Source organism: Physella acuta, unplaced genomic scaffold, assembly GCF_028476545.2.
Source record: "Physella acuta isolate Inbredline_101_S28 unplaced genomic scaffold, ASM2847654v3 ptg001984l, whole genome shotgun sequence".
NCBI lineage: Eukaryota > Metazoa > Mollusca > Gastropoda > Physidae > Physella > Physella acuta.
The window spans coordinates 1-60,807 of NW_026733489.1; the positions used below are offsets into that span (position 1 = coordinate 1).

Sequence of the window (60,807 nt, forward strand, 5' to 3'; positions counted from 1 at the left end):
ATTACTAGGTTATGTCCTTTTTTTTTTGCACAAATATATAGGGATCTAAAATGATCAATAAAATTTTTCCATGGATTAATTTAGTAATAATAATAATTGAATATTGTATTGTCATCGGAAACAAAGCTTCCCTGAAAATTTCAGCGCGCTAGCTAACTGGGAAGTGCCCGAAATTTCGATCCCAAGATTTGATTGGAAAAACAGACGCGAAAGCAAGTTAAAGACAACGTGAGAAATAAACCGGGAGTGATCTCCCCTAAACTTTCTCGAATATTCTTATATAAAATAACAGGGGATGGGAACTCGGGCTATAGACATTATTTTTAATCCTTTTTAAATACTTAAAGTTTTAAAAATAGAATAAAATCTCGTAGACAAATTAATTGCACACCAAGTGAACGCCAAATAAAAAAGCGCATAATAGTGCGCAATATTATTAGTACTTTTAAAATTTACATTAGTTTTTTGAGAAATCGGAAGTAGCGTAAAGTACTACTTCCAGTCAACGGAAATTACTCAAAATTTAACAGAAGGTAGAGAATTAGATCTTTTACTTACATGTGAAATTTCATTTATCTATCTGAAATAGTACTCAAGTTATAGGCTTTTGAAAAATTCAAAGTAGGAAAAGTACCACTTCCGGTTATCGGAAATCGCTCAAAAGTTGATACGGATCTACGATTTTGATAAAATACTTATATATGAAATTTCATCCACCTAGCTGTAACGGTACTCAAGTTATCGTGTTTACACACGGAAAGACACACAGACACACACACACACACAGAGATATACGGACAAGATTGCAAAATTATGTTTTTCCGTATCAGTGAGGTGTAAAACGTCGAGATTAGTAAAAATCTCGATTTTTTTTTTTTTTGCACGATTACAATACTTTCTCTATACTTCGTATATACGAGAAAGTAAAAAAGGTGTATCGTCACATTTACTGAACCCCCCAACACATCATCGCAATCGTCTACACCAGGGGTCTCCAAACTTTTCAGTCCGAGGGCCGCATTAACTATCAAATTCCAGTTCGGGGGCCAGTTTCTTCCAGGCATGTCGTGACTTTCTGAGCAAGTTCCTCAGCCAACTCCAACAAACGTTTTTTCCGTGGTCAAAAAGATGTCCGCGGGCCGGATGAGAGGACCTCGCGGGCCGCATCCGGCCCGCGGGCCGTAGTTTGGAGACCCCTGGTCTACACTTAAAAAAAAACATTTGGGCTCGTCCGGGATTTGAACCCGGGACCTCTCGCACCCAAAGCGAGAATCATACCCCTAGACCAACGAGCCACTTATTACATTCAAAATCTATATTAATTTAACTATACTGTAATTTTAATTTAAAATTTAACAACCTTGAATGATTTAGTTTAATCTATATTTTTTTAGTTATAAGTAAATTAATATATTTGCTTAACACGTCTGTTATAATATTTCGATTATTAAACACTACTTTAAGAAATACAGTCAAATTATACTTTTTTTTTTTTTGAAACGAGGCTTACTTCCGATGTCAATGTAATCAAACGGTTGAATCATAATGCCATCCTTCTAATTTTCAATACGAGTTAAATAGATCTACTCATTCAACTTAAACTACCTCTAAAATACGCGCATCTGATTAGATTTTAAGTAAAATAATAGTTGGGATACTACTTAGATCTATTTGGTTTTCAAAAATGGAATCGGAATACGATCTTGATTTCGAAAAATATAATGAAAATATTTATTATGCCGAAAAAAGAAAAGGCTCTCTCACTCTTCGGTCAAATCAAATGAACTATTCAAGAGCAATACTGAATTCACGCTGGTAATTTAATAAAGCCTGTTTTAGAATGTCTTCCAGAGTCTGGAGAAACTAGATATATATCTCTAGCCCTACTGTACTAATTACATTAGTACTTAGGACTGAGACCTTGCTGTTTACTGTTTGTTTGAATATTGATCATTAGGCTTAGGCATATGTCTATGAGATAATTTAGTAGAATCTTAAATTGACTTAAATGAATAAAAGGCCAAATTATATATTTTTTTATTATTACTATTAGATACAATTAGTAGATTCTATTAGTAGACTAGTAATAACCACTAATAATGAGTAAACTAAGTACTAAGTTATTAGTAATTTAATATTAGGCAAATCAGTGAAATTACTTTAAATTAGGCCTCGCGTAACAACTATAATTTAATAACATTCTTTTAAAAATCTTTTACCTTGAAATTGATTGTGAATCATTCAAATATTTTCTGAACCCCTAATAAATATATTTACTACTAGTAGATTTATAACCTACTCAACTTCAGCACTGGTTAGTACCCAAAATCAGTTAAAGATGCTTAGTGACTGAAACCATGTCCATGATGTAGGGTTACATATCTTCTTCTAGGAATCTAGATCTAGTGGGTTTATTATCTAAGCCAAGCTACATTTTGAAGTTTTAAGCATTACAATATAATCTATATATATAATTCTCCTCTTCGAGCCGTTAGAAAACAAGCTGCAAACGCTCTCCCTACCTCCCCACCCCTACATGGTTTTAGTGAGCTGTGTTCACTCTAATGAGACTAAATGTTTACAAGCAGAGCCAACGATTTTAAACGTAGGGGGGGAGGGGGGGGGGGAAGGAAGGGGGGGTGGGGGGTTATGGTCCTTAACGAGCTACTTATAGTGTTTTAAAGAAATATTTTCAGTGTCAGCGTTGGTACTGTCGAATTCACAAATTATGAATTATTGAAAATTAGAAACAACTAAATAGCGGCGTATGTTATGCCGCGGGCCGGCTCGTTGTAAATAATTTAGTCCCTTCTGTGCATAAAAAGATATTAGTCTTCCATCTAATAGTTATTTTATTATTGTAATGTTTTTTACTGCTACCAAATGTAACGTTCAATTGTAATATTCTTCTGCTCTTCTGTTTCTCCTTCTCACTCTCAGATGTTCAAAAACTATGAAGAATAAGTTGTCTTCTGCAAATCTTTATTCCACTATCTTTCTTGACCGGGAATTGTCTGTGTAGTGCGCATGTAACAAGATTATAGCGGCAACCTGTGTAATGCATAAATTAGTGACTAGGGCCGTCATTTCTCCACCCCCTCTAAGGCTAACCCGCTGGTTTATATACCCCACCCGTGAGCGTCTCGGATGACACATTGTTCTTTGCACGAATTCTAGTGCTTACCTGTGAAAATTTCCCCCGCTTTTGTGCTATCCTACCTCAAATAACTCTATGTAAAAACTTATCGCAATCTCCTAAAATTCTAATAAACTTATCCTTTGAAACCACAGACGATTCCCTTTACAATGATACAAATTTCATATAACATCAATAAGTTGTTCTTAAACAATAATACACCAAATATGCAAATAACGTAAAAATAACATCAATACACCCAATTAAAGTAGATTTCCATTTCCAAAATATTGGCTTGCTCCTAACTAACACTAAGATATTCTAATTAGAGATCTAGCTTGGCCTTATAGTTCATCCAATTTTCATGCTATATAAACAATTATCTATTAAGATACACATTTTTCTTCTTGTCCTACCAAGCACAATTGTCTGATTCCTAACAAATTCACTACATTATTGATCAGTATTTCAAATCAAAGTGTGAGGAATAAAATTTAAAACATGATTTACTTTTCAATTATTTTTTTAGGCATCAAGCTCGAGAATCAGAACCCAAAGACTATGACTTGAACAAACACCCCATCAGAACAATGAGCTTTTCTACTTATAAGCGCATTGGTAATGACACAGATGGTGTAAGTTGATAAATTAAAAATCTTTTGTGTGAATCTTTAAATGATTCTACTTTAATATATCACCATCTAGATGTTTCTTTATTATGTGTGGAAAAAAAGAAAAGCCTACATAGACTTTATTAATACCACTGGTTTTTGTTGCATAAACTTTACATCTGCTTTCAGTCCTTACCAAATACAACATACCAAGACCAAGTAAACCAAATATATCAAAAACCCCTGTATGAGACAAGGGATGTTTACAAACCACTGGTACAACCTGAGACTCTTGCTAGTGTTGTTGCAGGCATTGACAGGTAGATAAACTTTTTGTATTCAAGGTATGCTCAGCAGTATTATAATAATCAACTTGAAATTGAGTTGTAGGATAAAGCACCTAATATAGACCTATGGAATACAACAAGGCATGAGCCAATGTCAGTACAAATAAGAAGGAGGAAGTGGCGCTGGGTGGGGGACAAACTACAAAAGGCTGACTCAACTGTGACATGCCAGGCACTTGAGTAACCTTCAGGGAAGGAGAAAGACAGACCTGGAGAAATGAAGACTGCCTGTATGTCTCGGGAGGCTGCAAAATCAACCGGACAAAATATAAGGTTACAGTTGAGGCCGCATGCACCACAAGGAGTAATGAGGGTTAAGTCAGGTCATGATATTTTTGGTTTGTTTGCTTTATTTAAAAAGTAAAATGGGGTCCAACCAGTGGTGCTGTAACAGGTAATTAGACCTGACCACTAGCTGGCTGTGTCTTTCAATTCCAGTCACTAGTAGACTAATTACTGGCATGATAATTCACATCCAACCACCATTGGGCTAATTACTGGCATGGTAATTCACATTCAATTACACCCAGCCACGTATGGGCCACGAGCTAGTTTGGTCCAACCATTAGCCTGTGCTTCAATTTGTGATTTTACTAGTAATACTTTCCACTATATTCTGATCAGTTTTTCTGTTTTTCCAGAGACACTCATGATCCTAAAGAAGCACTTGGTTCTATTTTACCATTTCATAGTCCAGATCACAACAAATTTTACCTTGATACAACATACAACTCAGATTATGTTCCTCCTTATCCATTTGTTCATAAAGAGACAGAGGAGAAAAAGCAGGTAACAGTTAGGCTATTTTTATCTATATAGACAAAAAATGAATGTATGTTTGTGTGTCTTTTATGTGTTCCTCAGATTGGCATAAAACTTTGAGAAGTTGTTGAGATTGTACCTGGAAAGATTTCTACTGCAAAAAAAAAAACAAAAAAACTTGCCACCCAGTGTTCACCAGCAGCCAATTTAGTACCTGGAGTCTGTTGACTTGGCAACCTGTACAGGATTCAATTAAGTCATATGACCCAGTGTGATCTAGGCAATGTTATTAGCACTATGACACCTATTTTCACTTTAAAGCGCCCCATATACTGTATGCTAAAATCATTGACTAAAACAAATCAGGGGCTACATTCATTTTAAAAAGACCCTACACTAGGGACTTGATGGGCTGCCAACTTCACTGACTAAACTAAACCAGTAGACTCACCCAGTAATGTAATCTGTGTTTGCTGAGAACACCACATGACCCGTCCTAATGGAGGGAGATCAACATACATTCAAGGCATTCATACAGTATGCCCTGGGAGGTCTGGGCGATATTGTAGACAAACCTGCACCCCAACAGCTAAGATCACAGTACCTGACATTGTCTACATTTAAATAACTCAGTTTTATAACTCAATCACACGTCTAACAGGATTTGTAACGTGTTGATGAACCCTGATAAAATGTTGCATGTAGGACTGGATTGAAGCAACATGCAAAGAGTACGCCACTTTTAAATTTAAACATGTTTTATACATTAATTAACTAAATAACATTTACTTATGTCATGCAGGTAAATGAAGAGCCAGTTGAGGAGAAGACTAAAGCCTTCAAGAAGATGAAGTCTCAGTTCACAGACACAGCAGACTACAAGCGCAATGGCTGGAACACCTGGCAAGATGAAAGTGGAATTTATGCCAATTCTCACTACAAGGCTCAGGTCTTCCCAAAAACTGAAACTATCCCTGAAAGATTAGTTTAACACATTCTCTTATCTTTTCCTTAATTTAATTAAAATGGTAACAGTATTTTTTATAAATAAGTGCTAACTCTTAATAGAAAAAAATTACAATTATGTTATTTATTTTGAGGTTTATTTTGAATTAGAATGTTAAATTAGGACATAATTTGTCTAAGAATTTAAAAACTTGGTTCTGATTAAAACTAAGAAAATGTTCTCTAAATGTTTTTATGAACTAAGTCAATTTTGTATAGGCTCACTGTAAAAACATATTTTTATAAGCATTCCTTTTAATTTATATATTTATAATTTTTTCATGAAACCAAATTGGAAAAGAATTTTAAGACTATCAGAGATTTGATTGTAATCAGTGTACATTTTGATGCTACTTTTAGCGATTCATACAACATCACTAAAGTCAAATTTTCTTTTAGGATTTTTTTAGGATGCTTATACATTTTTTCACTGATGTTCAACTACTTGCCAGATAAAAAATGTATTTATTGACTAACAATACTGTGATATAATTTTGTATAGGCTCACTGTAAAAACATATTTTTATAAGCATTCCTTTTAATTTATATATTTAGAATTTTTTCATGAAACCAAATTGGAAAAGAATTTTAAGACTATCAGGTATGACATCAGAGATTTGATTGTAATCAGTGTACATTTTGATGCTACTTTTAGCGATTCATACAACACAAAAGTCACATTTTTTTTTAGGATTCTGACATGCTTATACATTTTTTTCACAGATAAATGTTAGGCTACTTGCCAGATAAAAAATGTATTTATTGACTAACAATACTGTGATATTTTATACACTTTATACACTGTGATATGTTTGATTGTCTTTATGCATAATTGCTATTGATAACCCTGAATGAGAATCCCAAGTCATACAACCTCTGTATATTGTTGCCATAGAAACCGACTCCATCCAGCCCACCCAGCTCAAAAGGGCACACTAGTTGTGCATGAAAACCATCATCTAAAATAAATGTGATCTATGTGACTTCCAGTATATCTGACAGCCGTGCTATTTACCACTAAACTTGATACTCATTAAGGAGCTTAAAACATTTTTTACTGTTGGATTTCACTGCATTTACTTTATTCTACAAAGTTGATAGAACATACTAATTAGGCCCATTAGATAGGAGAATATGTTTGTAATGTTAAGAGCAGATAGGAGAAAATGTTTGCAGTGTACGTGATTAAAAGTAAGTTCCCTTTTGAACCTGATGGCCCATGGGTAAGTGAAGTAGAGTTCACCTGTTTCCCTGACATAGGCATATGAAGGGATAGTGTGGCCAGCTGCTTTACTTTCCCTAACATGAGTCAGTTCCCATCTGAGCTGGGTGGACAGGGATGTTCCAGTTCGACAAACCAGTGTTTGAACTTCGAGACTTTCAAGTTAACAGTCAAATACTCTACTGTTTGACCATGCAGCCCCACATTACATGATTACAGTTTCCTATTCTACATCAGAGCTAAGAAAGCGTTCGATTTTTTTGAAAATGTAACTCTGTATCTCATGACAGTAAAATATTAAATACTGGTAATCATTGTTTTTATTTTCTGGTGAGGTACAATGTTAGATTTGAAGAGACTGGTGGTGAGGTACAATGTAAGGGTTGAATAGAATGCTGGTGAGGTACAATGTTAGGGTTGAAGAGACTGCTGGTGAGGTACAATGTTAGGGTTGAAGAGATTTCTTAAGTCCATGTAATTTATCTATACAAAGAAAACAACACTGATTCAACCAAAGATGATTTATTGCCATTATATTTCTAGTACATTTTACTAGGTTTAAATCAAGGTTGTTAATTAATTAAAATAATACAGTAAGAATTTTAATGACCTAATACTGTTAATTATATTTTGGAATAAAATATGTTAAATAAACCTGAAAATTGTATGTACCCGATATTACATGGTTTCCAAAAGCGTATTATGTATACAATAATTATTATGAATAAATGTAGAAATAAATAGATAGATTAAATTAATACTGAAAATCTCGTAGTTTGATGTTGGAACTAATCTAGCAGTATTCACCTTAAAGCAGTACAGAAACATAACAGCATTAAACCTAAAGAGATTAGACCTAGTCTAGACAGCTAACTCAGACCCAAACAGCTTCAAATGTAACAATTTTTTAAAAATTTCACCCACATATAAGTCATATATTTAAATGATTCGAAAGATGTCTGATCAAATGTTACCTTTCTTTTACTGAATTTTAAAATTCAAATAATGTTACCATTTTGCACTATAATTCAATGTCAATTAATAAGTATAAAGTATTAAAGTAAGAGAAAAAAAGAAAGAAAAAGAGTACAAGGAAGAAATTGTGGCCTAAAAAGTTAACCCAGGTTGTAAAAGTTACATGAAAAAGCTGGTGAAGAAATTTAATTATTGATTTACACTTTTTATTTCTATTACAATGTAGTAAATGATCTTATAATTGGCAGATTTAAAAATTCAATTATGAAAACCAGGAAGTTAAAAGAAAATTTCTTTTAAAAATATATTTAGTTGAGATGTAAACAATTGCTTTTATTAGAAAATTGAAAAACATATTGTAGGTTATCATATTGATTGTTTTTTTGGTGACTAGATACTTTCTCAAACAAACAAGCTTTAGTGAACTGAGTACTTTTAAGTCATTATTTAAAATTTAAGTTGGACATGGTCATGCCAAAAAACAGAACAGTTTGTAGGTATTTAGAAATATTAAGATAGAAATACAAAGGCACTTAGAGCGTATAAAAAAGAAATAACAGAAACATTAAATAAAACCATATCATTATGGGAGTAAAGGATTTCTAAATGTAAAAATTATTATGCTTTCCTCAAGAACACTTGTATTGGAGGTAGTTATGCTTAGGTGACTAGAAGTTTTAAAATATTGATACAAAATTTTTCTTGGGCATATATATTTGAAAAATATTGCTGACATTTTTTTTGTTGCATATATTTATAGTAACACTTAACTTTTTAAATTTAAAATTACTTAGATATATATATATATAACTTATACAACACAATTATTTTAATACTGATGGTGTTCAAATGAAAGTATAATCAGATAAAGTTTTAAAATATAATGCACATATTTTATTTTTCATCATTTCAAAGTTTGGTGTCATTGCTGCACAAGCATTGTTCTGTTAAAAATAGAATGTAATTATGCTGTTAGTATAAAAAATGCCCTATGATCAATGCACTGAAATTATCTCTTGGGGCAGGCTCCAAGCCTTACATCACCCACTGCGCTGCCTCTCTTGATGCTCTGAACCCTCTCATTCAGGGCAAGTAACCTGATGCATCCTATGTAATGTGTTGTTGTAATAATTCCCTTGGCTTTCCCATCTAAAAGTAAATTTTAAAACAAAATTGGATGAAAAGATTTTGTTAAAAAAAATGGGTTTGAACTAGACTTTGTATAAATGGTTATAAAGTGTAACAGTAAAAAAGAAGAGAGCTAACATAGATGTTTCATTTGTTTCCCTGTATTAAGTCTATATGAGGTCTATTAGGGCACCCAGTATTGGTGGGTACCTGCCTCTAGAGAGGGAATACATTCTCCCTTTACATATAGAGGGCAAAAAAAAACAGATAAACTCCACTTCATTTGCTGTACAGACCATCAGATTTTAAAGGGTACTTCACTTTACAAAGCTATGGTAAAACAATTGATGAAGACATAAAGATAAATTAGATTTGAAGAAACCTAGCCATATAATTTAAGAAATAAACTTTAAAATTTTTAAACTGGTTATTTCAGTGCACTTTTTGTTATTTGCAAAGAGGGAGAACTAATTGTTTTAATGAGTGTGACTAAAAAAACGTACCAGGTACACCACCAATGTAAAGAGGATCAAATGTATCTACAGAGGATGAATCAGGGCGCGAACTTTGAACCTGAGTTGGTCTGACGCCATCTACAGACAGGCGGATTATATGTCTATCTTTGTAGGCTGGAAAAAATAAAATCACAGATTATTTGATATTTAACTATTGTTTTTCAAGAAAATTGAGCAAATTTCAAATTTATTCAAATTCAAATTTATTTATTCAATAACATCAGTGGGCACAGAGGTAATTTTATATTTATTAAACCAGAAAAGATTAGTATTTTAAATTAGATTTAATCTTAAAACAGTTTGCAAGGTATAGTTACAACAAACATAATCAACAAATCATCACCCTAGGTTCCCATAACCTGTTTGTCTGCTATACAGTCGACATGTACTGCAATATTGTAATTCTTGAGTATGTATTTGTTGAAGTGGTAATACTGTCTCACCTTGGATTTTATGCCATTCCCCATCACAGAGATAGTCAGATGTTTGAGGCCTGTAGCTGGTTGATATTGCCCCAGCCCCATTATCAACTGTGAAAATCAACTGTGGGAGGAGGAATTTAGAAACATGACTCCACAAATTAGAAAAAAATTACTGTCAGTTCATTGTGAAATAAAAACCTGTTAATTTGAAAAACTAAATTGTTCAGTTGCTAACCAAATAGAATTCTAGTGCCAAATAAAAGGATAAATGACATTGTGTAAATCAAACTAGCAGTAGTGATGGTAAACAAATAATTGTGCAAATAGAAACCAAAAGTAGTGATGGAGATTGATAGAGCACTTACCTCTCCTGCAACCAACTGGAGAATAAGATAGTCACTTGTATTTGAATGGACTGCCAACAGAACTCCATTAGCTGACCTGGGTTTGATCTCCATGGAGATGTTCAAGTCCCTCCCAACCTTGAACTTGTCAACTAGAATCAAAGTAAAACCAATTTTTTACATTGGTTTATACAACATTACAATGTTTGTTGTTGTTGATGACAGAAAAATGCCACCACAGATGAGAGTAAGCTGGACATCTATTATGTAACAACCACAGATGAGAGAGTATTGTATAACCAGTGTGGTTTTAAAAAATCAAAACCTGGTGAATTCCCTTATGTTAATTTATAGAATTTTTAAAAATATTTCCCAAAAACAAGCAACCAGACAAGAAAATTATAGATCTAGTTTAGGTCTGTTTGTTTTGGATCATAGGAATCATAATCAATTAAAATTGGGTTGAATCTTTTCTTAAAGATAAGCAATAACATCTAGATTTTTAATTTAAGTCTGTAATGTAAGCCACACTACCAACAAGAAAAGCCCATAATGAAAGCCCCACTGCCAACAAGAAAAAGCCCATAATTTAAGCCATACTATTAACAAGAAAAGCCCATTATGTAAGCCACACTGGCAAGAAAAGCAGTCCAAAACTTACTTAGAGTAACCCGGCCCCCACTTGAGCCAAAGTAAGTGCCTAATTCTTCACTGCTGTAGCTTTCTGTGACATTAAATTCTACTTTTGGTTTTTCTGCAAAACCTTTGTACAAGGATATGTTGGTCATGCAACCATCAAACCCATGGTAGTCCTGAAACCATACGCATGTTCTTATTATTTGCTCAAAGAAAAATAATTATAATGATTTAAAAATAAAACAACAAAACATTCTTCCAGCAGAGAAAACAATACATATAAAACAGTTAACTTCACAAAGTGAGTACAGCAGAAAAAAAAATTAAATTTGATACTTTTGTATTTGTCCTTAGCTTTAAAACAAAGAAAAAACTAATCAAAAACTTTTCTTGTTATTTTAATTTCTTAATTATGATTATATTAGAATTGTGTTGTCATTTAGAAATATTTTTAAAAAATTACCCCAATGTTTTTAAAAGTTTTATTTCTTATTTCCTGGGGTAGACCTCCAATGTAGTTGGGTTCTATTGTATTTAGTGAAAGAGCTTTGCCCCCACTTCTGCCACTTGCAACCTGGTTGCCGTCTATAAACAGAGTCCCAATATTCCGGTTTCTCTCTGCTACTACCTAGTAAAGAATTGGTAATGTTATTAGAAAGCCCAGCTTTTATATTAGTAGCGGATTCACCTAAAAATGACAAAAGCATGTTAGAAACATTACACTCCTCTTTATAAAACATATTTTCAGACATAATCAACATCACACAAAGTTAAATAATCCCCCCCCACCACTTTAATTAAAATGTCACATGCTCCACTGACATCACAAAGTTCACCATCTCACATGTTTAAAAAAATCTAATTTTAAACAAAAGTGAACCACCTCACATGTTTAAAAAAATCTAATTTTAAATAAAAGTGAACCACCTCACATGTTTAAAAAAAAATAATTTTTAAATAAAGTGAACCACCTCTTGTCGCAGATGTTCCCTTCTGATGCAGACATCCACTACTGAAATATGACGTTATAACTCAAATTATTTTTAATGAGTCTAAGTTATAACTAACCTTGTGCCATTGAGCATCATTGTATTGTATAGGAGATTTGACCTTGGCTGTACCAGAACCACAATTAAATCCAAAATACACAGATCCATTAGCAATGTATATGGCCAGAAAATCAACATGCTTCTGATCAGCACTATACAAAATCAAGCCATTTTCTGCCTCTGTTTTAAAGGTCACTTCTATTGTTGAAAGGCTGGAATTGATTTTTTTTTAAATGGTTTACAAAAAGAAAAATTCTAGTTTAACATAAAGCTACAATGAGTTGGAGAAATAAGTGATTATTTACATAGCCAATTAAAACTAAAAATTGAGTTGTAGTAACAATGGTTTTAAGAAGTAATTGACTTTTTGCAAATCATTTATAAATCTTTTTCCTTACCTAGGATGTGATTTATATTTCCCAAATTCCTGTCGACTTTCTGTTCCAAAGCATTTGCCAATGAACTCCCCTTTCTCATCTTCTGTACTCCCCACCTGAGGTAGTTTACATACCACAGGTACGTCACTTTCTATCTTGGTCTCATCTGCAGTATTAGAAATATTAGAAGTGTTTGAATAATGAAGACATGATATTAGTTTCCATTCATTGTGTTTTTATAGATTATTTAACAGTAAAAAACTTGCAAAAAGTTAAGAGAACAGACAACGTACCAATTTTTTCTGTTGGACAATCAAGGGTTATGCCATTGTACTCAGCATTTTCAAAACCATAATACCTACAAAAGCGAAGAAGTGAAACAATTTTTAAAATTCATTGATTTTGCATGCTAATAAGAAATTATTCAAATATGTTTTTACTAAATTTCATATGGATTTGAGGAAAACCACAAAATTTAATGGTAAAATATAAGCTTTTATTTTCAGAATTGTTCATATATACAGAAAGTCTGACGAAATATATAAAAAGGGTTTTATCAGTGATTTACTAATCCTATATTCTTAGACATGTGACCTTGTTTTTTAAAACTGATTTATTTAAATGTAAACAATGCCTGCGACTGGATCATAGTTATTGGAGCATGAGTTTACCTACACTACCGTGTGAGAGCCTTGAGTGCACATTAATCACTCACTGTAATAAGGTAGAATACACCTCGGTGACTGCCCAGGTGTCAGGGAAGTAGAGGCGTGCTCTTGGGATCCCCTGATTACACTACTGCAGGGCACCACATAAAACTTATCTAAGCGACATAGTGCTCACAGGATAACCCAGTGCGCCAAATAGCACACTTCTGGAATACCGGCGAACACGCTTGATTCTATTTAGTGAATGACTATAACACTCCATTTTATCCATAGTCTATCACACAGTTTTAAAATAACATTGGCACCATAGCGCTCATGGAAAATTGCACCCTACCGGGATGCCACCCCTGCAAATTTGAAATTTTTTTTCCCCACAAATACGGAGGAGTATCCTCAATAACTTCCCAAAGTTTCATAGCGATTGGATGAAAGGTGTAGTAATGCATAAAAACATACAGACAGACATACATTGCTTTTTATATAAAGAAAAATGATATAATTATTATAATAATACACTTCACTCTATATAACCCTAAATAAAAGTGTGGTTTGCTATATGTTGTGTTGAAAAAGGTAGTAAAACTGTACAAAACTTTAAACTATAAACTGGCAAGCATAAACTCTTTTCAGAGTAACGTAGGTGTAATTATATTTAAAAGCGACTGTACACAAATAATGCTAAAACTTGATACTATTTATACTAATTTGTAACTGAAAAGGCCTGAATTAAGATTATATGAATAGTAAATGCTTTTATTTATGGTTATATTTCATTATTTCATTTAAAGAAAATAAAAATATAAGTGCAGATTTCATTTCTCACACAAGTACTTACATTTTATTGATAGTTATGTCCCCTATGCAGCCAGTTAAACTGAGTTTGGTTGGGACTACTGTTGAGGTTATGGTGTAGTCACTGGCTACTCCACCAAAATACACCTTGGTGTTTGTTATAAGTTCTACTGAGTCGCTTGAATCTTGAATAATTTCTCTATCATCAACAGTCAGCGTCAGTCTAAAAGACAAACATTTTTTTGAGAGTTATGAACCAAAGTTGCTTAGAATTCATTACAAGATAACAGTTTTATTGAAAGGGAAAACTATAGGTTTTGTTGCTAAAATGCATGCTTTATATATTTTATTTATGCAATTGGATAGATACCTTTCTCTTTCCTTTATAATCTGTATATAGTGCCAGCTACCATCATTGTAGGAGGAAGATTTACTGTTTAGTCTTACTGGCACAGCACCCAGTTCTTGGGTAACCACAATCATACCGTTAAACACAGAAACTGCCAAGGTGTTGGTCTGACGAGTAAAGTAATTTTTTTTTACCAACAAGTTAGACTACCAATCTAATTGGATTATTATTCTTAATTAATCTGGTGCTAAATCTAAAAATAATGTAATAACAGCACATTACTTGTATCAAATTTTATTGTTATTAGGTTTAGATGGTTTGTTTCTTATTAAAAGATATTTTTATGTGACTGTTAGCAATGCAGGAAATAAACATTACCATGCCCTGGTCAAATAACCTTTTGTATATTACCTCTCCAACCGAAATACTAATTTAACTTAAACCTAATACAGATAGGTATAATGTTAGCAATCAAGCTTTGTTACATATTGAGTAAAAATATATAAGTGGCAAGTCATTGAAAAACTGGTACCTGGGTCTTGTCAGAGACATACACGAGCAGAGCCTCTGGTTCTGTGGTTTTCATCTTGAAGGTCAGCTCAAATGTCTCGCCCACACTGACCTCATCAAATGCCACGTAGCTACTCCTGCTACTGATGAAGGAGGCACTATTCTTGTCAAGCTAGATACATAAAACAACATTCATTTTAGTGGTTGAAAACTTGAGATTTGATTTTAAAAACCTTCAAAAACTTAATACTACTTTGAAATGTTAACAGTATAACAATTAAAAATATTGCTACATCTTATTATCATTTAAGAATACTTCCAATGCAATCAACCTTTCTAATTTTAAAATGTTTTTAACAGAAAGCAAAGTATTTTCAGCTGCTTTTTTTTTAAAGAGACAAAAGTGACCTACTATGCACCCTTCTTGTACACCCTTTGATCTGCCACTCTTCAGTGGGTTCTCTGGGATGTTGCCCAGTGTGATGTCTTTCATGCAACCTTTAAAACCTGTTTTAGTCACTGGACTGAAACATTGAAAGAAAAAATACATTGTATCAATATCCAGTGGTGATCTAATTGTAAACATAAAACAGGCCCTGGAGCCATTTGAAATTTCTGGGAATTTTTGTGGTAAGGTCCTAAAGAGAAAAATATTTTTCTTTAAGAGCTCACCCTTGCTAATCTATTAACCCTCAATATATGTTCTTAGAACATGAATAATATTTCCAAAAATGGTACCTCCTTGAAATGGTATTTTAAAATATTTTTTTTTAAATTACTTACTTTCATGACTAAATGAGTAATTATGACCATGCAATCAATGATAACTAAATAAATAAATGGCATTGGGTGGTAGGGAATTGAGTGTATGATTAGCCCAAAAGACTGGAGATCAGATCCTGGACTCAAGTTTAAAGTCACTAAATCCACATAGCTCTGGTGGGTACCTGACTTTTGTTAGGAATTTATAGGTGGCTTTGCATAGAACTGACCACGCTATCATTTCATATGCTGAGGTCACAGAAACAAATGGACTCTTCTTACAACTGCACTATGAACCACAACATCTAAAAGTTTTTTTTAGGTTTTGCAAAAATAGCCTTTTCAAATTATCTAAACTTGTAGGTTTAACATCACCCCACAGTAGCTAGCCTTACACTTACTGAGTCATATTGAAGAAGTCCAGTCCACCGATGAAGGCTAATCGTCCAGTTTCTAAAGTCTGCAAATTGCCTTCAGCAGATATTTTCAAATCTGTAAGCAAAAGGCAAAGATAATCTCTATTAATAAATCTGCAATATCCAATCACTTGCCTATTTTAAAGATATTTCAGAAAAAAAGTTTATTGTTTAACCTTGAAAGAATTAAATTTTTAACTTGCTATAATAGCTAAAGAACTGACAATAACTTAAACTAAATTTTTTGCCTTTGTTGTGAAGCACTTTAAGTAAATAAAACAAGACTACCAAACTTAACCTAACAACATTTTTTTGCCTTTATTGTAAGGTATTTAAATAAAACTAGGCTACCTTCTTCCTTGTTATTAATATTGACAACAGCTGTCTTCAAGCTCCTGTCAATGTAGATGACATGCCATCTCCCATTGTTGTAAGTATTCTGTGTTTCTAGTGTGTACACACCTCCACCCAGGTCAAATTGAAAGAAAAATTTTCCTTTGCGCATTTCTAATGACAAGAAATCTCTAACTCCACCCATATAAAGTATCAGGCCATCTTCAGCAAATGTCTTAATGGTAAACGTTGCTCTTGTGCGGTTTGCAGTATTATGTTTATTCTCAAACACAGCATAACCCTGGCCATCAAAAGCAACACCTTGCAGCTTATAATCAGGTAAAATCACAATCCTGGAAAGCAAAATTTAAAAAAATTGTTTTATTTTAAGTCTATAACTATAAAATCATTATTATTTCAAGAAAACAAATTGATTTGAAATTTAAGCCCACAAAATCACAAAATTAAATTATTGTGTTGTGGCTTAAATGGTATTCTAGTTTTAACAGATATTGTTAAGAAATCTGGTGGAAATTGGATTTCATTAACTGCACGATTTTCAAGTGGTAGTGTAAGGATATATTCAATTATTTTTAGTCATTATGTAGGCATACCTATTGTATAAGTATTGGCTCCTGTAAATATCTAAATGTATGCTTATCAAATTAATATATAAAAACTATTCCTAATTCTATTGCAATAGCTAAAGAAATGGGTTAGTAAAAGTTTGTTGGCTTTTCTAGATTGGATAAAATAGATGTTACAGCAGCTTACTCTTGTTTAACTCCATGGTAGTTATTTTCTCCAGCTGCAAAGTTCCATAACCCTAAATGTTTTTCTTCAAACATAAGGTGTTGTATTTCACCAAAGAAGAAGCGTGTTGTCAGTTCTTGTGGAATCTAAAGAAATATTATTGTAACTTGTATTGAAACAGTGGAGTTGTGTATTATGAAACTGTGCTTCAACTTTGGTTATTTAAAGTCAGTTTTGATTTTTACTTCATAAAAAACAAATGAATCAAAGCGCTTTCAATAGAATAAAGTGCCATTTGAAGATATTATTAAAAATGTGTTGATTTAATCATTTCTACCTAGACTCCTCTATATGTATGTAATTATGTAATAAAGAAATATATTTTGTGAAACTGTCCTAACTTTAGGTACTAGAGAAATATTTTCTTCAAAATGTATTTACCCCTCTCTAGGCAAGTAAGGAATACATTATATAAAACTGTACCAACTTTAGGTACTAGAGAAATATTTTCTTCAAAATGTATTTACCCCTCTCTAGGCAAGTAAGGAATACATTATATAAAACTGTACCAACTTTAGGTACTAGAGAAATATTTTCTTCAAAATGTATTTACCCCTCTCTAGGCAAGTAAGGAATACATTATATAAAACTGTACCAACTTTAGGTACTAGAGAAATATTTTCTTCAAAATGTATTTACCCCTCTCTAGGCAAGAAGGGAATAAAACTGTCCCAACCCCAGGTGATTAGAAAATGTCTTCTTGTACCTGAACCATACTGGAGACTCCACCAAGCATGAAATGAGTTTTAGCTGGATCCAGTTCCAGAACAACATATGGGCCTTGAGAAGAGCCTTTAGTTACAACAACTTCTTTTGTTTTGTTGGAGAAGACGGTTAAGTTGCCAGATTTTCCAATCCTGTAGGTTTAAAGTAAGTAAACATGTAACTATAAGATCTAAAATATGAATATGTTTAAACTTACATGAAATAACTCTACTGAAAACAATTAATGGCATAATGTAAAAGAAAAAAATTGAAGAACTAATTGAAAACCATCCAATTTTTCAGTTACATAGAGAAAATAAATTAAAAACTCATAAAATTACACTTTAGAATATATATCTAAAGTTTATATTTGTACTGCAACATTGTGTACATTTTGTTTTGTGTCCACAGTTCTTACTTTAATAATGGAAAATTGTGCAGTTTTTTGTTATTTTAAAATCGCAATAATAATTTAATGTTGTACATGTAACAGGAATGCATTTTTACAATCAAATTAACTGTGGTAGAAAAAAGCATTTAAACAGAAATGTACACTAAACATAGATGAAATATATGCATAATTATGTATTATATTAATTACCTTTCAGCTATAACTTTGTAGACTTCTGCATTGTTCACTTGTATGTCACTGTGAATCCTGGCTGATCCAGAGCCCAAGTTGTAGGTGAACAAAATGCGGCCCTCTTTCAGCTCCAGGGCCATAAAGTCGGGGTCCATCTTTCCTTGAACTGACCTCTGTTGTCTGGGTTGAGCCTTGGAAAAAAAATTAAAATTGAAAAAGATTTGCCATGTCTAAAATGCATTGTCTGTATTGGTTAAACATTTCAAAATATAATTTTATGAAATGTTTATTTGTTTAAAAATTTAAAAATAATTGCAAATTTAAAGGAAATTGAATTAAACGATTCAATAAATGAAACGATCATTTTATTTATTCATGTAAATAAATTGAAATGAAAATATTTGAAAAAGAAAGATTACTTATGTAAAATAATTTAAACATAGCACCCAATATATTTTGTTTTTATCAGAATTGTAATGAGTTATTAACAATGACTTACTGGTTGAGAAAGTGTGTTTGGACCAATGTACACTAACAAGGCATCAGTACTGTTTGTTTTGATGGTGAAGGAGATCTTGGTTTTAGAAGCTGTGTTTTCCAGCTCTGGTGGGCTGCGCAGGGTGACAGTTGTGTTGCCCAAAAAGGAAAGCCCAACTTTAATCTACACAATTAAAAAAACAATATTAAACATGATATCTGTTTTTCAACAAATGAGCTTCAATTTAGAAAGTTGGATGTGATTAGAATGTTGAGCTTAGAGAAACCTACTCGCTTGGCTTCATCTCTGGCTTCCTCTATCCGTCTCCTCAACAGTTCCACACTTAAAGTCAGGTCGCTGCTTTCTTTAGAAAGTGATGCAGATCTCTGGGTCAAATTATTCAGCAGTGACTGTACTTCAGGAATACTTTCATTGGCTAAATTTACTGGTTAAAATGTTATAATTATTTAGTATTGTTTCTGAATTTCAAATAAGAAAAAAAAAAATTTTATTTTTAAAATGTACAAAATGTTTGTCTAATAATTTAACTGCTTTAAAATCATCATCAAAGATACAACAGCTGACATTGAAAGAGAACAAAGAAAATGTTCACATACTGTTCTGTTCTATTTGAGCCATGTCGCCAAGGATCTTAGGTCTGTTTTGCAGGATAAAGTCTTTCTTTAGCTGGTTGCTCAACTTGTCTTCATTTACTTGCTCACTCAGTTTCTCAATGGCATCCACTTTGGCAGCGACATCTGAGACTATTTGCATAGTTGCAGCAGATTCATTGCCACTGCTTATTTCTGTCATTTCCCCAAATAAAAAAATACTGTCTAAATTATATTTTTAACAATTATTTTTTTAAACTATATTATCTGTATTTTATATTACTATAAATTATAATACACTTTCAATTAAAATAATAATTTTAAAATAAATTGTAATAAGTATTTACATAAAGAACTTCAAAACCACAGCAGTGTGTTCAAAAGCAATAATTGACTTACTTTGAATATCTTCTAATTCTCCCAGCACAACTTTCAGAAGTTTGTCAACATCTGCATTTTTTTTCTCAGCCATATTCACAGAGTTGATAGCAGACTTCAACGTTTCATTCAAATCTGTATCACCAGAATTTTAAAACAGATTTTTATTAAGAGTAAAAAACAAATGAACAAAGAGATTGGGAGTTTGATAGCAGTTGGTGCTGTTACTCATAAAATAACAGAAACAGGATTAGATTAAAGGTACTTCACAGATAAAAGGAAATGTAATCATTGAACTTTCATGCCAGAAGTGTATAGTTGAATTACTGAAAACCAAATATAACCTCTGTTTTGTGCAGTTTGTTCTTCTGATTCATTGGCCAGCATTTCACTTTTCTCAAGGGTGGGTGTCACGTCAAATTCATTTATCTAAAAAAATTCAAATACATTGACCAAACAGTTTGATGGTTATTTGACTCTTATTTTCATGTTTTGATGAACTAAATAATGTGTTTTACTTCTGATACTATTCTTTAAATGGTGACAAATAAAAAAATAATGTAGGATACTCATCTGTCTAAATTTAGGCACTAGTATCAAAATAGAAAAGACACTAACTGTTAATAAAGGAGAGTCCACTACTGCTGAGTTTGCTTTCATCTGAGCCTCCTCAATGTTGTTTATTATAGTCTTATAAGCTTTGACAGCCTCTAGAGCATTTTCAGTATTTTTGCTGTCATACTCAACTCTGAAAAACACAAGGAAAATCTGTTGCCATACTCAAACATTTTAAAACTTAAGACTTTTAAAAAAAGAATCATGCGTTAAAAAGAATATTCTTAATAGATTAGAATATACAATCACTTATGTTGTAGTAAATTAAGAATACACAGCATTAATAAATCTAACACATGAGTAGCCATGTTACTTTGTATAAAATAATTTATCATATGGTTTGTTAATAAAAATTTAGTTAGTCAAGGATGCACATTAAGCAGGATGTTTTATAATCTATCTAGTTAAAAACTTACATTTGAAATGTTTCAGCTTGCTGTTTCAGCATCTGTAAGTGCACTAAACTTTTGTTGACTTTTTCTGATGAGGGCATGAGAGAGTCCCCAAGGGCCTCAACTGATCCATTTAAGTTTGGTAAGTTCCCATTTAAGTTGGCTGTCTCATTATTTATTCCCTGGTCACATCAAATCAGAATTGAAAGGGTGGGTCATTTCAACAGCAGGTTGTCAATTAGCACAAAATCATGCACAATTAATGTAGTTATTCATTTTATTCACATTGTGATTCAAATGAAATATGAATCACTTGGCCTCATAAGTTGTTATATTCATATTAAATATACAACTATAATGTTGTGGCCTAAAAGACATTTTATTGACCAAGAGCCAAGTTTTAACTAACAAAATAAATAGCAGTATAAAATCAGCCAAGAACTGTTGATCTAATAATAAAAAAATGCTCAAACCTCAACAAACTTTTCAGCCCCATCCAGCTTCATGTTGGCCTCAGTGAGCAGTTCATCAGCTTCCTTGATGCTGACCACCCTCTCTTGAGTCAGTTGGTCAAATGCAGTTTCTTGTTGCTGTAGATACATACAACTTGTTGGTGATTCAGTTTTAAAATTCTTAAGTTTATCCTTTTATCAGCTAACACATTGATGGATGAATAGATACAATTTGTTTGTAACTATATAGCATATAGGCCCACTACTGAATGATCAATTATACATTTTTAAACAGTTTTCAAAATGAAAAAAAATTGATAATTGAATTATTTATCTGCCACATTATCACTAAATTAAGCTATATGGTTTTCTTTTTTTATTTGCATCTTTACACTAGTTCATTATCTTATATTTAGAATAATAAATTCAATAAAAAAGTTCTTTAAAAATACCTGAAAATGAATAAAAGATTTTTTTTTAGTTTAAAAATAATATTCACCTTAAGTTTGTTCAAATGCACAGCTTTTAGACGCTTGATTGTGTTCTTGGCATTTTCAGCTTCCTGGGATGAATACTGACTATTGTTGAGCAGATCACGAAGTCTAGAACTGATGTCATTAATGGTAGTGAGGTACTCAGATGTTTTATTGTCATTCATCATAGCCTCAGCTTTCAGCTTTTTCACATCTTCTGAAGCTAATGAATAAAAAGTTTAAAAATAGATTTTATTACGTCTTCATTGCCTACTATGTTATTAGGATATTTTTAAAAATTAAATAAAAAACTAATGTGTTTTTAATTAATAAATGTTAGTTTCCTTTAAAATCAGGTTAAAAGGGTAAATAATTTGTTTACAAATAAGCTTGAATTTTAAAAATCCTAGTTTATTTCTTTAAAGTTGAGTTTAAATTTAAATCTTTGAAAATGTTACCATTCATGGCTGCTTCAGCTTCTAGATAGGAGGACTTATTTTGGGCATCAAAGTCAAGTCCGCTAATTTCTGTAACGATCCTTTCAGAATCTTCCAAAACTTTTTGATTGTTGCGATTTGTAGAAGTTTCCATCATGGTGGTACCCACATTTTGTATGAACTCCACAGTTTCTGTTAAAAAAGGACAAAATATTTTCATACAAAATGTCTACTTTTTACACATGAATTTAAACAATCAATATGTAGCTAAAGAAATCTAACTTTGATGACAGTGATAAGCTGTAAATAACAATAGCACAAAATGAAAAAAAAAACATGACCAAACAAGAATGACAAACCTACCCTTAGCATATTTCTGGAACTCTTTAGAACTCGCTTCAGAATTAGCTGAACTTTTTGTCAGATTTTGGATGGATCCAGGAATTTCCTTAGCTTCATACATATTAACATCAGCCTTTTAAAAAAAATTGTTTTTATTAAGCACGTTGGATTTAAAAAAAAATATTGCAACTTAACTACATCAATTTAAAATGCATATTTATTGCTTTTTTATAATAAATACATCAATTTAAAATGCATATTTATTGTTTTGTTATAATAAATACATCAATTTTAAGTGAATAACTTTTGCTGTGTTAACATTTTCTTTGATTGTAAATTCCAGTTTATTTGTAATATATTATTTTTTATGAAAATTTCAATTGTATCGCTCTTTATTCAGCTAACTCCTAAAATAATGTATAGGAATAAATGCCACCCAGAGTAGAGACGATATATTGTTGTATACAGGCAGCTTGCATCTTGACATAGTTGGGACTAGAATTAGATATGTGTGACATTGCTGGCATTGTGACAACTAGTGTTCAATCTGAGTGACATTTTGTAAATGTGACAACTAGTGTTCAATCTGAGTGACATTTTGTAAATGTGACAACTAGTGTTCAATCTGTGTGACATTTTGTAAATGTGACAACTAGTGTTCAATCTGTGTGACATTTTGTAAATGTGACAACTAGTGTTCAATCTGTGTGACATTTTCTCAGTATGACAACTAGTGTTCAATCTGTGTGACATTTTGTAAATGTGACAACTAGTGTTCAATCTGAGTGACATTTTGTAAATGTGACAACTAGTGTTCAATCTGTGTGACATTTTGTCAGTGTGACAACTAGTGTTCAATCTGTGTGACATTTTGTCAGTATGACAACTAGTGATCAATCTGTGTGACAATGTGACAAGTGTCTGAGGACAGCTACATCGTCAACTAAGGTGGTGACCACATGTATTTGGCCTTACCGTGCCTTGGAATGTCTTGACGTTGATCAGGGCTATTGCAGCGCTGATATTAAGGTCATTGACCTGCTCTTTGATGCTCTCAGGTGTCAGATAGGACATGTTATCTACCTGAGGCTAAAAATAGAAACACTTCATGCTTTATAAACAAAACAAAAAATAATATGTGTAATTAAAAATAACGACGTTCTGTACAAAATGTCTGGTAAAATGTTGGTCAAAATAATAGTTTTTTAAAATTAAATATTGTTTTCTACAAAAAAGTAAAAAAAAACAGGCTGTATAGACATTACAACATTATTACACACAAACCATAGGAAAAGAACAGTTTTAGTGAAGAGAACTAAAATCTGGAGATTTCCACTCTAAAATCTGCATTGTAGTATGCAAACTTTCTATAGACATAAACGTGGACATCAAGCATAAATGGAAACAGTGTTTCTTCCAGACTTTTTTCTCTGGGGGGGCACTTGAAATTTTCGGGGGGGTGGTAGACTTTCTTCGGGGGGGGGGGGGGGACACTGTTAAAAGTATATATTTACTATATAAATTATATAAATTTCATTTCGTTCGGGGGGGGGGGGGGGGGGGGCGGTAAAAATTTTTTGGGGGGACGTCCCCCGAAGAGATGCCTGGAAGAAACTGAATGGAAACCTCCAAGAAACAAAACAAAACTCTGGAACTACTCACTCTATAATCTGCAACTATTTTGTTATAGTGTGACAGTTGACTGTAGGCACCAGCGCCAACAGAGACCTCCCCTAACTCACGGCTGATGATTGTCATATTTTTGGCCATGACGTCCAAGTCATCCATTAGTAAATGAACACAGTAGTCACACTCTGTAGGAAGCATAATATATATAATATATGAAAATAGTGGCCTTCATGAAGCTCAGTTGTTTCACTGACTGACTGATATACCAAAGTTATACCTTGACACCCGACTATAATACCAAAACTATACCTTGACACCCCTTGACTATAATACAAATTTATACCTTGACACCCCCTGACTGTAAGACCAAAGTTATACCTTGACACCCCATGACTGACTGTTATACCAAAGTTATACCTTGACACCCCTGACTGTAAGACCAAAGTTATACATTGACACCTGACTATAATACCAAAACTATACCTTGACACCCCTTGACTGACTGTTATACCAAAGTTATACCTTGACACCCCCTGTTGGGGACAAGCACCCATCTGGGCTGGCACCTGTCACACTGATCCCCAGTCACACCTGGCAGACACTGACATTTGCCAGTTTCAGCATCACATCCAACTGTCCCATTACTCAGACAGTCACAAGCTAAACAACAAAATTAAAAGTAATTAAAAGAAAAATTATAATTCATAACAATTAAACAAACTTTATTTTCAGAATATGATTTAATATGAATTTTTAAAAAACCTTACCTTGACAGCCGTTTATCCCATAATTCCAGTGGTAAGGTTTACATTTATCACATTTTTCTCCTTCAACGCCAGGTAAACAAGAGCACACGCCAGTTTGTAAGTTACACTGGCCAGTGACTGAGCCAACTCCACACTCACAAGGTTTGCAGCCTGTACAGTAGTCATAGCCCCATGTGTTCTCCTACACGGCAAATAGATGATGTCATAGATAAGTAAGTCAAGGTTAGCTTAATAAAAGGATGATTTCATAGGTAAGTAAGTCAAGGTCAGGAGTTAATAGAGAAAACACTAGTTTAGAGTCTGTTTAGCCTTTCAATTATAGTAACAAAGTAAAACAAGATGAATTATCAGAAATAGCTTTTAAAGAATTTTTTTAACCTCAGTCTGTGTAATGATTATAGTGGTCTGAGCTTGTTTAACCATAAATACTGTTTCACTTCTTTATGCAAAAGACAAAGTGTTTTTTATAAGAACGTGACAGAGGACTTAACTTACAGCACACTTTTCACATCGAGCCCCCTCAACGTTGTCCTTACACAGACAGGCACCACTGTCCCTGTCGCATTTATCTGTTCCACAGGTGTCACAAGCACAAGCTGAAGGATGAGCAAATTGACCCCTCATTACATGACACCTTAATTAACACCTTAATTAACAACTTTCATACGACTTAGCTTGCATGGATTAACAAATAACGACATGCCAAATAAAGTAGGAACATTTTTTTTAAAATCTCACATGAATTATAGAATCCATGTTAACAGCAAGTGATCTAAACAAATTTTTTTTTGGTCTGCAATTGGGAGGCGAATACATTATAGTAATTTAAGAAAGGTCTAAATTTAAGGAATTTGAGAGAATGTATTTGTTGAGTAAAAATATATTTTACCCTGTCAGGAAAGAGTGGATCGACATTAGATTTTTACTCAAGAGTAAAAAAAAAAATACGGGATTATTCCTCAACACTAACAACTTTTTACATTAGATTTTACCTTGACAGTAAAAAAAATGGGTTTTTACTTTAACAGTAAAAATACATGTGATTTTACCTTCACAATAAAAATGTATGTGATTTTACTTTGATAGTAAAAATACATGTGATTTAAGACAGTAAAAAACCATGTGATTTTACCTTGAAAGTAAAAATACATGTGATTTTACCTTGATAGTAAAAATACATGGGATTTACCTTGATAGTAAAACTACATGTGATTTTACCTTGATAGTAAAAATACATGTGATTTTACCTTGATAGTAAAAATACTTGTGATTTTACCTTGATAGTAAAAATATATGTGATTTACCTTGACAATCTTTGCGGTAGACAGCATCCCCAAAGTACCAGTCCCTGCAGTAATTGCACGTCTCGCCAGCCGTGTTGTTCTGACACAGCAGACACTGACCAGTCAACCTGTCGCAGCTGTCAGGGTTCTTCACGTCAATGTTGCCACTGCACCGGCACGGTTGGCAGTTGCTGCCTGGTTGGTATGGGTCGCCATAGTAACCAGAGGCACACCTAATGGTGAACAAAATAGTGCCATAAATTGATGTAACACTTATAGTCTAGATATAAATAATAACAAATAAAATTTCTACTTTAACCATAAATGATGGGAAAATTGCTTTAAAAAAGAAAATAAAAGTGTTTTTTTTTAAAAAATAAATCAACCCATCATAATTAATATTAAATGGTTTATCGTGAAACAAATTATGTCAAAATTCATCATAGCAAAAACTTTTTATCCTATAGATTTATGGCTAATACTGGATAGCAAGCCTTTAGGTAAACATTTAAAATAGTAGCTTGACCTCTAACCTTTCACAAGTCTGTCCATCATAGCCAGGCAGGCAGGAACATACTGTAGTGGCATCATAGTCATTGACCACACAACTGGTTGCAAAGCTGGGTGGAAAAAAAGTTTTAACCATCATTTTAAAACACATTTTGCTCGAGTAATGATGGAAAACAAGAAAAAATATTTATGAATGGAAAGAAGAAAACTACAAGCCCATTCACATTTGAGTAACAAGTTAGTATTGTCTCAACTCACTTGTTGGAGAGAATTGGGAGAGGACAACTGCATATCTGGCATCCTTCAATGGTTGGGTCACCATAGTAACCAGCCAAACATTGTTCACAATGTGGCCCAGTGGTATGATCTTGACAGTTCTAGACAGAATCACACACAATTGCATTGCATTCAATATATATATATATATATATATACACATATATATATATATATATATATATATATATATATATATATATATATATATATATATATATATATATATATATATATATAATATTACATCTAATTATTGATAACTTAATTTCTTTTTAAATGGTTTTGACAATTTTAAAATCATACACAAACAAATGAAAATATTATACAAAGACGAATACCCCCCAAGATATATACCATTAGATCTACTTATTGATAAGGTAATTTCTTTTTAAATGGTTTTGACAATTTTAAAATTTTAAAAATATAATTCACAAACAAAAAAAATTTAATACGCTAACAAATAAAAATATAATAGAAAACAAATAAAAATATAATAGACAAATAAACATACAACAACTTACAAAGCATTCTCCAGTCTCCACATCGCAGGTGTCTGAATGTCCGTTACAATTACACTTAAGGCAAATACCCAGGAATGGTGGGGTGCGAACTCTGTAATAGCCAGGTGAGCATTCCTGGAATACAAGTTATCAAAGTTACAGCCTAGTCAATGAAAAACTAGAACATAAATCTAGCAAAACATACTGACCTCACATAGTGACCACAACAAAACATACTGACCTCACAAGACAATCCTCTGTAGTTTGGTGGACATTGACACTTCTCAACACTGTTGGCCAGACTGCCTGTTCCACTTTCTGACGCCACCTCCAGGGACACATCTGATAGGCTGAGGTCATAGACAGGAAGTACAAGCTCATAATTTATACTCTATTTTCAGAACTATAATCATGTATAGTAAGGTTAAGTCTTAGAAAATAATACATAAAATATCTATTCCAACAGGTATATAGTGATACAAAACTTCAAAAGATTAGCAGTTTATTCCTGTTTGGGATCTCACACAAAATACAAACCTTGTCTCTGTCATTGAAGTGTAGTGGGATGCCCTGATCTGTAGAGACTCTATGCTAGTGAGGATCATCATAAACTGTTCTCTGGATATTGGTGAATTGGTTCCATAATGAACAAAATTGTACTGAAAATTTAGCAATTGGTGGAAAATGATTATAATTATCAGAAAATTTTTTAAAATTACCAGAAAATGTAACAATTACTAGAAAATGATGAGAATTAATAGAAAAATTTAACAATAACTAGAAAATGATTACAATTACTAGAATGATATAAGAATGCCAAAAAGTTAATAAAAAATCTACAATTAACTTTGATAATGTTGATAAGGGGTTTATAAATCTTGTTCACTAGAAACAATGAAATATTGTAGCCTATTACAGTCAGAGTTTCTTCCAGGCATCTCTTCGGGGGGGGGCTCTGACCCCCCGAAAAATTTTTACCGCTCCCCCCGAACGAAATGAAATTTATATAATTTATATAGAAAACATATACTTTTAACAGTGTCCGCCCCCCCAAAGAAAGTTTACCGCCCCCCCGAAGATTTCAAGTGCCCCCCCGGAGAAAAATGTCTGGAAGAAACACTGATTACAGTACTGAAGGATAAAATCTTGAAAGATACTTTTGAATACAGCAGCTATTATCCCATGACTAGAAATTAGCAGCAATAAAATAATGAAGAATTACCTGGACAAGTGGCACCTGTAGACTGAGAGATACACCAGGAGAAGGATGAGATTCACTGTAGTGGGCTATGGTCATGTTGTTGCCCTAAATTTTTTTAAAAAGCATTGTTACAATTTTCATTTAAAACTAACACAGCTACTTTATTTTTTATAATTGAACCATTGAATTACTAACTTTATTTAAACAAATCTAAAAATATTTTGCATCGAGTAATTATGAACAATAAAAAAACATCAAACTGGAAAACAAATGATTGACAGAGACTGAACTATAAATAAAAGAGGCGGAGAAAGAGGTCACAACTTACACTGATTAGGACATCAGCTTGGCTAATGCTCATGGGCTGCACATTGGGCTTAAGGGCAAACTGCACTGTGTACCTCAGCATACCACCATAGGCGTTGATCTGCAATGTTTAAAAAGAACACGTCAACTTAGGCATTGATATACAAGGTTTAAATAGAACACATAAACTTAGGCATTGATATACAAGGTTTAAATAGAACACAACAACTTAGGCATTGATATACAAGGTTTAAATAGAACACAACAACTTAGGCATTGATCTACAAACAACTATAAAAATAGCTAGATATAACATACTATTTTAAGGTTCATGTGAAACTTTAAAACACTGTTTACAGTCTAATTTAATTATCTTGAAAGTGCTTGAAAGATGACAAAGTATTTAAATACAATTGTGCACAATTATTTTTTCTTTTAGTAAATTACACTAACCTTTAACTATGATACCTGGTTAAATATGTCTGCTACTAGGTTAACTACACTAGTCTATGTCTGCTACTAGGTTAACTACACTAGCCTATGTCTACTACTAGGTTAACCTAGCCTATGTCTGCTACTAGGTTAACTACACTAGCCTATGTCTGCTACTAGGTTAACTACACTAGCCTATGTCTGCTACTAGGTTAACTACACTAGCCTATGTCTGCTACTAGGTTAACCTAGCCTATGTCTGCTACTAGGTTAACTACACTAGCCTATGTCTGCTACTAGGTTAACTACACTAGCCTATGTCTGCTACTAGGTTAACTACACTAGCCTGTGTCTGCTACAAGGTTAACTACACTAGTCTATGTCTGCTACTAGGTTAACTACACTAGCCTATGTCTGCTACTAGGTTAACTACACTAGCCTATGTCTGCTACTAGGTTAACCTAGTCTATGTCTGCTACTAGGTTAACTACACTAGTCTATGTCTGCTACTAGGTTAACTACACTAGTCTATGTCTGCTACTAGGTTAACCTAGCCTATGTCTACTACTAGGTTAACCTAGCCTATGTCTGCTACTAGGTTAACTACACTAGCCTGTGTCTGCTACTAGGTTAACTACACTAGCCTATATCTGCTACTAGGTTAACTAGCCTATGTCTGCTACTAGGTTAACTACACTAGCCTATGTCTGCTACTAGGTTAACTACACTAGTCTATGTCTGCTACTAGGTTAACCTAGCCTATGTCTACTACTAGGTTAACCTAGCCTATGTCTGCTACTAGGTTAACTACACTAGCCTATGTCTGCTACTAGGTTAACTACACTAGTCTATGTCTGCTACTAGGTTAACTACACTAGCCTATGTCTGCTACTAGGTTAACTACACTAGTCTATGTCTGCTACTAGGTTAACCTAGCCTATGTCTGCTACTAGGTTAACTACACTAGCCTATATCTGCTACTATGTTAACTACACTAGCCTATGTCTGCTACTATGTTAACTACACTAGCCTATGTCTGCTACTAGGTTAACTACACTAGCCTATGTCTGCTACTAGGTTAACTACACTAGCCTATGTCTGCTACTAGGTTAACTACACTAGTCTATGTCTGCTACTAGGTTAACTACACTAGCCTATGTCTGCTACTAGGTTAACTACACTAGTCTATGTCTGCTACTAGGTTAACCTAGCCTATGTCTGCTACTAGGTTAACTACACTAGCCTATATCTGCTACTATGTTAACTACACTAGCCTATGTCTGCTACTAGGTTAACTACACTAGCCTGTGTCTGCTACTAGGTTAACCTAGCCTATGTCTGCTACTAGGTTAACCTAGCCTATGTCTGCTACTAGGTTAACTACACTAGTCTATGTCTGCTACTAGGTTAACTACACTAGCCTGTGTCTGCTACTAGGTTAACCTAGCCTATGTCTGCTACTAGGTTAACCTAGCCTATGTCTGCTACTAGGTTAACTACACTAGTCTATGTCTGCTACTAGGTTAACTACACTAGCCTATATCTGCTACTATGTTAACTACACTAGCCTATGTCTGCTACTATGTTAACTACACTAGTCCATGTCTGCTACTAGGTTAACCTAGCCTATGTCTGCTACTAGGTTAACCTAGCCTATGTCTGCTACTAGGTTAACTACACTAGTCTATGTCTGCTACTAGGTTAACTACACTAGCCTATATCTGCTACTATGTTAACTACACTAGCCTATGTCTGCTACTAGGTTAACTACACTAGCCTGTGTCTGCTACTAGGTTAACCTAGCCTATGTCTGCTACTAGGTTAACCTAGCCTATGTCTGCTACTAGGTTAACTACACTAGTCTATGTCTGCTACTAGGTTAACTACACTACCCTATGTCTGCTACTAGGTTAACTACACTAGTCTATGTCTACTACTAGGTTAACCTAGCCTATGTCTGCTACTAGGTTAACTACACTAGCCTATGTCTGCTACTAGGTTAACTACACTAGTCTATGTCTGCTACTAGGTTAACTACACTAGCCTATGTCTGCTACTAGGTTAACTACACTAGCCTATGTCTGCTACTAGGTTAACTACACTAGCCTATGTCTGCTACTAGGTTAACTACACTAGCCTACGTCTGCTACTAGGTTAACTACACTAGCCTATATCTGCTACTAGGTTAACTAGCCTATGTCTGCTACTAGGTTAACTACACTAGCCTATGTCAGCTACTAGGTTAACTACACTAGTCTGTGTCTGCTACTAGGTTAACTACACTAGCCTGTGTCTGCTACTAGGTTAACTACACTAGCCTATGTCTGCTACTAGGTTAACCTAGCCTATGTCTGCTACTAGGTTAACTACACTAGCCTATATCTGCTACTATGTTAACTACACTAGCCTATGTCTGCTACTATGTTAACTACACTACCCTATGTCTGCTACTAGGTTAACTACACTAGCCTATGTCAGCTACTAGGTTAACTACACTAGTCTGTGTCTGCTACTAGGTTAACTACACTAGCCTGTGTCTGCTACTAGGTTAACTACACTAGCCTATGTCTGCTACTAGGTTAACCTAGCCTATGTCTGCTACTAGGTTAACTACACTAGCCTATATCTGCTACTATGTTAACTACACTAGCCTATGTCTGCTACTATGTTAACTACACTAGCCTACGTCTGCTACTAGGTTAACTACACTAGCCTATATCTGCTACTAGGTTAACTAGCCTATGTCTGCTACTAGGTTAACTACACTAGCCTATGTCTGCTACTAGGTTAACTACACTAGCCTATGTCTGCTACTAGGTTAACTACACTAGTCTATGTCTGCTACTAGGTTAACCTAGCCTATGTCTGCTACTAGGTTAACTACACTAGCAAATGTCTGCTACTAGGTTAACTACACTAGCCTATGTCAGCTACTAGGTTAACTACACTAGTCTGTGTCTGCTACTAGGTTAACTACACTAGCCTGTGTCTGCTACTAGGTTAACTACACTAGCCTATGTCTGCTACTAGGTTAACCTAGCCTATGTCTGCTACTAGGTTAACTACACTAGCCTATATCTGCTACTATGTTAACTACACTAGCCTATGTCTGCTACTATGTTAACTACACTAGTCTATGTCTGCTACTAGGTTAACCTAGCCTATGTCTGCTACTAGGTTAACTACACTAGCCTATATCTGCTACTAGGTTAACTAGCCTATGTCTGCTACTAGGTTAACTACACTAGCCTATGTCTGCTACTAGGTTAACTACACTAGCCTATGTCTGCTACTAGGTTAACCTAGCCTATGTCTGCTACTAGGTTAACTACACTAGCCTATGTCTGCTACTATGTTAACTACACTAGTCTATGTCTGCTACTAGGTTAACTACACTAGTCTATGTCTGCTACTAGGTTAACCTAGCCTATATCTGCTACTAGGTTAACTACACTAGTCTATGTCTGCTACTAGGTTAACTACACTAGCCTATGTCTGCTACTAGGTTAACTACACTAGTCTATGTCTGCTACTAGGTTAACTACACTAGCCTATGTCTGCTACTAGGTTAACTACACTAACCTATGTCTGCTACTAGGTTAACTACACTAGTCTATGTCTGCTACTAGGTTAACTACACTAGCCTATGTCTGCTACTAGGTTAACCTAGCCTATGTCTGCTACTAGGTTAACCTAGTCTATGTCTGCTACTAGGTTAACTACACTAGCCTATGTCTGCTACTATGTTAACTACACTAGCCTATGTCTGCTACTAGGTTAACCTAGCCTATGTCTGCTACTATGTTAACTACACTAGCCTATGTCTGCTACTATGTTAACTACACTAGTCTATGTCTGCTACTAGGTTAACTACACTAGCCTATGTCTGCTACTAGGTTAACTACACTAGCCTATGTCTGCTACTAGGTTAACTAGCCTATGTCTGCTACTAGGTTAACTACACTAGCCTATGTCTGCTACTAGGTTAACCTAGCCTATGTCTGCTACTAGGTTAACTACACTAGCCTATGTCTGCTACTAGGTTAACTAGCCTATGTCTGCTACTAGGTTAACCTAGCCTATGTCTGCTACTAGGTTAACTACACTAGCCTGTGTCTGCTACTAGGTTAACTACACTAGCCTATGTCTGCTACTAGGTTAACTACACTAGTCTATGTCTGCTACTAGGTTAACTACACTAGTCTATGTCTGCTACTATGTTAACTACACTAGCCTATGTCTGCTACTAGGTTAACTACACTAGTCTATGTCTGCTACTAGGTTAACTACACTAGTCTATGTCTGCTACTAGGTTAACCTAGCCTATGTCTGCTACTAGGTTAACTACACTAGCCTGTGTCTGCTACTAGGTTAACTACACTAGTCTATGTCTGCTACTAGGTTAACTACACTAGCCTATGTCTGCTACTAGGTTAACTACACTAGCCTATGTCTGCTACTAGGTTAACTACCCTAGCCTATGTCTGCTACTAGGTTAACTACACTAGCCTATGTCTGCTACTAGGTTAACTACACTAGTCTATGTCTGCTACTAGGTTAACTACACTACCCTATGTCTGCTACTAGGTTAACTACACTAGCCTATGTCTGCTACTAGGTTAACTACACTAGCCTATGTCTGCTACTAGGTTAACTACACTAGCCTATATCTGCTACTAGGTTAACTAGCCTATGTCTGCTACTAGGTTAACTACACTAGTCTATGTCTGCTACTAGGTTAACTACACTAGCCTATGTCTGCTACTAGGTTAACTACACTAGTCTATGTCTGCTACTAGGTTAACCTAGCCTATGTCTACTACTAGGTTAACCTAGCCTATGTCTGCTACTAGGTTAACTACACTAGTCTATGTCTGCTACTAGGTTAACTACACTAGTCTATGTCTGCTACTAGGTTAACTACACTAGCCTATGTCTGCTACTAGGTTAACTACACTAGCCTATATCTGCTACTAGGTTAACTACACTAGCCTATGTCTGCTACTAGGTTAACTACACTAGCCTATGTCTGCTACTAGGTTAACCTAGCCTATGTCTGCTACTAGGTTAACTACACTAGCCTATGTCTGCTACTAGGTTAACTACACTAGCCTATGTCTGCTACTATGTTAACTACACTAGCCTATGTCTGCTACTAGGTTAACTACACTAGCCTATGTCTGCTACTAGGTTAACTACACTAGTCTGTGTCTGCTACTAGGTTAACTACACTAGCCTGTGTCTGCTACTAGGTTAACTACACTAGCCTATATCTGCTACTAGGTTAACTACACTAGCCTGTGTCTGCTACTAGGTTAACTACACTAGCCTATGTCTGCTACTAGGTTAACCTAGCCTATGTCTGCTACTAGGTTAACTACACTAGCCTGTGTCTACTACTAGGTTAACTACACTAGTCTATGTCTGCTACTAGGTTAACTACACTAGCCTATGTCTGCTACTAGGTTAACTACACTAGCCTATGTCTGCTACTAGGTTAACTACACTAGTCTATGTCTGCTACTAGGTTAACTACACTAGCCTATGTCTGCTACTAGGTTAACTACACTAGTCTATGTCTGCTACTAGGTTAACTACACTAGCCTATGTCTGCTACTAGGTTAACTACACTAGTCCATGTCTGCTACTAGGTTAACTACACTAGTCTATGTCTGCTACTAGGTTAACTACACTAGTCTATGTCTGCTACTAGGTTAACTACACTAGCCTGTGTCTGCTACTAGGTTAACTACACTAGCCTATGTCTGCTACTAGGTTAACTACACTAGTCTATGTCTGCTACTAGGTTAACTACACTAGCCTATGTCTGCTACTAGGTTAACTACACTAGCCTATGTCTGCTACTAGGTTAACTACACTAGTCTATGTCTGCTACTAGGTTAACCTAGCCTATGTCTGCTACTAGGTTAACTACACTAGCCTATGTCTGCTACTAGGTTAACCTAGCCTATGTCTGCTACTAGGTTAACTACACTAGCAAATGTCTGCTACTAGGTTAACCTAGTCTATGTCTGCTACTAGGTTAACTACACTAGTCTATGTCTGCTACTAGGTTAACTACACTAGTCTATGTCTGCTACTAGGTTAACTACACTAGTCTATGTCTGCTACTAGGTTAACTACACTAGTCTATGTCTGCTACTAGGTTAACCTAGCCTATGTCTGCTACTAGGTTAACTACACTAGCCTATGTCTGCTACTAGGTTAACCTAGCCTATGTCTGCTACTAGGTTAACTACACTAGCAAATGTCTGCTACTAGGTTAACCTAGTCTATGTCTGCTACTAGGTTAACTACACTAGTCTATGTCTGCTACTAGGTTAACTACACTAGTCTATGTCTGCTACTAGGTTAACTACACTAGTCTATGTCTGCTACTAGGTTAACTACACTAGTCTATGTCTGCTACTAGGTTAACTACACTAGTCTATGTCTGCTACTAGGTTAACCTAGCCTATGTCTGCTACTAGGTTAACTACACTAGCCTATGTCTGCTACTAGGTTAACCTAGCCTATGTCTGCTACTAGGTTAACTACACTAGCCTATGTCTGCTACTAGGTTAACCTAGTCTATGTCTGCTACTAGGTTAACTACACTAGTCTATGTCTGCTACTAGGTTAACTACACTAGTCTATGTCTGCTACTAGGTTAACTACACTAGTCTATGTCTGCTACTAGGTTAACTACACTAGCCTATGTCTGCTACTAGGTTAAGTACACTAGCAAATGTCTGCTACTAGGTTAACTACACTAGCCTGTGTCTGCTACTAGGTTAACTACACTAGCCTATGTCTGCTACTAGGTTAACTACACTAGTCTATGTCTGCTACTAGGTTAACTACACTACCCTATGTCTGCTACTAGGTTAACTACACTAGCCTATGTCTGCTACTAGGTTAACTACACTAGTCTATGTCTGCTACTAGGTTAACTACACTAGCCTATGTCTGCTACTAGGTTAACTACACTAGTCTATGTCTGCTACTAGGTTAACTACACTAGCCTATGTCTGCTACTAGGTTAACTACACTAGCCTGTGTCTGCTACTAGGTTAACTACACTAGCCTATGTCTGCTACTAGGTTAACTACACTAGTCTATGTCTGCTACTAGGTTAACTACACTAGCCTATGTCTGCTACTAGGTTAACTACACTAGCCTATGTCTGCTACTAGGTTAACTACACTAGCCTGTGTCTGCTACTAGGTTAACTACACTAGCCTATGTCTGCTACTAGGTTAACTACACTAGTCTATGTCTGCTACTAGGTTAACTACACTAGCCTGTGTCTGCTACTAGGTTAACTACACTAGCCTATGTCTGCTACTAGGTTAACCTAGTCTATGTCTGCTACTAGGTTAACTACACTAGCCTATGTCTGCTACTAGGTTAACTACACTAGCCTATGTCTGCTACTAGGTTAACCTAGCCTATGTCTGCTACTAGGTTAACCTAGCCTATGTCTGCTACTAGGTTAACTACACTAGTCTATGTCTGCTACTAGGTTAACCTAGCCTATGTCTGCTACTAGGTTAACCTAGCCTATGTCTGCTACTAGGTTAACTACACTAGCCTATGTCTGCTACTAGGTTAACTACACTAGCCTATGTCTGCTACTAGGTTAACCTAGCCTATGTCTGCTACTAGGTTAACCTAGCCTATGTCTGCTACTAGGTTAACTACACTAGCCTATGTCTGCTACTAGGTTAAGTACACTAGCAAATGTCTGCTACTAGGTTAACTACACTAGCCTATGTCTGCTACTAGGTTAACTACACTAGTCTATGTCTGCTACTAGGTTAACTACACTAGTCCATGTCTGCTACTAGGTTAACCTAGCCTATGTCTGCTACTAGGTTAACTACACTAGTCTATGTCTGCTACTAGGTTAACTACACTAGTCCATGTCTGCTACTAGGTTAACCTAGCCTATGTCTGCTACTAGGTTAACTACACTAGCCTATGTCTGCTACTAGGTTAACTACACTAGCAAATGTCTGCTACTAGGTTAACTACACTAGTCTATGTCTGCTACTAGGTTAACTACACTAGCAAATGTCTGCTACTAGGTTAACTACACTAGTCTATGTCTGCTACTAGGTTAACTACACTAGTCTATGTCTGCTACTAGGTTAACTACACTAGCCTATGTCTGCTACTAGGTTAACTACACTAGCAAATGTCTGCTACTAGGTTAACTACACTAGCCTATGTCTGCTACTAGGTTAACTACACTAGCCTGTGTCTGCTACTAGGTTAACTACACTAGCAAATGTCTGCTACTAGGTTAACTACACTAGCCTATGTCTGCTACTAGGTTAACTACACTAGCCTATGTCTGCTACTAGGTTAACTACACTAGTCTATGTCTGCTACTAGGTTAAGTACACTACCCTATGTCTGCTACTAGGTTAACTACACTAGCCTATGTCTGCTACTAGGTTAACTACACTAGCCTATATCTGCTACTATGTTAACTACACTAGCCTATATCTGCTACTAGGTTAACTACACTAGCCTATGTCTGCTACTAGGTTAACTACACTAGCCTATGTCTGCTACTAGGTTAACCTAGCCTATGTTTGCTACTAGGTTAACTACACTAGCCTATGTCTGCTACTAGGTTAACTACACTAGCCTATGTCTGCTACTAGGTTAACCTAGCCTATGTCTGCTACTAGGTTAACTACACTAGCCTATGTCTGCTACTAGGTTAACTACACTAGTCTATATCTGCTACTAGGTTAACTACACTAGCCTATGTCTGCTACTAGGTTAACTACACTAGCCTATGTCTGCTACTAGGTTAACCTAGCCTATGTCTGCTACTAGGTTAACTACACTAGTCTATGTCTACTACTAGGTTAACCTAGCCTATATCTGCTACTAGGTTAACTACACTAGTCTATGTCTGCTACTAGGTTAACTACACTAGCCTATGTCTGCTACTAGGTTAACTACCCTAGCCTATGTCTGCTACTAGGTTAACTACACTAGTCTATGTCTGCTACTAGGTTAACTACACTAGCCTATGTCTGCTACTAGGTTAACTACACTAGCCTATGTCTGCTACTAGGTTAACTACACTAGCCTACGTCTGCTACTAGGTTAACTACACTAGTCTATGTCTGCTACTAGGTTAACCTAGCCTATGTCTGCTACTAGGTTAACTACACTAGCCTATGTCTGCTACTAGGTTAACTACACTAGCCTGTGTCTGCTACAAGGTTAACTACACTAGTCTATGTCTGCTACTAGGTTAACTACCCTAGCCTATGTCTGCTACTAGGTTAACTACACTAGCAAATGTCTGCTACTAGGTTAACTACACTAGCCTATGTCTGCTACTAGGTTAACTACACTAGCCTATGTCTGCTACTAGGTTAACTACACTAGCCTACGTCTGCTACTAGGTTAACTACACTAGCCTATATCTGCTACTAGGTTAACTACACTAGTCTATGTCTGCTACTAGGTTAACTACACTAGCCTATGTCTGCTACTAGGTTAACTACACTAGTCTATGTCTGCTACTAGGTTAACTACACTAGCCTATGTCTGCTACTAGGTTAACTACACTAGCTTATGGTACCTGTCTTCCAAGAAAAGCAGCTGGGGCTACCCAGTACACATTGTTCTTCTCCTCTGGATCATCAGCTTCAAATACGAGCTGGGCGGTGTTAAAGACAGTGTTGACTTGACTGTTTCCAGCATTGGTCACTTGCCAGCCTGACATTTCATTCACCTACAAAAATAGTCAAACAAAATTTGAATGTGACAAAAAATTTTCGTTCACCTACATAAGTGGTCAAACAAAATTTGAATGCAAAACAAAATTTCTCAAAAAAATCACATATCTCTACACCCAGTGAAGAAAAAAACTAAATATTTATTCAGTATCCATCAAACATTTAATTTTTCAAAATTTTAACAGAGCAATGATTTAAAACCTCCTTATGTAACCCCAGCTAAAAACTTTGACCTACCTAGACAGGTGCTAACATAATCTCAGCTTAAACTTTGACCTACCTAGTTGAGCAATCAATTTAATCCTGAGCTAAAAATTTTGACTTACCTAGATGAGCTACCAATTTAACCCTGAGTTAAAAAAGTGACCAAGTTCTCACCTGGTCCCAGCTAAGTCCAGCACTGTCACACCTGGTAGTGTGGCCAAAACAGAAGCACCTGATGCAACCTTTAGGGTTCTCAGCTGTCAGACTGAAGTAGCCGTCAGAGCAGCTTTCACACAGAGATCCCTCCACATTTTCCTGACAAATTTTATACATTTATCACATCAATAAATGACAACATTTTCCTGACAAATTTTATAAATTTATCACATCAATAAATGACAACATTTTCCTGACAAACTTTATAAATTTATCTAATAAATCAGTCAACTTTCTCATTTTCTTAACAAATTTTTATACATTTTTTACATCTAGAAACCAGTCAACTTTCACACAGAGATCCCTCAACATTTTTCTGATAAATTTTATAAAATAATCACATCAATACATGACAAAATTTTTCTGACAAATTTTATACATTTATCACATCAATAAATCAGTCAACTTTCACACAGAGATCCCTCAACATTTTTCTGATAAATTTTATACATTTGTCACATCTGAAATTGTCAAGTTGTCTTACAGATTTAAATCATTAAGTATAGCATCACACAAAGTTTCTTAATATTTTTTAGCGCAATTTCCATTCTGGAGAATTGCGTTTATTAACTCGTCATTTCTGGGAATGGATGGATGAATGTATGGATGTATGAATGAATGTATGGATGAATGTGTGTCCGGGCTTTAAGTCGTATCTCCTCCTCAACGAAGCAATATCGATGACTAGTTCCAAAAGCAATTATGTTAAGCAAGTTACGAGGATGAACATAGGCCATAAAAATTACGGGTTTCTTTCATGGATTTCCCAGAAAAGCCAAAAAAACCTCGAAAAAAAAGCAGTTTTTGGCCCATATCTCGGCAACCAGACCACTAAGCGACTTGAAACATGTACCAATCGATTCCTGCCATAATTTAGAACAATATTGCCGAAGAAAGTTTTCAAAAAAAATCCTTTCGTTCGATCACAAAAATTTTTTTGAATTAATTAAAATTTGGACCGAATTAGTAGGCATTTTTTCCAACCACACCACACGCGTCATCACGTTCAATAGCTGCGCCATCGCGTTCCATGGCTGCGCCATCACGTTCAGTAGGCGCGCAATGGTTTTTAGTCATGTAACTCTATTGTAAATAAAACATGTAAAATACTGAAAAAAATTAATAAAAAACGTTTTGATAACTAACCAATGGTTTTACTAACCCTGCTCTTGATTTACGCTACGACAGAGCTATTTTTAGATAACATAAGGAAATTGCGCTAAAATTGTCACTAGACTTTTTAATTACCTTGTTTTATTGATTCTGTATTAAAATTTAAAATCCAAATGTACAACTAAAATGAAATGTTCTAAAAATCTGTACCTTGCAAATGCACTGTCCAGTTGATGTGTCACAAATTCCAGACTTAGTGCCCTTCCTGTCACAGCCACAATCCTGGCAGTATGGGAAAGTGTGGTACCCTGGCAAGCAAATATCACATTTTCTACCTCCGATGTTGGGCTTGCAACTAGAAGACAAATGTGTAGCCATTGAGAGCTTATGGAGAAAGTTAAGCAATTGATAAAATGAAGTAGTTCTATTTTGTGTTTGTAGGTATATTTAAAATACTCTTCTTTAAAACAAAAATTAGGTGCCTTCTGAAACAATACAACTATACTGGCCTAAATAATAAGTATGTTCAATCTAAATAAAAGAAAATTAAAGATAGTTTTTAATTTCATACCATTTTTGTTTTAAAATTTAAAACCTCAGCAAACTTTAAACCTAACCTCTATTATAAAAAAATTGAACTAAAACTTTTGCCACATTAATGTTTAATAATTGAAACCTACTTAAAAAACAGTTATTTATCCATTCGTCCCCATTTAAGGAGGATGAATTAAAGAGCTAGAAGTTGAGTAAAGATTGAGCAAACATACTTGCACTGTCCAGATATCTGGTCACAGTTGAGGTTTCCGTTCTCTACCCCAGCACTGTTACACCTGCACAGCTGTGGATGCAGCGGTTAGCCATTACAATTTTTACTTAATTCTTACGTTTATCAATGGTAAGAAAAAAATTGTTTGTTATCGATGGTAAGAAAAAAATTGTTTGTTATCAATGGTAAGAAAAATATTTTTGTTATCAATGGTAAAAAAAAAATTGTTTGTTACCAATGGTAAGAAAAAAAATTATGAATCAAACTTTTATATTTTCTACATACCTAATTAAGATAAGAAATGAAATTTGGTGTGTGATATTTTTACCTGACATCCAATTAATGCATCATATCCGTAGGCTTGAGGTTTACAGACATCACACTTGCTGCCCTCAACCAGTTGGGGACAAATACATTCACCAGTAACTTCATGGCACAGGCCATAGGGACAGTTACAAGCTGTGGACAGACAAATGATATCAGTAACATAGGCCAAAAGTTATGGTTGGAGAAACATATGTCTGTGGTTAAATGAGAAATTTTACAATAACAACAATTTTTTTTTTTTTTGTCAGCATTTTTTAAGACAAGCAAAATAAAGCGAAGACAAAAAAATAACTCTGCAACTACAACTGAAATTGTTTAAGAGCTATTGCGAGGTCCCAACCTTTGCAGTTGGGGAAGCCGTAGAAACCAGGTCTGCAAGCTGAACAGGTGCGGCCAATAATGTTCTCACGACACTGGCAGTTGCCACCAAATGAGTCGCAGGTGAAACTTCTGGAACCATCTGGGTTACAGTTGCAGTCCAATGCTCCGTTGTTGAAGTTGGTGGTCAGTGTAAAAGCTCCGTCCTTACAGAACTCTTCATCAGACCTGAACAAATGGGCATTTTTTGTTTTTTTTATCTTTAGTTTTTGTCATAGTTTAAATACCTTATATAAAACCTCATATAAGCCTTATATAAACCTCATATAAAACCTACTACTTAACTAAATAATTAGATTACAGTAAACCTTAAAATCAAACTGTCAAAATATTTACCTGAGTTGAAACCCTTCATCCACACATAAATTTAAAAACTCTCCAGATTTATCAATTGGTTGCACATCCAGTACATCATATTTATATTGGTCTTGTGGAACTATTAGTAGGTAATCCTGTTTCAAAAGTAAACAATTACTACATTATCCTTTGTTAGAGTAAACAAAAATATTTGCAATTAGTAGGTAATCCTGTTTCAAAATAAACAATTACTAGATAATCCTTTGTTAGAGTAAACAAAAATATTTGCAATTAGTAGGTAATCCTGTTTCAAAATAAACAATTACTAGATAATCCTTTGTTAGAGTAAACAAAAATATTTGCAATTAGTAGGTAATCCTGTTTCAAAATAAACAATTACTAGATAATCTTTTGTTAGAGTAAACAAAAATATTCGCAATTAGTAGGTAATCCTGTTTCAAAATAAACAATTACTAGATAATCCTTTGTTAGAGTAAACAAAAATATTCGCAATTAGTAGGTAATCCTGTTTCAAAATAAACAATTACTAGATAATCCTTTGTTAGAGTAAACAAAAATATTCGCAATTAGTAGGTAATCCTGTTTCAAAATAAACAATTACTAGATAATCCTTTGTTAGAGTAAACAAAAATATTCGCAATTAGTAGGTAATCCTGTTTCAAAATAAACAATTACTAGATAATCCTTTGTTAGAGTAAATAAAAATAGTCACATTGAGTAGGTAATACTGTGTAAGAGTTATAAATATAGCATGGAGCAGAGATTGTTTATGCAGATGATTACAACAACTGACCAGCCAAATTTTCCCGCCAGTAGTGCTGTTGAAGACGACTTTGACATCAGTTGCTGTCATGCGTAGGGCGTTGCCCCCAGTGGCGTCAAACTTGATAGTTTCACGACAGCCCACAATATTGGGGCAGTAGATGGGGCTGAATGTACCTGCACACAATGTCATATGTGGATTTCATATGTGGATTGTTAGTTTTTACAGTAACTAAGCTTAGCCAAATCAGAGCCTATACATTATTCACACAAAAAGATCTCAATTAACTGAAAAGCCTATTTTGTTAAAAAAAAATTTCCTATTTCTAGGTTAAGGGTTCAACCTTTTGTTTCCTGAAAATACAGGAAGAAAAGCAAATTAAAAATCAGACTCTTTTACCTGTAAATTCTTTTCCATCCACATACATGGTAATTGGTATGTTGAGGCCAGCCAGACTGGGCATGTAGTAATGGACAACAAAGACATATTGGCCAGGTTTTGTAACTTTGCCAAACAGTGTTATAGGAATCTAGAGGAAAAAACAACACACAAAATAATACTTAAAATAAACAATGTTATAGGAATATAGAAAAAAAAACCACCACAAAATAATACTTAAAATAAACATAAAAGAAATAGAGCTGCATTTTTTATTAACCTTTTCATTTAACTGAAAATGAAACAGTTATATTTTTACAAAGCTGAAAATGTATTTTTACTTATAAGCAAAATTACCAATTTCATTTATTAAAATAGTTGTGTTAGCAAGATCACTAAAATATATTATGTGCTCTTTACTGACAACAGTAACTAGACTTACCACTGTTCTCAATTTTTCTGTCTTACACTGATCTGCCTTGTCATTTTCATGGATTGGACAAAGAGTTTGATCCTAAGAATTTTAAAAATTATAATACTTTTTTTAGTTTTTATTTCATTAAATTTTGTGTCTGAATTAATTGATAGACTTAAAGTTTTATTTTGTTTAAAAAGTTAAATGACCTAGACTTAGAATTTATTGATTCAAAACTTAAATTTACTAGATCTAGAGTTGGTTCTTTCAAAATTTAAATATCAAAAACCTAGGGTTATTTGTTTGAAATTTTATAGGTACTAGAACTAAAGTTTGTTGTTTTATAAGTACAATGTTGTTGGTCCATTAAAATATCATGCACATTCTAATGTCTAGGCCAAACTATTACAAATGAAATATTTAAGTTACCACAAATTTAATTGTGTCATCTAAGTTGACAAGGCCGGCATTTTTGTCATGAATATCTGGAGGTGGCACAGTGGAGATGAGAGCTTCGTTGGGTGACTGCTCAAATTCTATTCTAACAGATCCAACTGGGTGACCGTAAGTTGAAGTTATACACCTGGTAAACAAAGAATTGGGGTTATACAGCTGGTAAACAAATTATTTAGGTTATACACCTGGTAAACAAATTATTTAGGTTATACACCTGGTAAACAAATTATTTAGGTTATACACCTGGTAAAAAAAGAATTGGGGTTATACAGCTGGTAAACAAATATTTAGGTTATACACCTGGTAAAAAAAGAATTGGGGTTATATAGCTGGTTAATAAATTATTGAGGTTATACAGCTAGTAAACAAAATATTGAGTTTATACAACTGGTAAAAAAATTATTGAGATTTTACAGCTGGTAGACTAAATATTTAGGTTATAGACTACAGCTGATAAATAATCCAATCATCTTTCAAGTAGGTAGGTTTTACCATTACTAAATAAACAAAAACTGTTTGCTCTCAAATAGCTGTTTTAAAAAAAAAGCTCTTACACGCCGTTGACTTTGATGCAGATAATCCTTGGCATTATGTAATCATGATTCCAGACAGAGCGTTTTACACCATATACAGAATCCTGAAAAAAAATATAGGTCATTACAAATAAACAAATCCTAAAATCTAAACATAGCTATTTACAAATTCAAAAATACAATTATTTACACCCTACAGAATTCTGACTACAAAAAGAAAGCTTAAAACCATACACAGAATTCCAATGAGAGTTATTAGGTTACTTTAACCCTTTAACTAACAGTAAAACAAAAACAATGAAAGAGTGAACTTACAATAGAAACATCTGTATCTTGCCCTGCATCTGGTGCACTGATATAAATAGAAGCCACCCCTGTGGTTATATTAAAAATAGCCTCAAATCCATTCTGATCCTTGATAACTTGTCGACATAGGGATCTAGGAAATAACATGAAAAGATTGTAGCTTTGTTGATTTTATAACTTGTCGACATAGGGATCTAGGAAACATTATGAAAAGATTGCAGCTTTGTGGATTTTATAACTTGTTGACATAGGGATCTAGGAAATAACATAAAAAGATTGTAGCTTTGTTGATTTTATAACTTGTCGACATAGGGATCTAGGAAACATTATGAAAAGATTGCAGCTTTGTCGATTTTATAACTTGTCGACATAGGGATCTAGGAAATAACATGAAAAGATTGTAGCTTTGTGGATTTTATATTCATTTTGAAATCTCTTCAGCATTATGACAAGAGAAGATAACTATGACCAACCCAAAAGGACAACTGGCGAGAGTGATCTTCCCATCCCTGCTGCCTGCTGTAGTGCGCACTTGAACATCCAAGTCTTTAGAAACATTCTTTGGGTTGTGGTAGGAGACAATGATCAAATACTCATCAGGGGTAGGCACATCCAGGTCAATCCAGAAACCTCTCTGAAACAAGTTCAGCAACAAATAATTTAAAGGCACGGACACATTAGAAATACAATAAAACATATTCGTATCTCTGCTATTAGTCTAGATAAAAAATGTTTTGCTGCAGTGAGTAGAGATATAAAGCTAAAAGCTGAAGTGAGTAGAGATATAAAGCTAAAAGCTGAAGTGAGTAGAGATATAAACCTAAAAGCTGAAGTGAGTAGAGATATAAACCTAAAAGCTGAAGTGAGTAGAGATATAAACCATAAAGCTGAAGTGAGTAGAGATATAAAGCTAAAAGCTGAAGTGAGTAGAGATATAAACCTAAAAGCGGAAGTGAGTAGAGATATAAAGCTAAAAGCTGAAGTGAGTAGAGATATAAACCATAAAGCTGAAGTGAGTAGAGATATAAACCTAAAAGCTGAAGTGAGTAGAGATATAAACCTAAAAGCTGAAGTGAGTAGAGATATAAACCATAAAGCTGAAGTGAGTAGAGATATAAGCCTCACAGGTCTCAGAGCTTCGGTTTCTTTGATCTGCTTAACCCTTTACCTGCTGTTCAGTGATGTGCACTAGTCCAGGTGAGCCAAGGTTGTTGCTCAAAAGCTCGTTAGGATTCTGCTGGGCGTCGCCTCTCATGCCATCCAGCTCCACATAGCCATTTTTTCCCAGACCAGTTGGGTTGCCAAAAAGGTCAGGGTAACTAAAGTGGACACATCTAGAGACAGACAAAAATGAACACATTTAGAAACAGACAAAAATGGACACATTTAGAGACAGACAAAAATAGACACATTTAGAGACAGACAAATATAGACACATTTAGAAACAGACAAAAATAGACACATCTAGAGACAGACAAAAGTGGACACATCTAGAGACAGACAAAAATAGACACATTTAGAGACAGACAAATATAGACACATTTAGAAACAGACAAAAATAGACACATCTAGAGACAGACAAAAGTGGACACATCTAGAGACAGACAAAAATAGACACATTTAGAGACAGACAAATATAGACACATTTAGAATCAGACAAAAATGGACACATCTAGAGACAGACAAAAGTGGACACATCTAGAGACAGACAAAAATAGACACATTTAGAGACAGACAAATATAGACACATTTAGAAACAGACAAAAATAGACACATCTAGAGACAGACAAAAGTGGACACATCTAGAGACAGACAAAAATAGACACATTTAGAGACAGACAAATATAGACACATTTAGAATCAGACAAAAATGGACACATCTAGAGACAGGCAAAAGTGGACACATCTAGAGACAGACAAAAATAGAAACATTTAGAAACAGACAAAAATAGACACATTTAGAAACAGACAATAATAGACACATCTAGAGACAGACAAAAGTGGACACATCTAGAGACAGACAAAAATAGACACATTTAGAAACAGACAAAAATCTACACATTTAGAAACAGACAAAAATGGACACATCTAGAAACAGACAAAAATGGACACCGCTAACCCAAAAGTCTCGAGTTTGAATCCAGATTTAAGTCTGTAGAACAAGCTTTGTAAATCAAGTGTGAAGGAAGTGCCTAATGCTTCATGAGTTGTGTATCTCATTGTGTGTGAGTGAGTGTGTGTTTATTTGGGTAATTGTATGTGTGCGTGTATCTTATGGGCCTCAACTGGTATCTATCTACTTACGGCCCAGGATCTCCAGTCACATTGCAAGGATTTTTCACAGCCTGTTGAACTTGGCTGGCCTCGTAATATCCTTGGGGAATCAGGACAAAGTAGTCCTAAAGGTAACAAGCCAAGAAAAATCTTTTACTGCCTTGTTACAAAAATGGTGAGAAATTTATTTTGAATAAGCTGCCTATTGAAGTGGATTATAATATTGAAAAAAAAATAATCTAAGAGACTTCAATGATTTTTTAGGAATGAATAATACTTTACCAGCTGGACTTGGTCAGGGACTGTAGTGGAGACAATCCATATACCAGGGTTCAGGACAAAAGAGGACTGGGTGTTGCCACTGGACACGGTGGTGAACCTCGGATCCTTTGACTGCACAAAACTCAGTTCCCCAGTCTGGAAACATTGGTTTAAAATTAGTCTTCAGTTTTTAAACTACATCATCAAGAACCAATTTTGATAAAACTTGCATACTTTTTTAATGAATAACTGCCACAAAACAAACCAAACTACATCATCAAGATCCAATATTAATAAAAAGTTTACTTTTTTGATGAGTAATTGCTATAAAACAAACCAAATCACTAAATTTGAGTGTTAAAAATATTGTTTCACCTGGGTGATTTCTGTTGGTGAATCAGAAGTGAGAGTTACTTTCCCTTTAATAAGTTTATCCTCCCGATTAGTGAACCTGTAGATGATCTGGTAGAGACTGGGTGATCGGATGTTGACATCAAGCTTCACTTCAGGCTGGAAGAATTGGGATACAAAAATAAAGCAGTTGAAAATAAAATAAAATGTTGTGGTAGTTATTTCATTGATTACACGGTTCTTATACAGCCACATCCTGACTAGAAGTGGAATGTTGATGTTACCTGTACTTTGGTGAGGATTCCATAACCTCTCCAGGAAAAGTTAGGGAAAATATTTTCATCGTAGCCATATTTGATTCTAGCACCTTCTGGAGTTACTCCGTCTTCAACTTCAAACTTGTACTGATGTAAGGTAGGTACAAAGTTGCCAGTGATGGCCCTGTTAGTTAATACAAAGTTTACAGTTTACATTATTTGTTAATGATAGATAGATAGTTGATACAAATTTTCGATTTTCACCTCTTTTTGAAACCAGTTGATGAAATCAGAAGAAAAAAAATTGGACTCCAAAAGAGTTCATGATCAGGTTAAAGAGATATTCAAAGATGACACTTTTGTTAGAATCTGCCTTTCCTGCCACACTTTTTTCCAGCAACTAATTAACCCTTTAAATACCTATCTAAAAGTGCACCTACTTGTCACACTTTTGTCCAGTGACCCTCTGCTTACACTGACACTGACCAGTGGTTTTGTCACAAGCCATACGCACTGAGCCTCCACGGTCACAGTTGCAATCTGCAGGAGAAAGATATTTATTTTTAGCATTGTATGTTGATGGTAGAACTATCTGTAGCTCTCATAATTGTCAAGTTATGAGACTGATGACAGTAAATATGATGTAATAAACAAAATGTAATAACAAAACTATTGCAGTCATTTTTTAATATATTTTTTTATTTTTTTCAGCAACAGACCTACCCAAGTTATCCTGATATATAAGACTAAAAATATGCATTTTTTTATTTACTACACATCTAAAGAATTTACCAGATAAAGTGTAATTCCCTTACCCACACATCCAAAGGGATTGTTCTCCTGCAGGTTATAGTACCCATCCAGACATCGGTTGCAGTCTCTCCCTCCGACCCTGGGTTTACATTCACACTGGCCTGTTAGCATGTCGCACCGGTTGACCCCAGCCAAGGTTCCTGGACTGTGACAGTTGCATTCTGATTGGTTGAGAAAAAAACAGGGTTTAATCTAAGTTTGACATGCTTTACATGTAGTTGCAACAATAATGATAACAGGTTTAAAACTCTTAACTAATGTTGTAAAGATAATAGAAATATGAATGAAAACAATATTTTTATAAAGTGCAAACCTATAATCTTGTAACAATACAAGTTTATAATTGTTTAAACATTAGTATCTACAGTTTTTTAAAAATAGACATTTACATTATTATCCCTATTTAGCACTGATAGAAAAATCCCTATCCTAACACATTTATCTAACACAAGAGTTGACACAATATTATCCCTAACTAACACTGACACATCCGAATCCCAACAGATGAGACACATTGCTACAGTGACCTTTGACCTTCCTTACCTTCACAACCCCCAGGGTTATTCCTGTTCAGGTTCCAGTATCCCGTCTTGCAGGTGTCACAGTTTCTGCCAATCACCAGGTCCTTGCACTCACAGAGTCGGCCAACCGTGACAGATCCGCAGCCCCCAGCTGGGTAGCCAGGGACAGCTTTGGCCCCATCAGGGTGACAGTTGCATTCTGTGGAGCAGAGCCACACATTGCAGTCAGATTTTGTATACAATAGGGCTGTACTGTTATAGTTTTAGTTCATTGGATAAACCTGAAGTTATTCACTAGCATGGTCCAATGGATTATGGTCCACTTAGATTATGCTGAGTTTAGCCTCCCTTACCTTCACAGTTGGGATAGTTGTACAGGTTGGGACCACACTTGTTGCAGGTGACACCAACAAAGTTGTCGCGACACCGACACTGTCCTGTCACCTGGTCACATGACGCGCCGATGGAGCCATAAACATCGCAGTTGCAGACTGAGGAACAATAAGTCATCTTTAGTAACACAGTCAATACATCTTAAATAACACAGTCAATACATGTTAAATAACACAGTGAATACATGTTAAATCACATGGACAATTGATCTAAAATCACATCAGCTATCATCTTAAATGACATCAGCTATACATCTTAAATAACATCAGCTATTCATCTTAAATTACAGTCTTAATATTTTTTGTGTTATGTTATATGAATGACAAAAGATGGTTAACTTTTTTCTTTATTTGATACAGGTTAAAAAATGGAATGGAACTTACGACTACATTCTGGATACTTGTAGAACCCAGGTGCGCAATGGTTACAGGTGAGACCACCAAAGTTGTTGTGACACAGACACTGTCCATTTTCAGCACAGATGGAAGTCTTAGATCCTGGGCTGGCACATTGGCATTCTACATTTCAATTTACAGTTTTTTGTTGTATAACATTCATTTCAATGAATCATATTTTGTACAACATTTCAATTGAGAGTTTTTGTAAAGAATTTCAATTCACAGTTTTTTATATAACATTTCAATGAATCATATTTTGTACAAGATTTCAATTCATATTTTTTGGTACAACATTTCAATAAAAAAACCTGTGTGGTTAGCTCAATGGTTTTTGAATGAGCTAAAATAATAAGGTACTTTTTAACTGTCAGCTCAAAAAATACTTTGGTATTTAGAATAAATGTTTAATGGATACTTTTCATTAAGTTATTCCAGATTTAGTAATGGCATAAATTAGTTGATTAACTATATTAGGTAAGTTATTTATTATGTGAATAAAATTAAAAGGTTCAAACAAATTAAGTGAAGTAGATATGCTATGTTTAGGTAAATTAATGAAACTTAATTAAGTGCCTAGAAGAAAGAGAGTAGGGCAAGTTTACCTTGACAGATTGGGAAGTTGTAGAACCCAGGTGCACACCTGTTGCACTGACTCCCAGCGTACCTGTCATTACACAGACAGACTCCTGACTCCTTGTCACAGATGTCTGCCTTGGTTCCCCTGCTGTCACAGCCACAATCTGTAACCATGGCAACCACAGGTTAAAGCAGCACTCAACAAATTAGGACAGGTTTGTTAGGACTGAGGAGAATATTCTTCCGAAAGGGAAGAAACTATATTAACATGCACATGAATATTGTATAAGAAAAAGATATATTAAAAACAGTGTTAACGAGCAAAAACATATTTTTATAGGAACAGAGAAACTGGTTTAAAAAGCCAAATTAATGTTTCTATAAGAAAAGAAAAAGTATGTTAAAAGGCTAAAATAACATTTGCTAACATACTCAAGCATTGTGGGAAGTTGTAGAGTTTCTATAAGAAAAGAAAAAGTATGTTAAAAAGTCAAAATAATATTTGCTAACATACTCAAGCATTGTGGGAAAGTTGTAGAGTTTCTATAAGAAAAGAAAAAGTATGTTATAAAGTCAAAATAATATTTGCTAACATACTCAAGCATTGTGGGAAGTCGTAGAGTTTCTATAAGAAAAGAAAAAGTATGTTATAAAGTCAAAATAATATTTGCTAACATACTCAAGCATTGTGGGAAGTTGTAGAGTTTCTATATGAAAAGAAAAAGTATGTTAAAAAGTCAAAATGATATTTGCTAACATACTCAAGCATTGTGGGAAAGTTGTAGAGTTTCTATAAGAAAAGAAAAAGTATGTTATAAAGTCAAAATAATATTTGCTAACATACTCAAGCATTGTGGGAAGTCGTAGAGTTTCTATAAGAAAAGAAAAAGTATGTTATAAAGTCAAAATAATATTTGCTAACATACTCAAGCATTGTGGGAAGTTGTAGAGTTTCTATATGAAAAGAAAAAGTATGTTAAAAGGCCAAAATAATATTTGCTAACATACTCAAGCATTGTGGGAAAGTTGTAGAGTTTATATAAGAAAAGAAAATAGTATATTAAAAAGCCAAAATAATATTTGCTAACATACTCAAGCATTGTGGGAAAGTTGTAGAGTTTATATAAGAAAAGAAAATAGTATATTAAAAAGCCAAAATAATATTTGCTAACATACTCAAGCATTGTGGGAAAGTTGTAGAGTTTCTATAAGAAAAGAAAAAGTATGTTATAAAGTCAGAATAATATTTGCTAACATACTCAAGCATTGTGGGAAGTTGTAGAGTTTCTATAAGAAAAGAAAAAGTATGTTATTAAGTCAAAATAATATTTGCTAACATACTCAAGCATTGTGGGAAGTTGTAGAAGCCATTAGCACACTCTCCACAGTCACGCCCACCATAGCGCTCGTCACACCTACACTGTCCACTTTCCAGGTCACAAACAGTTAACTGGGATCCAACTCTATTGCATTCACAAGCTGTAAACAAAAAGATGAGCAATATTGGACAGAAGTAAACATAAATGTGAACAATATTGGGCTGAGTTATACTGCCAAGCTGTAAAAGAATCAGAATAACTGACAGAAAATTTTTCTTGATAAAATCCAACATAAAAGCAATAAGTGGTTATATTTAAATAATACAAAGCTAATTGAGACTATAATAAAAAAAAACAACAACAAACAAAAACAGTAATTAACAACAGACTACAGTACATAAAAGAACAATTAACAAACGGTGAGGGCCCTCCCTAATTAAAAACAAACTTAAGTCCATTAATTTGAAAAATCCACCTAACCGAAAACAGAAGCAAGTCCTTAAAACCATAACTAAAAAATCCAAAATGAAAAAAGAACTTACGCTTGCATTCAGGGAAGTTGTAATATCCCTGAGCGCACTGATTGCACTTAACGCCATCGTAGTTGTACTTGCAGGGGCAGTGGCCAGTGCCAGATGTGCAGATGGAGTCTTCTGTGCCATTGATGTCACACTCACATGGGATACAATCTGGGTAACCATAGTAACCAAAGTTGCACCTGACAAACAAAGTTTTCAACATCAGTGAATATATAGCTACATATGTTGTGAATACAGTAGTTTAGCTACATATGTTTGTGGCTTTACTACATATGTTTGGAATATACCAGTATAACTACATATGTTTGTGAATACAGCAGTATAGCTACATAAGTTTGTGAATACAGCAGTATAGCTACAAAAGTTTGTGAATACAGCAGTATAGCTACATAAGTTTGTGAATACAGTAGTATAGCTACAAAAGTTTGTGAATACAGCAGTATAGCTACATAAGTTTGTGAATACAGTAGTATAGCTACATATGTTTGTGAATATAGCAGTATAGCTATATATGTTAGTATCTGAGTTCACTTTGGCCACAAAAGGTCATTTACTGGAACAACCATTTCAGTGTTTGAATCTCAGTCTTGTACTCTGAGTGGATATTCTCCTTTTATCTCAACCCCACCTGTCACATATTGTACCTGACACAACAAGACCATATCTATCATACTACACCTTGCTTCTTTCAATTAAACCATTAAATTGTACCTCACACACACCCCTCTCTGTCACAATTAGACCTTACCTGTCACAATTAGACCTTACCTGTCACAATTAGCCATTACCTGTCACAATTAGACTCACTTGTCACAATAAGTCATTACCTGTCACAATTAGACCTTACCTGTCACAATTAGACCTCTATGTTAACAACCACTTAGACCTTACCTGTCACAATTAGACCTTACCTGTCACAATTAGACCTTACCTGTCACAATTAGACCTTACCTGTCACAATTAGACCTTACCTGTCACAATTAGACCTTACCTGTCACAATTAGACCTTACCTGTCACAATTAGACCTTACCTGTCACAAGCCAGTCCAGCATATTCTGGCCTACAGAGGCATCGTCCACTTCCTTCTTCACACTCTCCAGTAGAAATCTTTGGGTCACACTCACAAGCTGCAGCAAATATGGAACATTACATTAACTCATTGCAGACCAGCAAAAATACTTTAAAATTGAAACAGTACATTAACTCCTTGCAGGTCAGGAGAAATAATTAAAAATTTTGACAGTACTTTTACTTCTTGTAGGCCAGGGAAAACAATTTGTAATATAACATCATCTCTATACAAACTGCCCCTGAGTAGCTCATTTAAGGAAAGTTTATCTTTCACTTACGTCTGCAAGCATCTGTTGCATTTTTAGCCACATGATAGGGCCTGTAGTAGCCAAAAACACACTGCTCACAGTTGATTCCCATTGTGTTGTGCTACAATAGAAAAAAACAGATCAGTGTTAATAATAATAATAAAAGGGATAAAGGGGTAGTATCCAGATTTAGTATTTTAGTTATGAGAGTTATTTCCCTTCCTCGATTAAAATATTGTTATCCCAAGTATAAATAAACAGCAGTGTTTTACAGCCAATATGTGGACTTACTTTACAGTTCTGACAGACACCACCCCCATCGTAGTTTCCATGGATATCAATGCTAGATCTGTTCCTAGCAACCTCCTCATCATAGACGCAGTCGTCAGCATGGCCATAACACTCACAAGCTAAAATGTGACAATAGGATTAGCAGAACTATACACATTTTTAATTGTATTACTTGTTTTAATACTAAGTTAGTCCACAAAAGAGTGACTTACATTCACACATGAAAATTGAGTGAGATATCAGTGATTTCACACATGTAAAATTGAGTGAGATATGAGTGACTTCACACATGAAAATTGAGTGAGATATGAGTGACTTACATTCACACATGAATATTGAGTGAGATATGAGTGACTTACGTTCACACAAGAAAGGCTGATCCACAAGAGCACTCCTCCATTTTTTCTGTGGGTAGCCAGCACAGCACCTCTCACAGCGTTCCCCGCAGGTGTTGTGGATACAGCTACACACCAGCTTTGATGTGGTTGGGTCACGCACGTCACATGACTCGGCGTGGCCATTACACACACAGCGACCTCCGATGTTGATGTCCTTGATACTGTAGTAATACTGACAACAAATTTTTTTAAATGTCAATCAATATAAAATTTAAAAAACAAAACAAATTATAATACATTTTACATAGATTTTGATAGGGATTTTTAAACTATTTTTATTATATGTTGTGTTCAGTCACAGTGAATCATGAATGTTTCCGTATTAAAAAATCTCAGGATTTATTACATGAACTAGATTAAAGCTATGTACCACAACAGTAAACCAATGAGAAAATAAATGTTATTTAAGTTAACCAATCAACAGGAGTAATAATATTTAAATCAACATTGAGCCCAATGATTGGATAGTTAACTTGTGTGGTTGGGTACAGGGTGAATGAGAAAAAAACTGTTGAGTTAGTTGTGGCTGACTGACCCTTCTGGTGACTGTTGGGTCTTGTCTGGCTATAGCCATCAAATGTCCAAGCAAGGTCTTGGTGCGGAGCAGCGCCAATCGGATATCTGTAGCTCTCGTCCACTCTTGCAGCTCATCAGCGTAGGTAAAATTGTGGGCATTTGGTCGTCCATTGACAAGGGAAACAACAATCTAAGACAATGAAGGGAATATGTAAAATTGTGAGTATTTGGTCGTCAAGACAATGAAGAGAATGAGAAAGTGTTTAATGCCCACTCATGGAATGGTTTAAGTATGATAAAATTGACTACAAATTATTACGCTGTTTACCTATGTATTCTGTGAATGAATTCTAATTATTGATAATGCTATGATATTCATTTTAAAAGTGACATCTAGTTGTTTGATAATTATAGAGGTAAAATGATTAACTTAAAAATAAACATTTGCATAATCTTGAAAAACTTTAAACAACTTCAATAATGAAGGTTTTCTGGGCATTAACTCTAAATTGTTGAAGGAATTTTTGGTCATTAACTCTCCTATTATGGAAGGTTTTTAAAAAATATTACCTCTCCCATTATAGAATGTTTTATTTGGACATTACCTCTCCATTATTTAAGGCTTTATTTGGACATTACCTCTCCATTATTGAAGATTTTATTTGGACATTACCTCTCCATTATTGAAGATTTTATTTGGACATTACCTCTCCATTGTTGAAGGGAACGATCTTGGAGAACTCAGTGGAGCAAATGATCTGTGTGTCTGAGGTCAACCTCTCATCTGCTCTTGTGTTAAATAAGTTGGAACAGTCACTTGGGTTCTCTGCAAAATACTGCCATGGCAACCAGGTCTTTCCAAAATCTTTGGACCGTTCTAGAATCCAGACCCCAGGACGGGGGGAGTTTCCCATCCTGATGTACACGTAGGCCACATGGAATTCCTGAGATAAAAAAAATTTCACATCATTACTAAATTATGATGATAATTGCGACATAACTTTTACTTTAAGTGGGTGTTCTATGTCTAATATTAGATTTGAATAAAATTAAGCTATTGGGGAATAATACTATTGATCTGTCAAACACTATTTCAGCATAATCTTTACCGGTTTGTGCCCAAGAAACTCGTAAAAGTATATAGATCTAGAGATCTATTAATATTTTATATAAATTCTATTTTGATCGGGGGGGGGGGGGGGGCGCAAAGATGCCAGCAAGAAACTGATGAAAACGTGGTTCAGTTAGAATTTAAATATAGAAAGATCTAAATTTTACACCATAAATTTTTATCTTATTTGCTGGACTATAAAATCTAGTTATTATTATTCTGGATGTAAACCTGTATGGTCTACTCTATCTATACTTATAGTCTATAGTCACAATATAGACATAGTGTAGTCTACCGAATGATGATAAACTGTGTGAGTTTTATTTCGAATAAAAACTATCGTTTTATTGTAATTTCGCTTTTCTAACAAGCAGCCGTCGGTACATTAGTGATGTACCGTTAAAACCAGCAGACAATGAAACCATGTTATTCAAACACTCGGGGTCAACGAAGCCAACTTGAATAGACCAACTTGCCGACAGACCCGCGGGTAAATATTGAAGTTAAGCTTAGACATTCGCGCCATTTTCCTTTGAAATTAGGTCGCCTTGGATCAAATGGGAAGAGGGGAAGGGTCGACGCTTTTAAGTGCTCTAAATCTGGAAGGAATCTAAATAGACAGACGAGTCTAATTTTAAGTAGACTGAGTATATTTAAGGTACGTGACAAGAATAGAAAATGGGGGATTGATGAAGCCCTACATTTATATCAAGCGACACTCTGGGAATGAATATCGCATATTTGTTATAATGGTTAATTAAAAACATGGCGCTTGACTTGGAAATTGGTGGGGTCGGTCTTATGAACGTTGGTTGGGGGGGGGGGGGGTGCTGCAATTGTTCTGCAATTGTATTTAAATGAATGTTATTGTTTGCCTGAGTTAATGTTTTTTTTATGTTTATGTAGATCTAGGTTCTTCTGAACCTGGCTTGGCACCAGTTCGGTTTTGTTCACCAGCTTTTAGTATTGGTATGTACGGGGTCTGGGAATAGCAGTATACACGGGGCATAAGTAAACACAGGGCAACAATGGTCAGGGCACCAATGGTCAGGGCACCAATGGTCAGGGCACCAATGGTCAGGGCACCAATGGTCAGGGCACCAATGGTCAGGGCACCAATGGTCAGGGCACCAATGGTTAGGGCACCAATGGTCAGGGCACCAATGGTCAGGGCAGAAGTGTTATGAACATGTTGGGCATCAGCGTTTTTGTAGGGGCAGCATTCACTGGGGGAATGGGGGGGGGGTCAGTATTAACGGGGCAGCATATGTCATAATGGAAGGGCAGTATTAACAGGGCAGTAATATTTATAGGTCCTCGCAGGAGAGCAATACTTTGATACCCGACCAAGCTTATGCGAGATCATATTATGTATAATACGTATGTGCAGAAACGTGTACACCATTTCAATAGGAATCAAGATTTTTTTTAATGCACACAGCGGCAGGTTCAAAGGTCAAGATCATGTGCTGGTGAGCAAGTTATTAGATGTGTAGCCAGTGAGTTCTAGTCGGCTTTATCTGGGCGCGAAGTGGCAACACAGATGGAGGGGGGGGGGGGAGCGAGGCAGACTGTGCACATCGTGTCTTGAGAGGGGGCAGGTAAAGTGGGGCGCCCCCACCCCTCCACCTCACACGTACATCAACACACGAACATCCCGCGAAGATAAGTGAGCCGCGGTTGGCTAAGTTGAACGAACTTTAAAGTCTGGCACAGGGGAAGCTACTCGCACACACGGGAGATTACTCACACAGGGGAGATTACTCGCTTTCTGCTGCTCATCGAGAACCATTTCGGAAACACGTCCGGAAAGATTTTTAAATAATTTGAGATCACGTGTTTGGAAACTGACACTATGCAAATTTCGCGTCCTTATTTAAAATAACGTGCAGCGTATTTTAGTGGCTAATTAAAAATTTTAATTATTTTCGCCGGATGATGTTTAATTCCCCAGCGTGATATACCTACATCACGACCACACACAACTCCCCCCCACCACGGCCACACAAAACTGCGCCCCCCCCCCCACACAATACGATGACACAATACTGTCCCCCCCCCCCCCCGCCGCCGCACGACAAACTGTCCCCATTTCACACCACGACCACACAAACTGTGTCCGCCCCCCCCCCCCCACACCAGGACCACACAAAACTGTCCCCCCCCCCACACACACCACGACCACACAAACTGTGTCCGCCCCCCCCCCCCCCACACCAGACCACACAAAACTGCCCCCCCCCCCCACACCATGACCACACAAAACTGCCCCCCCCCCACACCACGACCACACAAAACTGTCCCCATCCCCCCCCCCCCCCCCATGGCCCCACAAAACTGAGAGCTCGGCTGTTCTTGGTCCAGCTGCTTCTGTTGACCTACATCTCTGGGAATTCATTAATTACCGCCACGCCCATTCCTTTGTTGCTTGATTTGCCTGACCAGCGATAACCCTCTCACGTTAGTTAGGATAACGGTTAATTAAGATCGTAGAAGAAATACTAAAGCCGTGCTCTAGTCGGACACAGAGACACGAGTAACGCTAAGCCCAACCTAGAAAAAAAAAGGCCGTTAGCTCAGAGAGATTTTGTTATTAGCGCTGGGAGCAGGCGTTGTGGAAAAATAGATTTGGAACTTTTATTTTTCTTAAGCGGCACTATGACGACCTATGCTGTTTTATTTGCACTGCCGATTCAAAATACGTTTTAAAAAGGCACAATATGCTTTACAAATAATTTGTAAATTAAATCCGAATGCGAGGGGAGTCTGTGTCGTCGGGTCGTAAGCTCATGGTTGCTTAAAGTTTAAGTACAGAGTTTAAATCCAAAGCAGGTAGGCTCGATATCTGGGGACAGCAACCTTATTAGGCGAGAAAACTCCTAAATAAAAATAAAATGCTGCTTTGTAGGTTGTTCTAGGTTGGACAAAGTCAATGATCGCAAATCAAATAAACCGGGAGTGATCTCCCCTAAACTTTCTCGAATATTCTTATATAAAATAACAGGGGATGGGAACTCGGGCTATAGACATGATTTTCAATCCATTTTAAATACTTAAAGTTTTAAAAATAGAATAAAATCTCGTAGACAAATTAATTGCACACCAAGTGAACGCCAAATAAAAAAGCGCATAATAGTGCGCAATATTATTAGTACTTTTAAAATTTACATTAGTTTTTTGAGAAATCGGAAGTAGCGTAAATTACTACTTCCAGTCAACGGAAATTACTCAAAATTTTACAGAAGGTAGAGAATTAGATCTTTTACTTACATGTGAAATTTCATTTATCTATCTGAAATAGTACTCAAGTTATAGGCTTTTGAAAAATTCAAAGTAGGAAAAGTACCACTTCCGGTTATCGAAATCGCTCAAAAGTTGATACGGATCTACGATTTTGATAAAATACTTATATATGAAATTTCATCAACCTAGCTGTAACGGTACTCAAGTTATCGTGTTTACACACGGACAGACAGACAGACACACAGACACCACAGACATACGGACAGATTGCAAAATTATGTTTTTCCGTATCAGTGAGGTGTAAAACGTCGAGATTTGTAAAAATCTCGATTTTTTTTTTTTGCACGATTACAAGACTTTCTCTATAGGCCCTACTTCGTATATACGAGAAAGTAAAAAGAAAAGCAGGATGAAAACACATAAATGGCGGCTTTACTAGTTGACACATAAAACATAATTGTGTTGAAGGAAATCCCACCCAACTTTACAACTAAAAAGGAAGAAGAAGAAATTCTAATATGTTCAGAAAAATAGGAAACACTTTAAAAAAGAATAAAAGAAACCCGTTTTTCATTTATAAAAGTTTTTGTAAAAGAGATGAACAGACAATTTTAGAATGTCGAATATTTAAAATTCTATCTGTCGTTATTATTAAATTGTAGAGGCTAGGTTTACGTTAAGGGCTAGGGTTGCGTTAACCCCAAGTTTAGCTTTAAGGTAGCGATACTAGTAAATGCA

At 35.1% G+C, this 60,807-nt stretch overlaps 3 protein-coding genes and 1 non-coding gene across 4 annotated transcripts; 1 reads left to right on the forward strand and 3 right to left on the reverse strand.

Moving 5' to 3' along the window:
* Positions 1 to 1,223: 1,223 nt before the first annotated feature.
* On the reverse strand, positions 1,224 to 1,295 carry Trnap-ugg (transfer RNA proline (anticodon UGG)). The gene has a single exon. It is a non-coding gene; the product is annotated as a tRNA-Pro (tRNA).
* A 215-nt stretch (positions 1,296 to 1,510) lies between these two features.
* LOC131931521 (cilia- and flagella-associated protein 95) lies at positions 1,511 to 6,912 on the forward strand. Its single transcript, XM_059288348.1, has 5 exons — positions 1,511 to 1,815; positions 3,666 to 3,771; positions 3,937 to 4,067; positions 4,736 to 4,883; positions 5,659 to 6,912. Exons 1-5 carry the CDS (start codon positions 1,685 to 1,687, stop codon positions 5,845 to 5,847), a joined length of 705 nt encoding a protein of 234 aa, XP_059144331.1. The 5' UTR covers positions 1,511 to 1,684; the 3' UTR covers positions 5,848 to 6,912.
* Positions 6,913 to 7,589: 677 nt separating this feature from the next.
* On the reverse strand, positions 7,590 to 29,446 carry LOC131931522 (laminin subunit alpha). The gene is made up of 43 exons (XM_059288349.1): positions 29,432 to 29,446; positions 29,136 to 29,234; positions 28,829 to 28,912; positions 28,144 to 28,265; positions 27,848 to 27,956; positions 27,628 to 27,741; positions 27,086 to 27,204; positions 26,851 to 26,937; positions 26,339 to 26,550; positions 25,530 to 25,630; positions 25,035 to 25,215; positions 24,790 to 24,927; positions 24,301 to 24,452; positions 23,614 to 23,727; positions 22,660 to 22,771; positions 22,318 to 22,488; positions 21,886 to 22,082; positions 21,408 to 21,524; positions 20,959 to 21,116; positions 20,546 to 20,675; positions 20,272 to 20,356; positions 19,949 to 20,062; positions 19,556 to 19,744; positions 19,229 to 19,383; positions 18,960 to 19,121; positions 18,479 to 18,651; positions 17,879 to 18,029; positions 17,134 to 17,258; positions 16,378 to 16,712; positions 16,012 to 16,102; positions 15,261 to 15,372; positions 14,871 to 15,020; positions 14,360 to 14,505; positions 14,033 to 14,212; positions 12,823 to 12,887; positions 12,551 to 12,695; positions 12,172 to 12,364; positions 11,567 to 11,731; positions 11,129 to 11,279; positions 10,489 to 10,619; positions 10,145 to 10,244; positions 9,690 to 9,815; positions 7,590 to 9,207 (listed from the first exon to the last, which is right to left on the reverse strand). Exons 1-43 carry the CDS (start codon positions 29,444 to 29,446, stop codon positions 9,068 to 9,070), a joined length of 5,916 nt encoding a protein of 1,971 aa, XP_059144332.1. The 3' UTR covers positions 7,590 to 9,067.
* A 9,703-nt stretch (positions 29,447 to 39,149) lies between these two features.
* Positions 39,150 to 58,618, reverse strand: LOC131931524 (laminin subunit alpha-like). The gene is made up of 35 exons (XM_059288350.1): positions 58,563 to 58,618; positions 57,827 to 58,052; positions 56,423 to 56,659; positions 55,735 to 55,905; positions 55,161 to 55,371; positions 54,802 to 54,920; positions 54,541 to 54,631; positions 54,222 to 54,318; positions 53,194 to 53,369; positions 52,674 to 52,811; positions 51,359 to 51,496; positions 50,742 to 50,876; positions 50,319 to 50,456; positions 49,988 to 50,164; positions 49,447 to 49,605; positions 49,072 to 49,171; positions 48,659 to 48,815; positions 48,399 to 48,533; positions 48,045 to 48,179; positions 47,793 to 47,887; positions 46,657 to 46,822; positions 45,962 to 46,122; positions 45,498 to 45,621; positions 45,204 to 45,286; positions 44,623 to 44,776; positions 44,221 to 44,292; positions 43,800 to 43,929; positions 43,431 to 43,576; positions 42,656 to 42,771; positions 42,282 to 42,487; positions 41,943 to 42,073; positions 41,616 to 41,686; positions 41,059 to 41,203; positions 39,694 to 39,834; positions 39,150 to 39,311 (listed from the first exon to the last, which is right to left on the reverse strand). The coding sequence occupies exons 1-35, from the start codon at positions 58,616 to 58,618 to the stop codon at positions 39,150 to 39,152; spliced, it is 4,899 nt and encodes a 1,632-aa protein (XP_059144333.1).
* Between the last annotated feature and the right edge of the window lie 2,189 nt (positions 58,619 to 60,807).

Bases quoted from the DNA above. Each gene is read 5' to 3' on its own strand.
- LOC131931521 (XM_059288348.1), top strand. From the start codon at position 1,685: ATGGAATCGGAATACGATCTTGATTTCGAAAAATATAATGAAAATATT. The intron at 3,772-3,936 runs GTAAGTTGATAA...ATCTGCTTTCAG, and splicing joins TTGGTAATGACACAGATGGT to TCCTTACCAAATACAACATA. The intron at 4,884-5,658 runs GTAACAGTTAGG...TATGTCATGCAG, and splicing joins AGACAGAGGAGAAAAAGCAG to GTAAATGAAGAGCCAGTTGA.
- LOC131931524 (XM_059288350.1), bottom strand. From the start codon at position 58,618: ATGGTTCTCGATGAGCAGCAGAAAGCGAGTAATCTCCCCTGTGTGAGT. The intron at 46,823-47,792 runs GTAAGTAGATAG...GTCTGTCTCTAG, and splicing joins GTGACTGGAGATCCTGGGCC to ATGTGTCCACTTTAGTTACC. The intron at 41,204-41,615 runs GTATGTTTGCTC...TTTGTCTTCTAG, and splicing joins CAGATATCTGGACAGTGCAA to TTGCAAGCCCAACATCGGAG.
- LOC131931522 (XM_059288349.1), bottom strand. The intron at 25,216-25,529 runs GTAAGTTAAGTC...TTTGCCGTGTAG, and splicing joins CTCGATGTGAAAAGTGTGCT to GAGAACACATGGGGCTATGA. The intron at 22,489-22,659 runs GTAGGTTTGTCA...CTTTTTTAACAG, and splicing joins GTTCCAGAAATATGCTAAGG to AAACTGTGGAGTTCATACAA.